This window comes from Stegodyphus dumicola, chromosome X1 (assembly GCF_044657685.1).
Source record: "Stegodyphus dumicola isolate Sdum_Otavi_A_Nest chromosome X1, ASM4465768v1".
Lineage (NCBI taxonomy): Eukaryota > Metazoa > Arthropoda > Arachnida > Araneae > Eresidae > Stegodyphus > Stegodyphus dumicola.
In genome coordinates, this window is record NC_140780.1 from 119,499,235 (window position 1) to 119,571,323 (window position 72,089).

The 72,089-nt window shown below is 32.4% G+C and overlaps 1 protein-coding gene across 1 annotated transcript; it reads left to right on the plus strand.

The window, feature by feature from the left end:
* The first annotated feature begins 6,933 nt into the window (after positions 1-6,933).
* LOC118196318 (adaptin ear-binding coat-associated protein 1) lies at positions 6,934-46,901 on the plus strand. The gene is made up of 7 exons (XM_035367751.2): positions 6,934-7,183; positions 12,653-12,753; positions 25,708-25,812; positions 30,937-31,018; positions 36,107-36,221; positions 40,047-40,354; positions 40,469-46,901. The coding sequence occupies exons 1-7, from the start codon at positions 7,098-7,100 to the stop codon at positions 40,524-40,526; spliced, it is 855 nt and encodes a 284-aa protein (XP_035223642.1). The 5' UTR covers positions 6,934-7,097; the 3' UTR covers positions 40,527-46,901.
* The last annotated feature ends 25,188 nt before the right edge of the window (positions 46,902-72,089 follow it).

Consider the following 72,089-nt stretch of genomic DNA (forward strand, 5'->3'; position numbering starts at 1 on the left):
TCTAAAAATACAGAATATATTTATCTTACTATAAAGAAAAAACAAAATCATTTATTATTTGGATCATACCATCCAGTTTTTAACATTGGCGCCAACTATCCGATTTGGCGACAATACATCAGAATCAAAACATAGAATGCTACTTTAAATCACCAATCGTACAGTAAAATTAAAGAAAAGAAAAAGGCACATCACATTTCTAACTGAGCACAAAGTTTACATGAAATGTATGATACAAATTTCACAAACGGTATAAACTTTTCACGATAACAAAAGAAACAACATGAAACAACGTTATTTTACTGCACAAACACATACACATTCCGCAGTTGATTTTGTACTTATAAAATCAGTTGATCGTCAATAAGTGACAGTTAAATGAAAATAAATATTTTAAAGTACCAAGAAGAGTAATTTTTTCTAACATTCTATGGAAAAATACGAAGCTGAACTTACCTCACAAAGACACGCTCCTGGGCCCGGGATCCATTGATCTCGACGAGAATTAACTATCCATTTTCTTCGTCTTTCTTCATTTCTAGGGAAACGAAACATCCTAAAGTTATTTTTAGATTGATTCGAACAATTTGGTGCAGCACAACCACCCATTTTTCTGAAAATTAGGTCGGAATCGATCCACAAATATGTCAAGAAATCAGTGCTAATCCAATAGCGAATACCAACAAGTTAGATTCAAAATGGATGATGATTCAGCTCCCCTTTATAGTACTCCAGGCTCAGGGGAAGGGGGTAGTTTGTTGTCAAAGGGGCTGTTTCGCACGTGCTTATTACTGATGATGACGGTAGAAAAAAAAATCGAGTAAATGGTGAAATTTTTCGAAAAAATACGCTGCTGGATTTAGTAAAGAGTATGGAAAAAAGAAATGGGGAGCGTTAATGGATATTTTAAACGCAGAAAGAAATGGCCTTTTCAAAACTTCAGGTATGTGAAGAAACGTAAACATAATTTTACGTATGATCTTTTGCAAAATGGAAATTTTCTAAAAGGTTACATGTTTGTAAACTATTTGTTAACAGGAATTTTATGATTAAAATACATTATTTTGTCTGAAAAGGTTATGCAACAACGTCATAAGTCAAATCATTGAAATATAGCACCGGATACGCGTGTCTAATATTCTTAAAGAATTTGAATAAAAAAAATTTAATTTTTAGCAACGCATGATTATATCAATAATTTTATTTATTCAGGAATTATACCTATCACGTAGCTACAAATATACTATGTATCGTAGATACCAATAAGGAGTGAGTAAAAATATAACAAACTTTTAACAAAAGTAATAGGAAGAAAAATAAAAAAATTAAATAACTATAGGTTAAATCATAAAACATATTATCTTGCACACACACACACACACATATATACACACACACATATATATATATATATATATTTTAACATATGCAGTGAAAGAAAATTCCAATACATATTCCATTTTATACCGTTTTTAAACCGATCCCACCAGTGACCGTGTGGTAAAATCGCTGAACTCTAGTAGTTCGGTCCGAGGTCCAAATACTGCGAACGGGTTTGTTCCATTACCAACATATCTCTGATAACCAATATATCTGTCATTACCAACATATTTCTCGTAATTTCCAAAAGCATAAAAAATTAAGGCATACAAAACCTATTTTAAATAAATAACTATATGTATATATAAATGTATTATAAATATATTAATATATGCAGTGAAAGGAAATTGCAGTACATATTCCTATTTATGCCCTTTTTAAGTCGATCCCACTAGTGGCCGTGCGGTAAAATCTCCGAACACTGGTAGTGCGGTCCGAGGTTCGAATCCCGCGAACGGGCTGGACGCATGGGCGTCAATGTATCTGTCATTACCAATATATCATTGGTAATGACAGATATTATCATTGGTAACTTCCAGAAGCATAGAAGTTTAAGGCACAGAAAATCTGTTTTAAATGTATATATATAAAACTGTATAAATTACCAAGAATTTATACAGTTTTATAGTTTCAAAACGCTATAAAAAAAGAACCACTGATGAAAATGATGTGAAATTTGAAAGGAATGTTATTGAAGAAGGCGGAAAGCGTATGGCAGAAGAAAAAATTTAGTTTCAAAAGTTAGCAACAGATGGCGCTGTAAGCAGCAGAATCACGACGAGAAACGAGAAATGATTCGTAAAACAACGGCTAAGGTGGATGTTACACATTAAAACGCATTGACAAGTTAGACTTGTTGAATAATTTTATTTGCATGACTGTACATATCACATCGAAAGGGACAAATCGGTTTCAAGAGTTTTGCGGCGACATACCGCATAAGAACCATTCATCAAAGAAGTTCGTAACTGTCGCGAGACTGGCGCAAAACATGTTCAATATGGTGTCCACCGTAGTGTGCAACAAGTTGAAAGCGACAAACAGCATGTTCCACAACTGATCGCAATGTCTCCGGAGTGATGTTCAGAATGTGTTGCGAAATGCGTGCCTTTAATTCCGCTAAATTTGCAATTGGAGCACGGAACACAACATCCTTCAGATATCCTCACAGCCAGAAATCACACGGAGTAAGATCAGGCGATCGGAACGGCCAGCTTATAGGGAAATGACGGCTGATAATTCGAGCATTTCCGAAATGGAGCCTCAGCAGCTGCTTCACGGGATGTGCAATGTGCGGAGGAGCGCCATCTTGCATAAAAATGATTTCATCCACACATCCACGTGGTTGCGCAAAAGAGACGCATACCTCTGACCAGTGACGGTTGCGGTAACAGGACCGGAAGCACCCGTCTGCTCGAAAAAATATGGTTGTAGGATGAATGATGCCGTAAAGCCACACCATACCGTGACCTTTTCAGGATGAAGTGGTACGGGGTGCGTTGCCAATGGATTTTCTGTTGCCCATATTTGACAATTCTGGGTGTTCACGTATCCTGTCAGATGGAAATGGGCTTCATCTGTCCACAAAATTTTCCACGGCCATTCATTATCCACTTCCATGCGTGCCAGGAATTCTAACGCAAACGTCTCCCTAGCTCTCAGGTCAGACGGAAGCAACTCCTGCACATGGCCAATTTTGTACGGATAGCATTGCAGAATGTTTCGTACAATTTTCAGCACCGTGCTCGTAGTCCTGTCCAATGTTCGGGCAATTCCTCGTGCACTGCACGGTTGCACACCACCGGCCGACCCCTCCTGTAATGCTGTGGCCACTTCTTCAACTACCGTCGAATGCACTCGTTTTCTCCCTCTACCAGATTGCACATCAAACGAACCTGTCGTTTCGAATTTTTGCATCATTTTCTTTAGACCTACGACACTCATTGGACCAACGCCTTCTTTTATACCCTTCAGTGTCCTGAATTTTTGCAGAGCTACTCTTACACAATCATCATTCTTGTAATACAGCTTTACCAGCAGAGCGCGGTCCTGCAGTGAAACACCCATGGCGAACGTCTAAGACGCGAAATGAGGAACAGCCGATCCGAACAAGTATGGCTGGAGTAGCGCGCGAAGCGCGCTGTTTCCTGCTCATAAGGAGAGCCCAGTAGGCACATGACGGTAGGAAGTCTGACGTGGTAGGAGTTAAGAGAATGAGGTGAAGAGGAACAGCTTGGTAGCTGGCGGCTTTATAACACTGAAATTTAACTGACATTTTAATTTACGTCTTCTTCCGCTTGCAGCGCCATCTGTTGCTAACTTTTGAAACTAATTTTTTTCTTCTGCCATACGCTTTCCGCCTTCTTCAATAACATTCCTTTCAAATTTGACGTCATTTTCATGAGTGGTTCTTTTTTTATAGCGTTTTGAAACTTAAACTTTAATTATAATCACCCTGTATATATTTAAAACAGAGTTTCTGTTTAAAACAGATGCAGTGAAAGAAATTGCAGTACATATATATTTATACCCTTTTTAAATCGATCTCACCAACGGCCGGTAAAATCGCTGAACACTAGAAGTTCGGTTCAAGATTGGAATCCCGCGAACAGGCTGGTTGCATGGACGTTTTCGTGGTTTTCCCATGTGTTACGTGTATACGAGCTAGTTTCCCTTAGAATGTCCTCCACGAAGGCAACCCTCACTTTAGGCAGATAACCCTCGAGGTTTTGCCGTAATTACATAAAACCAAAACTAAGCACTTTTTTAATCTGAATAAATGTACACAAAACTGATGTAATATCTAAAAGTAGACCACATTAAAAAATCTGATAACTAATTATAAATCTTGCATTATAATATTGACAAGAATTTAACCGAAAATTGTACAGGAATTTAACTTGTTTTATACAGGAGATTCTAGAAACTATTGGAAATTGACATGATATCGGTACAGTTAAAACTACTTAAATAAATTTTTTAACTCAAAGCAATTTAATGTAAATGTTGAATTTAGAATGTGCATAGTTTGAATTATATACTGCATATTCTTTAATGCATGTCTAATGTATTACATTTTTATATACTACAAATCCAAATAAAAGTAGAGGAAAATACATTATAATTTAAAACATAAAATTTCAAAATTTATAAATTACTCATCAAAACATGAAATTAAGTACATTGATATATACATTAGTTTAAAAATTACAATTTTAAATTAAAAGTATGCACCTCTTCTTTATATGTGAAATAGGAAAATACCAAATATATTATTTTCACTAATATTTAATTAAGACATTAGTAATGTAGAATAAATAAATAATGTAGAATCGTCTATTTCTATGGCGAAATACTCGAGTTTTTCACAAATATTAAGAAATTAAAATATCTATTATGTACACTTTCAAAAACAATCCGTGACCTCCGCCGTCCTCAGTTTAACTCTAAAACGACAGTCAGAAACTCAAACGGAAGCTGTCCAGCTGACGGAAAAATTTCCGACGCGTCGATCTCTGTAATGATCGAGACGATGACACCAGACTCGCTCTCTGTCGAGTTGATCGCAAAAAGCGACCCGTTCTTCTATCTCGACGGTGTCCAGACTAGGGCCTTTAGACATAGCAATAACTCCAGTCACATCTGTTAGGGCTATAGGACTATAATAGCGTTATCAGGTCAAGTATAACCCTATAGATATATATTTCTTGTCTCTCCAAAATTTCTTTCGCTTCGCTTTAACAGAAAAACTCTTGCAGGTTTTTTTTTAAGCGGAAGCATACATAGAAGCATGTACTGAAAGCATCTGAGACTGATAAACATGGAAAGTTTCCTAACGAATAAGAACTTGGGTTTGATTAACTCATAAGAATTGCTCTTCAGATGTCGATGACGATCACCATCTACGGCATTCAAGAAATAAGTGATCTAGTGTTGCAGTGAAATCTGTTGTTTTCCCAGAAGATATAACCTTCTGGGAAAATACGTTACCTGCCGTAGGTTATGATTTCCTTGAAATATAAATTAATTAGTTGACAACTGAAATTTTTAGCCTTGGCATCACATAGTATTTTTGGAAAATATGTAAGGCAATTTAAAAATAACAGCTCTCCACAGGAAGTACATAGACTAAATAAAATAATGCAATAGCCTTAGTACTTTATGGCTACCTTTCGCAGTAAAACGGGCTGCTTTCGAGTTGCTGCACAATTCACTCAGCGTACCATTTATGATATAGCGTCGGAACTTTCTTTTATATTTAAAGAATATCCTTTCCTAAAACTGATTTCAGATTTTCCTGAGACAGTTTTTATTGTACACAGTTTTGAAACCTATTCAGCAAATAATTAGAGCAGACAAAACATAAATATGGCAGTTAAAAAACGAATATTTCCACGAAATGGGTTTCTTCCGAAGTCCATCAGACCGGTAATAATGCTGGTAAATGAATATCTGGACTCCAGTGTCTTTCTATAAAATTTCTATTGTAAAATAATTGTATAATTAATTCGATGGAATCCTAGTTGTAGTCTATTTTTTTGCGTATGGTGCAAATACGAATCGACTAACTTAATAACTCCCTCTTTAAAGGTGCTCATTATCTTAGGCATATTTACCGAAAGAATAGACATAACTATAATGAAGAAAAAATGTACTATAAGGTCTTCAGTTATTTAGTAGAATATTACTTCAAAAATAAAAAGAGTGTAACGTTCCGTTATGTAAAATACCAGTTGTGATTTTGATCTTTACGGTCATTTCGTCTTTTTGTTTCCACTCCATTCCACTCCATAATGCAAATTAGCTCGGATGTATGTAAACTGACATTTCTAGATTGTCAAACAGAGAGTGTTCTGCCTCTTGAGTCCATGTTACTAAGTTCCTGCTAGTTCAGATAAGAATTGAAGTATTCGATCTTTCATTATACTTACTTATGTTTGAGTATCTACCCAGGTTAAGTTTTAAGCCAACTTCGCGTCAAACTGATTTGTTAGCTTGACTACTAGCTTATTTTAAATTTGGAACTTACTGTTATTTACTGAACTTACTGTTGAATAAATTAAAATAATAATACAGTCATTTCTAATGATAAAAGAAATGTTAGTTAAATATAACTTTTTATAATGCAAAGGCTGAATAAGATGCAAATGCAAATCATCATGAATGTACTAGAAACTAATTTTGAAAATACTCTTTTCATAAAGAGTTCTGGGGGAAAGAAATACTTGTATGGAGTTAATGCTCATAGCAATACTATCGTTCACGTCCCATTATCAATCGCGAGAAATTTAATAGTTTCATCTTATTTCGAAATTTAGTTTAAAAAATAGATCCACCTTCATTGCTGCATTATGATATATTGTAGCTGTATTAGCTACAATTATTATGATGCATAAGGCAGTAAATTACAAGTTTTAGAAGAAAAAACTGGATAAATTTGTTAAATGACAACAAAATAGTCAGTGCTGGACCTCCGTTCCTTCTACGGCCCTTTGCTTATATTCACCCCCGAAAGTATTATAATATCTGACCTCGGAATGGCATCATAAAGTCAGAGCGAATCACATATGAGTTTCTTGTGTGGATCCTCTCACCGCTGTTTTGTACTTTGATTTATATTAATCGGCGAACAGCGTGTTTTTAATTCTGTAAATTTCAGTTTGCTTTAATTTTTCGCTTAACAGTATTAATACTCAGCTATAAGTCTGCAGCTTATAATGGAGGACTACGAAACGGTGTTATTGGTGAAACCAGAAGTTTTCGTTTTCAAAATACCACCAAGAGCAACAAACCGCGGATACAGGTTGTATAATATTTAAGATGTTCCTTTTGATATTTGCATGGTATTTCGATTGATGCTCTTGAGTGTTTTCTGGTTAATATTTTTTTTAAAATCCTTCTCCGTGATATATAGTGCATACTGAGAATTTGGAGGCGTAACGTATACGTTGCTCTAATTACGATGCAAAAACTTCCTGTCGCAAATAGTTTTCCGTTTATATTTTTTATAAATATGTGGATTGTCTCGTGTAGTATTTTATGTTTTGAATTTGAAATTTTATCCCCAGTAAGATTGTTCCAATTCTAGTTCATTGTCATGAAGTGTTACTCTTTGAGTTCGTAATTTGGAAATGTATTGCAAATGGGTTTCATAATGAAGTTCATTGATTTAAAGACATTTAAATTTTGGGGAAAGTGCAGATTCACCCACTGCTTGGCGCTTTTTTAAAAATTGCACATACTCTATGTACACATCGACTTATTTTTCACCTAAAAACACATCTCAGAATTGCACAAAAATGGCATTGCGCACTCCATTGACTTTATCCATGTACAGATCGACCTATTTTCACTGAAAAAGGTCAAAGAAAATTGACAATAATCCAATTCTTCTTACTCCTGTAAAAAGCGACAAACAAATAAGGGGCGATTCTGCACTTTACCCTAAATTTTTATAATCTGACATTCTAGATGTATTGATTAGTTCTTGATAACAAAATCTTATGCACTGACATTTTAGAAGTTTCGTAATCATAAGTTTGGCAATTTTAGAACCTTAAAAAGAGTAAATAATAATCTGCAATATGTTAGTGTTTATAGCAGATTTATAGAACTGAGTGCAGGCATTTCCTGCATTTTGAAGACAGAAGAAACACTGCAAAAGGTTATGAGATTTCAGATTGCTAAAGGATTGTGGTTTGAATTACAGAAGTTATTTGAAGCATCATCATAAAATGAGTTGTATAATATATGCATGCAGTTTTTTCAACTCGGGTGGAACGGGAGAGTGATAATAATGGAAGCATATTTTGCAAATTACAGAATTTCTGGAATGAATTGAGTTGAGGACTGGGGGGAGGGGAAGAAAAAATGAAAGTAAGTTAACTGGTGCACTACTCAGTTACAAGATTTTAGATGTTTTAACCAAACAATACCATTCCTTTAAATCAAGTTCGTTACTGTTGGGTGAAAACAAGTTAACAGTTGATGTGTTAACAGCAGAGCTTTGCTCTCATGAGGAAGGCAGTACAACTGAATAAGTAGCAGTAATAATGTCGAAAGCTTGAAAAACAAAATCAGTATAAAAAAAGGCACATTCAGAAGTTAATCTTTGATTATGGTAACTCTGCGATTTTTTGGCGAAACTTTAGCGACCAACCCTGCTACAACAACCTACTAGTTTTGTTTTGGACGCCATTTTGTTTTCACGAAGTAAAGGCATGTTATTTTTTTTTACTCAACATTTTTTCCAACGATCTGCTAGCTGAATTACGCTTATAATAGAACTTGGTTAATCTTTGGATTATGGTAACTTGGCGATTTTTTGGCGAAAATTTGGCGACCAACTCTGCTACAGCAACCCTCTATTTTTTTTTTCCTGCCGCCATTTTGTCTTCATGAAGTAAAGACATGTTTCTTTTCTTTTTATTTACTGAACACTTTTTCCAACAATCTACTAGCCAAATTACACTTATACTAGAAATTTTATCTAACAAAACTGCTTAATCATGACAAATATTCACTGCAAAATTTGGAAAAAGTGCACAATCGCAAACTCCTTGCGCGTTTTTCACAATAACACATACACATAAACCATGTACACGTCGTCTTATTTTTACTTAAAAAAACATCCCAGAATTGCACAAAAATGGCATTGCGCACACTCTTCACGATATCCATGTACACTGCTTTTTTTCTCATAAATTAGAAAAATTTCACGAAAATGCATGACAATTTTCTGAATCTTTAAACCCGGTAAAAAGAACATGTATGAAATTACCTTATCACGAAAAAGTATATACCCTTTCCAAATATGAACATTTCCACGTATAAAATAAATAAAATATCTAAAAACTTTTACCTCTAAATTATCTATTACATTATAAACATCACCAACGAATTCATACCGTAAACATTACAAATACTTAGTGTCAGATATTTAAATTATTTCCATGCACGTTTACTTGAACTAAAACGTATACCAAATTCCTACAAACATAAAATTCACAAAATAACTATCATTTAATTAAAATATCACTAAACCATGTACACGTCGATTTATTTTTACTTAAAAAAAATCTCAGAATTGCACAAAAATGGCATTGCACACACTCTTCACTATATCCATGTACACTGCTTTTTTCTCATAAATTAGAAAAATTTCACGGAAATGCATGAAAATACTCAACGTATACTACTCAAACATATTCCAAAATACTACAAACATATAACTCACAAAATCACGATCATTAAATTAAAAAACACTACTTAAAATATAAATAAGCACATACATTAAATTAATAAAAATTAGATTACAATCCTAATTACTTTAAACTAAATCATTGCTAATAACAATTTTCAAATAATACCATTTTAATTTATTTACTCCTTACATTTAGAACAATACATAAAAATAATATCCTCAAATGATTAGAAATACTAACTTACCTAATCTTCTTCAGAATCTTCATTATGTCGCTGCAGTACTACTGCTAATTTCTAAATCCTAAATCCAGTAGTCAACTGGAAGTCTATTCACCAAGTAATAAGAAATCACCTATACTCAAACTACTTTCAGCAAACCACGTACCCTTCCTTACACTCCTTTTCACAAAATGTCCATTTTCACCATATTTCTTGCACCGCCATTTAAACTTGTAATATCCTTCCTTTCACACAATCTCAACTTATTATTATCAGATAAACACATTAAAAATTTAGAATTCACTTTACATAGCGCCATGCAATCCGAAAATTAATCATTACTATTTCACACAATGAAGCTTTTCCAAATTAACCCCCTTTTCCGATTAAAGAACTGTAATTCATCCATTAATGTCACGTTTCACACAACACAGAATATAGCTAAATACGAAATTTCCAGATTTCCCCCCTTTTCCGATTAAACAACTGTAATTCGTCCATTAATGTCACATGACATATCTCATGATCTCTCATTTCCCTCACACAAAATAATGCGTAATCGGAACTGAGTGCTTCTCACATTATTACCAAAGTCCTAGGTACCTTTATCGCCTCCAAAATGTCGCCAAACTACCAGTTACCATATTCCAAAGATCAGCCTAGAACTTTTATGGAACAAAAATGCTTAATTATGACAAAGATTAGGTGCGAAATTGGGAGAAATTGCAGAATCGCAAACTGCTTGCTGCGTTTTTAAGAATTGCACATACACGGTATCATCCATGTACACGTCGACTTATTTTCACTTAAAAAAAATCCCATAATTGCACAAAAATGGCATTGCGCACACTCTTGACTTTATCCATGTACACTGCTAAAGTAGTAACCTTTTATCGACTTACTAAAATGTCGCCAAAGTACCTGTTACCATATTCCAAAGATTAGCCGAAGGGTTGAAGATATTTGCAGCTATTGCAAGGTGAAAGGACACTGGGTAAAAGAGTACAAAAAGTGCTATAATCCTCTCTGTTTATAATCGGAACCCATTAATATGTAAAACATAATTAGCTTTTTTAATCTGTTTGTCAGTGTAGAGATATGTATCCCTTTCTATGTTTTCTATTGTATGTGTAAAACATATATTTTAATTTTCTTGTGCATTTGCAAATGATATCTATTTTAATATTTATGCTGTTTGATGACCAGCATCTGCTCACATTTTTGTGATTTTTGTTTTTTTGACAATGCTAGGACACCGAATCTGTTAAATAAATGGAGTGAATATGTGTCGTATATAAAGATTCAAATATGAAATTTCTCATACTGACATATATTCTAAAAAATATCCTGTCATAGTTTACCTTTAATTATTTTAGATTAATGGCATTCCCAAATTAATTTAGTGTGAACAGTTCTGTATACTTCAGTAGTTGTTTGATAATGTGAAGAACTTTTTCTGTGATGTAGATATTAAGTGTAAACTTAGTTCCTGTGCTCAGTGTAAATATTAACTTGTAATATTTATTTATAATGCTGTAGCTGTTATCAGAGAGAGTGTCTTGATAACATTGGGTTGCTCTAAATGAAATGTAAAAGTATTTCACATTGAATGCGATAAGGGCCTTTTATGAAAATGTTCTGTGCATTTTGAAATAGACAAAGTTTCCTGAAGCAGCAATGTTCTTTAGTTTATTGATGATAGTATCAAAGATGTTAAAGGCCAAAAAAAAAAAAAAAGTAAACAGGTATATTTACGGGTGCCCCTTGGCGATTTTTGGCGGTACGTAGACACCGAGTTTGTGCAATTCTTCGACTTGTTATTTTGGCTTTGTGTAGCATGGATTTTTGGCCCTAAAATCGACGTTACACAAAGCCAAAATAATAAGAATTGCACAAACTCAGTATCCATGCCCACATCGACCTATTTTCTTTTTTAAAAAAATCGGAGAATTGCACAAACTTGGCATTGCGCACTCCCTCGTCTTTGTCCATGTATACATCGATGTATTTTCACTTAAAAAGTTAAAAGGGGAGCAGCCAGTTCTAAACTAGAGCCAAATAAAAAATATATAATCTCAGTAAACTACATTTTAAATCAAACAATGAAATAACATGGAAAAGGAAATTCATCTTAGCACTGCACAAAGAAAATATCCACTTACCTTATTTAGAAATTTCTGTGTTTTCAGTCAAACAAAATTCCTTAACAGCATCCAAAAACTTCCTAAAATTATCTGAACTAGTATCTGTATACTGGTGTCAAAAATTTGTGGTGTAAATTCACAAAAATAAGAGCCAAAGATATCTTCCAACATTCAAAAATGCGCATTTCGTTTGTACAAACAGGACACTTATAATGGCTGCTAAGTAAACCTTCATTTACACACCAGTCGATTAATGCTTTTTTCCCTTTCATTCCAAATCGTACAGAATTCAAATTAATCTTACCACATTCAGCCATTTTACCATGTAGACCACAAAATGGCCAACGTACTTCCTAACCAATATCCAACACACAAGCCCTTACAAATCTTTTCCCATCATTTAAATTCACCGCAATCATGTAACCAATTTCATCATAATAGGGTTTCTATAACATTCAATGACTCAGGTTACCGTAAATAAAATAACAACTTATCAATAACCCAAGGACCACCCTTAAATATACTCTAACCAAAATGTTTCTTTTCTCTTTTTTCTAAAAGAAAAAAAAAGAGAAAAAAAGCATTTTTTTAACTTTTGTGGTAATATAGGCAAGGTAGACTTTTAAATTTCTGCTTCTTTCTGTTCAAATATTTTGCATGCACATAAAATATAAACATTGATTAATTATAATTCTTTTATGCAGAGCGGCTGATTGGAAATTAGATGCTCCTGATTGGACTGGTAGACTACGTATTGTTTCTAAAGGAAAGCGTTGTTTTATTAAACTAGAGGACAAAAACTCAGGTATGTATTTTATTCTGCAGGACAGGAGACACTGCTTAATGTGATCATAGTTAATTTACAAATATCAAATTATTGAAGTCCTGCCTGTTTGCATACAAAATTATGGAAAATATTCAACTTATTGTGATCAATAATTCAGTTAATAAGATCAAAATATTATAGAGTGAATTCTTTAAACTGAAGTAAAGTTGCTAAATAAGATCAAAATTGATAAAAAATTACCAAGCGATAGAGAAACATTTCCAGGAAATTATAAGTCAGTTACAATTATGAGCTTGGTTACGATTTTAGTCAATCATTTTAAATTAGGCCAAAAAATATATCTATAATTTATGTAGATTTTAAATAATTCTAACTTTTTAGAGCACTCACAGACATGTCACCTTTTTCTTCAAGAGGAAAAAAAAATTCTGCAATAATTATTTTTCTTGAAATAACTTTTTGAAAACATCAGTGCCAAATTAAGCTCGCTTTTTTGCCTAATTTAGAATTTTACACTGGCTAGTTCTTTTCCAATGAGGGATGCCCTTTAATAAGATTGGGATTAGAATAATACATGGGGCAAATAATTTTTCCAGAATGTATGAAGAGTTTATAAATGAATTTTTGCTATAAAGACATGAACAGTTCATGAATAAACTTTTGCATTTTCCTGATTAAAATGTTGTGAAAGATCTTATTTTTATATTTGTAATTATATTTACAGGGTGTCCCAGAAGTCTAAATATTTTTTTAATTGAAGAAATTGGTAGAATTGAACACGGTTTACGAAAAAGTTATTCTCTTGAAGGTAAATTTTGGAGGGAGGGTAAAGAAAAAAATAGGTAAAATTTTCGTCGATAGAGGGTCCTATACGAGAGCAAACATGTTAAAAAAAATATATTTATTTGCATGCAGGCAAATGCTTATAAGCATATCAGTCATATTCTATGTGTCTGCCATCACCACAAACTACAGTTTGCAAGTGAGTTACAACACCATTATCTGCAGCGTGTAGCATATCCAAATGGATGCAAGAGATTTGATGATGAATGGCGTCCTTTAACTGCACCAAAGAAACTAAGTTATTGCAGTACACTCTGAACTTGACATAACCCAAAAATCAAGTAGTATTAAGTCCGGCTAGCGAGGATGGTGATTCATTTCTACAGTGACAGCTAATTAATCAGTCTTCATTGAAAGTCCTTCTTAGGAATTGAATTGACATTGAAAGTCCTTAGGGATGAAGTGTTCGAGTAAGTGCGATATCACTTTCACCGGCAGCAATTGAAAGTAGCGTTTTCTACTTATTGAGAATGTCTTCCAATCAGTTTTTGCACAGCACTTTTCAAAGAAAAAAGGGCCCACTATAATGGACACATAAAACCTCACCAAATAGTTAAATGCAGTGAATGCTCGGGCTCCTCAATAGGCACATGGGTTCTCCTTTGCCCATATTCTATAGTTATGGGTGTTGACTGTTCCATGCAATGAAGAATTAACCTCATCTGTCCACGGAATTTTTGAGAAACCATTGTGGATCATTATTGATTTCTGACAAAGCCCAATTTACGAATTCATATTGCGTATATTTGTAGCTTAGCTAGATATTTCTTATTACTGCATCTGTGTGGCACCCTCAAATGATGAAAATTTTAATGATTTTTTCCCTTACCCCCCCCCCCCCCAAAAAAAAAAAAAAACTCCCTTCAAGAGAACAATTTTTTCGCTAACCGCGTTAAAGTCTACCAGTTCCTTCAATTTTAAAAATATTTAGACTTATGGGACACTGTATATTAAATTGCATGTATTGTGTTGACATTTTAAAGGATATTTTTCTCATCATTTAATTTATCAAAATAGCCATGGACAAGTGTAATCACGTTAAGTGGTGCTGACTGTAAATTATTTGCACTGCAAGGTACGTCTTTGGTAAGGGTATTGAATCTTAATGTTATATTAAAAAACAGGGCAGATTAAATATGTGTATGGGAAGATTCTGCCATTTGCTTTACTTTTTCTTTTTAAATGTGATATTGATGAATTAGGTTTCTCTTGGCAACATTTAGAAATTTTCACTGAGTTCAGAAGCAGTTTTTCAAGATTGCGATTCTCCAACTGTTTCATGAAAGAGCAATAGATCAATGGAATTTCAGAATAAAGTCATAGCAATTGAGAATGAGAAGTATGAATTAAAACTTTAATTTGTTTCCCAGTTATGGTTTGTAAAAGCATTGATGCACAATCAAAATGCAAGGTAAGTTACCTGTATTGCTTCTGTTCAGGAAAAATATATTTCAGGGTCTCCCTTGGTGAAAATTGACAATTTTTTTCGGCACCATTTCTGTTTATGTGCTTGCCCTCGCAAATAAAATGACATTCAAAACAATGCAATAAACATTATTAAAGCATAAAAAATTATAATCTCTATAAAGTCCATTTTAAATCAAAATGAAGCAACAAAATAATATAGAAATGGAAATCCATGTTATTTAATCTATGCAGTACAAAAAAGAGATGTCAACTTACCTTATTTAGAAATTTCCTTGTCTTCGGTATGTGGCACACAGAATTCCTTAACAGCATCGAAATCTGTTTAAAAATATCTGAACTAGAATCTGTATGCTGCTGTCATCACATAAATTCACAAAAGTCAGAATCAAAAATATACTCCATAGTGACAGATTGTGGGTGGCATTTGTCTTGAAAATCCCTTTTTATTACACTTCACATACCTTTGATAATGTTCATGTGAGCTCCAGTTTCTGGTTCCTTAAATGTCACTGCGTGATTTACTGAGAGATAAACCAAGCTATTATCAGATCGACTTTAAGCAATCAGATATGATCATTGTTCCAGGTAAGATATTCCGAAGAATTACATCCAACCAACTTTTTCTTCTGTCCTCAACCACTGCAAAAAAAAAAAAAAAAAAAAAAAAAAAACCTTCCATACCACTGAACACCCAGTTTCCTTTCACTCATTTACCTCTTATATTTTACTAAATTTACTCTCGTCTGTTTCAACAATTACACTGGAACCCCCAGTCATCGTACTTTTATGAATACATATATCAATGCACACATTACTACAAAAGTTCTTCCAATTAGTTATGGTCTTATAACCAGTTAATATTTAATTCACTCTTATGGCTTTGTACACCCACATCCACATAAAATCCAAATCTCAATAATACTCAAATGATTGTTTTCAAACCATGATCCCTTTCTAGGAGTGCTTTATGAAGTGAGCATTTGAACCTTTCTCACGACAGACTCCATTGAAAGCTGTCTGAGTGATCTTAACATTCGACGGTACGCATTTTCTTTGTACAAACAAGACATTAATACTGACTACTGATTAAACCTTCTTTTGCACACCAGTCAATCAATGCTTTTTTTGCCATTCATTCCAAATCATACAGAAACTTCAGGTTAATCTTACCACTGTTAGCCATTTTATGGTGTAAAGCTCAAAGTAAGCAACTCCTCCTAACTCATATCCAATGCAGAAATATTCTCTCAACAATCAAAATCAGTATCATCACGTATTACAACCAATCACGTCATCATAGAGTTTCCAAAACATACATCCTAAAATACTCAGGTTACCATAAATGAAACAACAACTTGTTCATAATCCAAGGGGTACCCCAAATTATAGACTACTCCTTCTGTTCTTCCTGTGCCCTATAAACTTCGCACATTTACGTACCTAGATTGCCAAATAAATGCATTTTGCTGACTCCATGGATTCCTTATTTAAGCTGCTTAGTGCATTGCCTTGTGAATAGTTTTCAGAGGTGTATGGATAAAATTCTAGTAGAGAAAATTCCTCAATTAATGTTAATTCAATTACAGTCTGAGGGTTTCCTACCACTCAAGAGGACTTTCAGTTTGCTGTGTATTTTGAGTGCCATGCTGCCTTGCAATACCTAATACACTTTATAAACATCTGTCCCTTCTTAGGGATTCAAACCTGGGCCCACCGGTTTGGCAGTCAACATTACTAACCTGTATACTGCCTGCATTGCAACATAGTAGGTGGAAGAATTCTAAATGATGAATGATCTAAAATCCGGACCTCATAGGCCACTACCAATTTTTTTATTTTATTTGTTTGCTGTACGCATGTGCATTTGACCCCCCCCCCCGGTGCATAATAAAACATGTGGAGAGTCGTGATTCTTAATTTCACTTCGGCACTGAATAAAATATCTTGTTATTGAAGAAACAATCATTTTAGAATGAATTTGTATGATCAATAATTTGGCTCCATAGCTGCCGGTCATACATCTCAAACCGAAACATTCTACATTTACATTGTTGATTTTATGCCTATTAATATTTTATACCCCTGATGAAAAACTGAATCATTATTTATTATATTTTGATTTCATAACTTGAGTAGTGACTCGTGGAGCAATACCTAAGCAATTTTTTTTTATATTAATAATTGAGAAACAGCATGGTAACCTTTTATGTTGACATTACACTTGGCGATGATTACAGATTTAAGTTGAATGCGCTAAGAAATGTTGGCAGGAAAAATTTAACAAAAATTTCATTCTATATGCTAAAAGTAGATTTTGTGGCTAATCTTTGGAATAAAGTAACTTGGCGATTTTTTGGCGAAACTTTGGCGACCAACCCTGCAACAGCAACCTGCTAGTTTTTTTTTTTTTTTTTTTTTTTTTGGACGCCATTTTGTTTTCACGAAGTAAAGACTTTTTTTTTTTACTCAACATTTTTTCCAACAATCTGCTAGCCGAATTACGCTTATGCTAGAACTTTTATGGAACAAAAGTACTTAATCATAACGAAGATTAGGTGCGAAATTGGGAGAAAGTGTAGAATTGCCCACTGCTTGCGCGTTTTTAAGAATTGCATATACACGATGTCCATGTACATGTCGACCTATTTTCACTTAAAAAAAAATCCCAGAATTGCACAAAAATGGCATTGTGCACACTCTTGACTTTATCCATGTACGCATTGACCTATTTTCACTTCAAAAGTCAAAGTTTTTTGACACAAATCCAATTCTTCTTACTCTTGTAAAAAGCACCAAATAAATAAGTGGGCGATTCTGCACTTTAGCAGCAAAATTGTTTTAAGTGCTTATTAGCTAAAATCCCGATTGGAATTTTCCGGAAAATGTCACATTACATGTCTCATGATCTTTCATTTCTCTGAGACAAAATAATCTGTGATTTTTGAACTGTGTACTTCTCAGATGATTGCTAAAGTCCTAGCTAGTAACCTTTATCGCCTTACCAAAGTGTCGCCAAACTACCTGTTACCATATTCCAAAGATTAGCCGATTTTGTTAATGATACTCATAGGCCAAAAGATTACATTTAGTGCTATTTGAATTAAGAATAACTGATTTGTTATTCACATAAACCCAGAACCAGTTCCAGAGTTCATATGGCCGCACCATGAGGCAGAATTTAGGGAAGACAAAGGGAGGTGCTCAGTAGCAGAATTTAGGAGCCACAGAGACTAGACTGCATCGGGCACCAGCCCTCAATAAGCCTTAAGTATATGTGGGAATTAATTTATTCAGGACTCAGATAACCATTAAGCATGTGCAAGAAATAGGCATAAATATAATAAATAACTAAATACAGTTTAGGGTTAATTGTCTCAGTGTGGGATAGAAGCAAGATAAAATTGAGCGGAACAACTTGTCTTTAGTCGGCAATCTCATAATATATAGCCAAATATGTATAGTGAATGATAGCTACATTTTATGCTGATAGCTGCAAATCTGAAGGTTTTTGGATATCACAAACTAAAGGTGAAATTTTCCAGTTAGCGGATTTTGTAAAGAAATGTGGAAAAGCGGTAATAAATGAAGAGAATATAAAAGAAGTTTTTTTACTGTGATGACAATGCTCCTCATTATCAATCAATTACCAGATGGCGAAATCTGTAGTTATGATTCTTGATCCAGAAAATACTGCTACAGACAGAGTGACAGGAACGAAAAAAATTTTACAAGTTAGAATTCTAGACACAGCAATTACAGGACTTCAACAATGGAACTTTGTAACTGAATAAGAAATTATGTCTATATAGAATTAAAGAGAAAGAATTAGCGCAAAAAACGAAGCAACTTAAACAACTTAAAAGTAATGTTTAATAAAGTAAAAATATAGATATTATGCTTTTTTTTTTTGTAAATTTTGTTACCCTTTAGATCATAAATGCTTCACTATTTCATAGATCATGATTTCATACTTTTAATTTTATTATTTCTACATGCCATCTTACTAGATTTAAACTGATGATCTGACATCCGTAAAAATCCGGTATCGCAAAAGTCCCGATCTGGGTCTTTGTACGATATGAGTATTTACATTACTTTGTAACAAATGAAAAAAATCACTTTCACAATAGCATCTGTTCTGAAAAATATTTCCTTTGCTAATTGATGCCCAATGTCATAATTCACTGCCATTTGCCACTGGCTTAGGGCTATGGTGATTAACATTTTTGCAGTTGAAAATTCTTGTATTTATCCTGTTGACTTCCTAATTGTGCCATATTAGATCATCATATTGATTGATGTTGTACATTAAAATCAAATATTTAAATTTCTCACTAAAATGCATTTTAATATCAGCTGACATTAATTTTGAAAGTTTAGTGTATATTTAATTAATATTTTGTAACACACCTGGTAATAAAATATTTGCATTTTATAGTAATTGACATTGACAGCCATTTTTGGTCTCGGCTTTTGCTCTTGCCACGTTCAGTTCACATTTATTTTGCTATCTGGTAGCAATCTTTCATCACCAGTTTTCTAACAAGTATTGATAGTGAAACTGAATGCAACAATGTAAAACTGGCATGAAGAAGAATCAAATAATTTGTCTTTATTTAGTCAAGTGTGTGGAGGAGCAGTAATGGTTAAAATATGTAAAGACAGTTCTGTATTGCCAGGGAGGCAGCACATAAGTGCAACACCATAAGTACACTGAAATGCACAAAAGAAAACAGAAATGTGAAGATGCTTTCATATTTAGACATCTTATTGGCAACATGAGTAAACTTTATACACTGCTCGACATTGAAAATACAACACCAAAAAGGAGGGGTCAGAAAGTGATGAAATTTAGAAAAAAGACAGATACAGCAAGCAGCAATAAGTGATCTTTATTTCAAAATGATAGTCAGAATACAGAGTGAGAACTGCGTCGGCTCAGTAGGATGTAGGACCACCGCGGACAGCGAAGCATGAAGAAACACGTCTAGACATAGAGTCAATAAGAGTGCAGATGGTGTCCTGAGGGATGGCTCTCAATTCCCTTTCAACAATTTGCCACAGTTTGTCTTCTGAACGAGGCAGGGGCAGAGTCTTCAAAGGACGTCCAATCACATCCCACACATGTTCGATTGGTGACAGGTCAGGAGAGTACGGTGGCCAGGAAAGCATCTGTACACCTTGCAGAGCATGTTGGCAGATGAAAGCACTGTGTGGACGTGCGTTATCCTGCTGAAAAATTGCATTAGGCAGCCCCTGAAGGTAGGGGGTTGCCACCGGCCGCAGTACATTATCCAAGTATTGTTGGACCGTCATAGTGCCCTGAATACGAACTAGAGGTGACCTGGAATCGTAGGCAATAGCACCCCAAAACATTATGCCACGTTGTCGCACGGTGGGGGCGTTCCACACTTACTGCCGGATTAGATCTGTCTCCACGTCGACTGCACATGTATGCAGCGACTGTTACTGGATAAACAGAAGCGTGACTCATCGGAGAACACGACGTCTCGCTGTTCTGTCATCCACATCGCTCCAGTCCGGCAGCATTATAAGCGTTAGCGCCTATGCTGTGGGGTCAATGGTAGTTTTCTTAACAGACGTCGTGAGTGCAGGCCACGTTCAACGAAAAGACGAGAAATGGTTTTGGTCGACACAGGAACATCCAGGGTATCTTGCTCATGCTGCAAAATCGCAGTGCAAGTGACTTTCGGGACCGCCACTGCTTGTCGGCGGATGCGTTGATTCACTCGTGCTGATGTCACTCTGGCTGCACCTGCACCCCTCCTTCTTCCCACATTTCCTTGTTCCAACCATGTTCGCCATAGCCGATGCACCATGTTTGCATCCATGTGGGTATCAGCTGCTATTTAACGTAAGAACCAACCCGCCCTTCTCAGTCCGATCACCATACCCCTCGTAAAATCGTCTATCTGGCTGGAAGTGCCTTCGTTGACGGCGGCCTGCCATTCTCTCCTATTACATGTATCCTCCGGGACAAAAACCAACTTTCTTTGATAATTCGTCTGGCAGAAATAACGACATGAATATTGCCCATTCTGCACATTCCTTCCCTTATATCTTACTTCATGTGTGTCGGAGAGCTGTGCATTTGGCATCATTCGCATAACTCAGTGACATGCGTCTACTCTAAAATTTGCATAAATTTCTAAACACTCCTTCTTGGTGTTGCATTTTCAATGTTGAGCAGTGTATATATTGCTTGTGAGTTATTGTTATCTTTACTATACACCGAAACAGCTTTAGGTACAGAAGCACAGACAGTGCCAATAAATTATCAAATGCTCTTGCGAGAACTGGATGAGACTTCATTAATGTGTCAAAAAAACCTCAGTCAGACAATTTTTATTTTGTTGCAATTTAAGCATTTAGCCTTTTAAAGAAGAGAAGAATTCAAATCATTCTTTGATTTCTTATGATTGGAAATTCTTCATCTGTTCACTAGGTAGCTTCCATCAGTAGCAGTTGGATTAAGATTGGCTTTGGATAGGTAAAAGAAGAGAGACTTACATTTCTGACTTTTTTATGGCTGTAACTAAAAATTCAGTTATTTTTATGAAGAAAGTTAGTCATTCTACATGAGGCAATTCACCCATATACCAAATAAGATTTTAAGAACTTTACCAAATATGAGTTGTTAAGTTCTCTGTTAAAAAGTGCTTCTAATTTTATACTTATTGAAAAATGTGAGTTTTAAATTATTTGCAAAACTTGGTGTTAAAATGTTGAATATTGTGCTATTTTAAACACACAGGGGAAGAAGTTCTGATATGGCCAGCACATTGACTCTCCACCTATTCCATATTTTAAATAGCAATGAGCTTCAAGTAAAGCACCACTTTCAGTTAATCATTTCTAAACAAAATCTAACATGTTATTCCAATAAATAGAAAAATCTGTTTTAGATTTTAGACTACATTTTATAATGTATGATTAGTCATGTGTAAAAACTGATATTTCTAAGTTTATACCAAAATAAGCAAATATTTGCTTTATTATTTTTTAATTAACCGCTTGCCTGATTATCCCGAGTTATCTCGGGTTCGTATATATCGCAGTTAATTATTATCCCAAGAAAACTCAGGCGAAGCAGATTTTGTCAGTACGATTTGTTTTACCACAGTTTTACTCAAATGAAAGGAAATATTCAGCTTTGATTGGCAGTTTGCCAAGTTTTATTGATTTTGCAGCTCTTTTGGCGAGACTGGTCACATGTTTTCCCTATTGTATTGTATGTGTCGGTTTGTGCATTAGTAATGTATAAAGAATAGTTGCATTGAAAAAAGTAAATAATGGCAGTGATGCAAGATAGTGAAAGTGTTGATTAGTCAGATTGTGATTATGAACAGGTGGACATTTTCCAGATGTTATTCCTGCTACCGAAAGAAAATCAAATCCAACGAGACAGTGTACTTCCATAAAAAAGATTCCAGAGGTAAGCCAGTAAGAAAAGAGACCAGATAACCAGTGCACAGAATGTCAGGTATCACTTTGTGTTGTCCCTTGTCTCAGAAACTCTCCTACAAAGACTAATATTTAAATTTTTCATTTGCCCGAGATAACTCGGGATAGTAAACTAATATTAAAACTAAATGCTTTTACACCTGTAAAAAATTAAGAATTCAACTTGAAACCTACGTATTTTGTTTTGTTTCCTTGTATTTAATAATAAAATTTAAAAAAAAGTGATAATTTTTTGCAATTTTTTTCAAAGAAATTTATAAGGGAAGTGGTTAAAAATTTTATTTTATTGGCCATTTGAGTAACAGATAATTTAATTGGTTTTACTTAAAGAAAATAAATTTGTATAATATATTTAAAATACTTTGAAATGAATACCATAAATTAATTTTCTGTCATTTTATTGCTGTAGTATCAACAAATCTCAACTGATTTTGATCTGTGTGCATGGTCCCGTGATATTGAAGGAAATTTCATTAACATCGCTTATCATTGATGATTTAGTTCCCCGTTTGAAAAAATTACATTGAAAAGGAATTTAAAGTAGTGCTTTATTTAATTCAAAAAGAAACTAATTTATTCAAATTATTCATTCTGTGCCTGTATCAGTAAAGAGTATTCCATGAGAGAATGTTGAGATATTTATATGTCAATGCTTAAATTCACGCAAAACTAAAACTTACATTAGAATATCATTCAATTACTTTTTTTGTGGTGTGCACATTTAAATTGTTCTATTAAGTTCCTTTTTGGCCTGTCTTAAAAAGATGTATTTTAATTGTACTTTTACACGTACGAACTGATTTTTTAGAAACTGCCATTAATAGTCGAATGTAAATTCACTTGCAGTAAGTTAAGATTTTAGGTTACTTAATACTGTTATTGAAATACTTACTTTTAATAATGTACCAAGCTTGGTGATACCTTTAGTTTGGAATATTTTAGAGGCATTATTCAATTTAGATACAAAATTAATTTTCCAGTTAAAGTAGCTTACAGTGTTTTTTAAATAATGGCTGGTAACTAAATCCAGCCAGAGCAGATTGTCTCAATATGATGATAAAAGAACAAAATAAAAATATTTTTCAGTGTACTTTTTTTTTGGGGGGGGTAACTTGAATGAATGGAACTTTTGCTGATTCATGGGAGGGGAGGGACTGACTGAGAAAGATTTTGCTCTTCATGTATGGTACACCTTATCATCAGTTTTCTTATGCATATGTTTTTCTTCAAGATTTATATTGAAGAATACAGGGACTTCTGTAAAGATTGTTGAAATGATGATACTTAATGCCACCATTGATGTTAGACTCAAACTGACCTTTGGGACTATACACACATACATACAATGTCCACAAAAGTCCTTATCCAGCCTTTATTTCACAACCATTGGTTGAAGACATATTCGTCTTCCAATTGCAAAAATGTTTTAAATGATGCAAAGATTGACAACGTTTCATTTATACATTTAACACATTTGCTGCCAAAGTTGATTAAGTATGTCTGTTCACTATGTGCCTAAATTCTGTTTGCAGTTTTATGCCTTTAAATTATTTTCTATTTTATTAGTTAAAAGCATGTATGGTAGATTACATTTAGTAGTAACTAAATTCACATGAGTGTACTCATAGTTCATATATGAAATAATATTTTTGTTCTCTGTGGTAACTATAAAATAACTCAACTAAATCAACAAGTTTAGTTCCGAGCAGTCCGATTATAGTATTTCCTCAGTGAATATAGCACAAAGAAAAAGGTTTTGTGCTCTAAACATTTAGTTATAGCTTTGAAAAATAAATGATCCAATAACTGCATTTTGAGAAATAAATCATCTATTTCAGAATGCCAAGTGTATTATTTAATCCCTTCCTGCTGCGAAATGCCTAAATATTATGTGCATTTACTACTTCAGTTCTTATACTCGGTAATTTAGGTAAGATGATCGATAATGAATTATCTCATAGCTGGCAAGTAAACTTGGTTTACCACTTATGAGTATTCTCAGTTAACCAATTATGAGTATTCTCATCATTGGCAACAGTCAATTTTATGAAATCTAACTTTTTATACAATCTAATTCTAGATTGATTTAAAAATAATCTGGACATGGAACTATTGCTATGATGCCAAGTCCAGATCTTGGAAAGAAAACAACTGTGTCTCAAGATTGATTTCTGTCCATGACAACTCACTGCTGTTGGAGCTTGACTACTAGGCAGCTGAATGGAGCTTTGTAACTGGCACTGGAGCTTTAGAATACAGAAAACTTCATGAGAAAGTCTTTTATGTCAGAAAGACAGAAGTTTATTTCACAGATCTTTTACAAAAAAGTACCAACCTGAACTGATGCAGAGAGCATCAACACTGGAATCTACAACAACAAGCTTATGTTCTCTTCAGTGGTAACTTGTCATTGAGCTTAACAAGTTGTTCTATAGATCTGGAAGAAGCAAGGAATATCAAATATTTCTCCCGAAATCAGGGAATGTAATTGTTGTTGCGATGCAGGGTCCGACGGTTAGATAAGGGATAAAGATCAATATACGTACCTCCTACACATGTTGAAAAGAACTTCTGTTTGTACTTCAGAAATTTTGAAATACAGTTTTGTAGTCCTGCATAAAACTTTAAGAGGGATTTATAGATGTGAGCTTTTTTTTTTAATGAGTAACATGTGTATACTTGATTGATGATTTAGTGTACCTGATTGATGAATTTATTGAAATCAAAGATTTTGTGGGGAAACTATCCATCAAATCTCATAGATGTCTGAATCTTTTGTAGATTATAGTGGTGAAGGAGTGGAATTTAAACTAATTAACCTCTTTCCTGAGAATATGAAATTGCATTTTGGTATGTACATATATGAAGGTTAAGGGAGATTGCATTCCCTATCAATGTCAAAAATTTGAATTTGTTTCTGGAGTTTTAACATTTGCATAAAATTTCATTGTCTCATATTTTTTGTGTTATAATGTTGTGTTTGTCATTCCAAATAAATGTATTTTAATTTTATTACCAATTTTTGAAAAAAGGGTGAGAATGTGATGCATGTATAGTTAATTTGGAACCCCAGTTATTTTTTATAATTAGAAATTAAACTTTGTTTCACATTGATTTTTTTATATATTTGCTTCAAATATTTTGTACATCTGTTATTAATATAGATATTTTTAATTTTACTTTTTTATCTGATTAAAGATTTTTTTTTTTTTAAAGGGGAATTGTTTGCTAAAAGTCCGGTTGATGCATATCCAGGAGTTGCAGTTGAATCAGTTATGGATTCTAGTCGTTATTTTGTACTCCGGATTGAAGATGATGATGGTATTTTAAATATATTAATTTCTTTTTGCCTTTCATTTGAAATTAGGGATGGTAGTTTTGATGTGAAGTCTTAGATGAAAAGGCTTATGTTATGAGTTTGATTATATTAATATCTTTAGCATATTTTGTGAGCTTCCAAGCACTGTTAATAATGTACTTATTTTCTGTCGGCAGTCTTTGGCAAACAAAAAGTAACACAAAACAGTGCAATTTAACACCAATAATGTATGAGCACGACACAAATCTTCACTTTCATTACATTAATTAGCCTGTTTGCTTTTTGAAAAGGACACATGTAAACTGTTTATTTATTTATTTATTTATTTTTCCTTGTATTTCAAAAAATGAATAAAACTTTGGGACCTGCCTTCTATAGAAGATTAAGCATAAAATATTTTTGAAGTTTCAAGACTGGCTGGCTGTGCTGGTACTCAAAAAATTGTTTTCAATGTTTGGGGGTTCAGTAAAATGGCTCAGTGCAAAATACTGTGCAGTTGCCGCTTTAATTCCTATTACAGTGAATCTTACACAGTGCCAAGTTCACAAAGGTGATCACTATTTTGTTGCTATTTCAAAGGCCATTAAGCATTTTTGGCTAAGGAATGATTGGCACTTTTACTGAATTCGTTTGTCAGATAACCTTAAAGCTTTAACTCATGCTTATATAAACAGTTTTTTATGCTACATCTGTAACTTTTATCTTTGATTATCTAATTAAAGAAATAAAAATCTGAGAGTATTTAACTAAGAGCAATCTGTTTCTTCAGCCTGCTGCCGGAATGACTGATGCACGTTTAACAGAATCTCCACCAACTTCCAAGTGAAAATACTTAACTATCATAATAATTTTCACGCTTTTTCACGTGTACCTTGTGTTCTTTGTATACTTTTTATGTGTATTTTTTTTTTGAGTCTGAAAATTATCAGTTTTCTACTAAATGTTTTGTTTTGAAAAGAGGCTCTCGTATAACTCTGATTAAAGAAGTATGCTTAATTTTATGAATCTTCCTTCTCCCCTTTTTTTAATAGTAGTGTAAGATATCCTAGTATTCAGAATTAAATATGTAAATAAAAATGTTCCTGCTTATAAACTATGCCGAAGATAGCCAAACTTCACATGTAGGAAATGCAATTATTTAGAAATATTTAAGAAACATGTTTATTTATTGCTTCAAAGTGAAAGGCAATTTTTAATGGAAGTGGGTGAATTTTATGTAAATCAAGAATTTTGCACATTTAAATAATTGTGTTATTTTACAAACTTAAGTAACCTAATCCTGTTACTCTTTTTCTGTTCAAACAAAAGTATTTTTGAAGATATACAATTTTTAAACATTTCTGCCATGTACTAAATATCCTTTTTTTTTAGATTATAAAACCCAAACCAGTGTTAAATATATTTAAACAGCTAATAATTAAATTATTTGATTTCGTTAAATTCGTTTATATGAAGCAGGGGAGGGCAATATGCTTAAGGGAAGGCCTACATTGGAGGCCATTCCAAAGTAAGATTGACTCATATTATCTTTATATATGGGTAAGAATGTGATAGAACCCACAAATTTACCGAGATTTAAGCATGAATCAAACTACCATTTGTAGTTTTTAGGGGAATTAACGAGTTGTCTTGTAATTTTGATTATACTTTTGTTAGCTCCAAACCAAGACGCAAATTAGTTATTGTGACACATAGGTCGAAAATTATCTTTACATGCATGAAATCGTGAATTTCTCAGAAACTGTGAACTATAATGTTATGAATTTTTGCAGAATGATACATAACATGATACATATGAATATAAAGAAAAACAATTAAAGAGCACTGGCATATGGTATAAAACTGCAGCATGAAGCAATAAAAATGGTAATAATAAGTAAAAAGAATAATTCAGAAAACATTTAAGGCTTATGAATTTAATATAGAATTTGCTCTCCCTCCGACATTTACACACAAACTTGCTTTCATGCTGGCAATAACATTGTTAACCACACTTTGGGGAATTAAGAGTTGCCATGCTATCTGGAAAATTGGAAAAAACGGAAAAAGTCAGGGAATTCAAAAATTGACCAAAAACGTCAGGGAATTTAAAAATATTTTAGTCAAAATCTGGAAAAGTCATATGGCGATCCCCCAAACGCGAGTTTTGCACCAATGTTGGAAACGATCACTTTGTTGGTGAATTATGTATCAGATGAGCGTCATTTGGGCAGCTTGGTTTTCAGTGGCCATGAGAATCCTAGGACTCACATGTGCAGATTATGTTGAACTAAAGAAAATACCTTCCCATTCTCGTATACAACAAAATCGGTTTAATCCAAATTTACGGTACTATGGAGGCTAGAATAGCCCCCATGTACTCTGTTCTAATGTAAGAATGTCTATGTAAAGAAAGAAAGGTTTCATAGACGTAATGTAAATCAGTATGCTAGAGTGCCTCTAGAAAGCGGAGGGAAAAACTCACCAAGGGGATTTGGTGACAGAACCTGACAGTGAGAATTTCCCCATCCGCAATGTGTACAGGAAGTTGTGGAGCATTAAGAAGAACCTTCTTTGACTTTCGGGATAATTTATACTCGGATTTCCATATATTTTTAGTTCAAAATAGCTAATCTATTAATTAATTTACTTGCGCAAAAAATATTTTCTTTTCCTTTAAAGTTTAAGGAAATTTAAAACGATATTCGTTTTATGTACTCTTGATAAACTTGACCTTCGAATTTCGCGAGCTTCGGCAACATATATTTCGCGCATACGAAGCTGTTTCCCTCCTTGTTGGGACGCAGCCATTTCTGTTGCAGAGAAGTTTTTTATCTTAACAATACATATTTTTTTATTCTAACTTCCATGTACGGTACACACGGGATTTGGTGACATTATAATGAGCAGTAACAACAGTTACCTCTGTCTCTCAGTCTCTGTTTAAGAAGGTGTTGGGCAGTAAACTGGTCATTTTGGTGTTGGTGGCAGTTTTTAAAATTGTACCAAGGCTGTAGCAAAAACTAGGATTTTATCGCAAAATCTTTTAAACTTTTTATTTATTTATTTTTTTTTTTTCATTTTAATAAATGCCTTATTTTTCATTTTGCAGTAAAATAAAAAATTAGTAATCAGTCATCTAGGCTAACGTTTAATATGACTATATTCGCCAAAATATCATTGATTATTGTAATCAAATTTTTAAGTAATTAACTTCATTTTAATGTTATATCATTTAATGTTCTTCTTTCCTCTAAATTTATTTATTATTAGCTAATAATACTTTCAAATTTCAGGCAAATTTCTCTGGCATAATACTGAAACTAAATCTAGCAGTATGATGACATATTATCACGGAATTTAATGCACATATTTTTGTTTATGTATGCTGCTAAATAAATATGAAATACCTGAGTTTATTTAAAAATATCATTAAATAGATTTATTTCTTTCATTTAGCTGCAAAATGTCTGCAAAAAACTCATTTTTTAATCCAGATTGGGCAGATTCTAATCTCAATCTTCAGTGGAGAAAACAACTCATATTATAGCTATAATAGTAATGCTTTCAGGATTATATATATAATAAGTTATATGCAATTGGCAAATTTTTGTGTTTTCATAATTAATTTACCTCTCATCGCAGCCAACACACACTATGCGGATAGACTGGAATTTTCTCAAAACACACCTAAAAAATCTGGAAAAGTCAGGGAATTTCATTCTTCTCTTTAAGTGGCAACCTTGAATTAAGTTCCACTCCTTCAGCAGTGTGGTCTTCGGAGCATTTCTGTCTCTAGGAGTAGGATGTATCCGTGCAACTGTATTTCCAAGAAAGTCCTGTAAGTTCTTTGGGTTAAGATTAGGAGATTTAGTTGGCTGCTGTATTCACTCAGTGTCTTCAGTTTCAAAAAATTAATTAACAAGGTTTGCTTGATGTGGAGGAGCATTATCGTCCATAAATAAAAAGTCAGATCCATGTGCAGTTCTGAAAAGTTGTACATAAAGTTTTCACCCCGATATCTCTGGCCGGTCACAGGTCCGCTGCTGAAAAGGTGTCCATGAATCATTATTCCTTCCCAAACCATCATAGTTGCATAACTGAAACATTAATATTGTATGATGTTTGAAGGAAGATTTTGCATTTTGTACTCACTTCTGGAAGACTTTATTTTCCTGACTGAGACATTAAGACGGTAAATATTGTCTGTGTACAGTTCCAGGAAATAATCTTTAAAGTTGTTTGAATCCCTAGGCAGTGTTCAGTGAGTTAGTTATTTGACCACCTGTGAACAAATATTTTCCTAAGAACCTTTGTTAACCAGTGTTTTGTAACTTAATTTCTATTTAAATAAAAATATTAATAACCAAACTTCTTTTATTATAGTTATTTTAATAAAAGTGTCTGTTTACAATAATTTTAGGAATATTTATTCAGTATTACAAGTATTGGAAAAATAGCAGTGTTTTAGCAGTCTTCATACTAGTTACTTCAGAACCACTCGAAATGTTTCTTGTGATGTCAAAAAAATTTTGGATTTTTAAATTTTCTTTCATTTTTCTTTGATACTCAACTAGTTAATTTTTATCCTTTCATTATAAATAATAGAGTAACAAAGGAAAGGAAAAGTCTTGTCTTATTTTATTTTCACATTTCAGTCTTCACAGAAAATGAAGCTGAAGTACCAATTCATTTAGTCCATATAGTGACAATTGTAGAGTCACTAAGTTAAAGTTTAACTTATGTAAAAGTATTACACATTATTATTAAACGTATTCAAAATCTTTGCTTCATGCATTTTGTTTCTTAGCTTTGTTATACTATATTTGGGGTACCAGTTTTAGCCACTTCTGTCATTCTGCATCGCTGCAGAAAGGAGAACCTGATAGTTTGAAATCACGTATTGGGGTTCTCATCTTATAATGATCTGCTTCAACTAGTATATGACAGAAAGAAGCAGAATTAATCTTTCTAATCCATAGTTTCTTGTAGAACAGTTTCATTGAAGCATGAAGTTTATTTTATGTTTGTTTCTGTATTAGGTAGAGAGTATTGGAGCTTTCTCTTAATGCTAATTAATGTACAAAGTAATACTTTTTATTGTATAATTCTGAATTTTTAATGATCTTAATTTTATTTTATAATAGGAAGAGCTGCTTTTATAGGAATTGGATTTGCAGATAGAGCTGATTCATTTGATCTGAATGTTGCCCTGCAAGAACATTTCAAGTATGGATTTCATAAAATATTTTCATTTTATAGATAAAAAATTGTTAGTGCCATTTGATAGATAAAAAAATTGTTAGTGCATACATTTTTCTTGCTTTGTGTGCATATAGATCCTAATAATTTCTTAGCGTGACCTCCTGGTTCCAGAAATACTTTCATCTGGTCTAAAGAACAAATCTTGCATAATTAGAGAACAGTTCTAAATACGGTCCATTGGAATATTTCAGAGTTTAAATTGATTTCCATTTTATTTTACTTTTATTTATGTTTTAAATGTGTACTGCTTCCTTTATACAATTTCCTAATTCCCTTTCTTTTGAAACTTGTTTGTGGTTTCAGGCTGTTTTGTTAGGCGTTAAATTTGAGGATCTTTTCCGTTTCACCTGTGCAAATCTCGCCAAGCAGACTTTATTGGCGACCACATACTGTATACATGTATACTCATAAAAATTGTTAACAAATATTAGTTCTAAGAATTTTTAATTTGAAGGCATAAACATTTTAATATCGTTTAAAATTTTCTAAAAAGCCAATAAATAAAGACAATAAATTTATAAAAAGATTTTAATTTAAGAATTTACTATGCTTTCATGATTCAACACCCTGATTCACCGGTTCATATCACGTGACCCCAAGTGATCTCATCGCACGTAAACTTCACTACAAAAATCGAATTCTCTCAGTAATTATCTACATTAATTTCAAGTTAAATCTTAATCTGGAATACAAGTTTAAATGCAGGAATTATTTCAATTCATGCAAATAGCTTGCTCAGAAATTATGTAAAACAGCAATGCTGTATTTCGCTAGTGCATTATCATTACAATTGATGAATTTAACCCTTGACTTTGCCTTTTTTCTGTATTTTCGCCTTTGGGTGAGCGTGTGATTGCATCCTAATTGACTTAATTACTGCTAATGGCCTCAGGGCATAAAATTTAACTATCTTTGTAAAAAATTCTATATTGAGGTATTGAAAGAAACAACCAATCTGATAAGAAGTGGCTGCGACTTGTTTTGAAGATGAGGCGTAAAATGTTACCAGTAAAGATATTCCATTTGGCATCAGTTGTACCATTATTGGCAACTTTATCGCATGTGCCGGCAAAATGGAAAAGTACCTGTACTTTTTCTAGATTTAAATAATTTATCTGAGAAAACTGGTAGTTGCATGGTTTTATTATAATAAAATAAGTTTTTCTACCGTTAATTTGAATTACTCGTTTTCACCTGCTCTTAGATTCGCGTTTCTTTGATAAACTTGTGTAGTTTTATAATGCTTTGCTGATATACTAGTTGATTTCTACGAAATTAAATATTTTTGTAAGAATTTAATAATTCTTAATTAGTAATATATTTTTAAATTAGTAAGAATCTGGTGTTACCCTTGTTGTCTTTACCTAATCAGGTATCTCCTTTATTGTTAGTGTGTGCTTTGTCTATTAATTTATAGTGCCTACACACATACAAGGATAGGAAGTAAATCTGTGTCACATGTTTAAAAAATTTCAGTAATGTAGCTTGAGAGTACTCTAAAATAATTTTGAATATCTATTTTTTCTTTTTTTCAATAGAAATTGTGGAATAAATAACATGCAAAATGCTGAACTGTAAATTTGAAACTTTTCCTTTTCCTGCACAGGAAAAATTGGCACGTAGTTAACAGTCTGACCAAAAGACCTCTATGGGATCTGTTGAAAATATGTGATAATAATCTGTGTCAAGTATTATTCTGTTATTTATATTTGCATAATGAAGATTGACAAACAAATGCAATAACTTATGCTTAAATATATATGTAGTTCTTTAAGAGCATATAAATATGTACCAGTTAGCTGTCTTCTCACTTTTCACCCCCCTAAAAAAAAGAGAAAAAAAGAAAAGTTGGATATGTGAATTATATCTTAAAACGTTACATTCTTTAGTAGTTACATCAGACTATTTGGAATTGATTACTTCACAAAGTTTATTAAGTTTCTCTACTTATTTGGTCTTAGTTTTTGTATTCTATGTCGTTGAGTTTGTTTACTTATTAATCCATGTACGCTGTGGTGTCATTCGCAGTGACAGATATAACTATTTTTTGTTACACTGAGATTAAACAGTGATTAAATCAGGTTATAGATTACATATGTGCAATGAATTTTTTGAGTGCAAGAGTTTTATGCCAGACACTTGTAGCATGGGGTGTTTACCATGTATTCGTGGTTGTAATAACAGTCATTCATGAAGCAAACAACATTTCAGGCTTGAAAAGAGTATGGTCGTTTGTCAGGTCAAGCGTACTGCCATTTCAGAAATAAGTGAAATGCTTATGTGTGGGAATGGTTAAACTGTAAAGTGTTTGGAAAGAGAGACTTTTAATTTCTTGGGAGATAAGTTGGGGAATCCATATTCTGTTAAGTCTCAGAGATGGAAATCTTATGAGATAAGCTACTGCAGGTTCACTTGCTTTCCAGAGGAAAGATGGGTGCAACACTTATGACCATACAACAAATCCTGTAGTATTTTATATTATGGAGCTTGGTGACAGTATCCATTCTGACGCATGCACATTGCAAATAACATATTTGTATAACAATGTGAAGGATCCTGGCCAAGTAGCAAAATGTGCCTTCTTCGATAAATCATGTTTTTTTGTTCCATAGAAATGGCACATGTATAATCAGGTGTAAAATTTCTTAAAAAGAGATACAGAGGCAATGATTGCCTGAATATTGATGTTTATCACCACAGAGCACATGATAGATAGCCAACATAATGGCTGTGTTCTTAGTGAGCAGTTGAAATTTTCAGCATGCAGTGCATCATGTTGTGGGCCATAATTGTCCATAAATGATTTGAGGAGTATAGTAAAGAGAGCTACGCTCTTGGCCCAGTTCCCTTAACCAAATTAACCTCTTTGTCGTCCGTAACGCATCTAGCACGTTCAAGTGAAACTTCCGCAGGGCGACCGTACCACGCTTTAAGCTGCATTTTAAAACTTTTAAACACTTTCTAAATGTTTACTTGTTTGAGTTTTTATTTTTGTTTGTTCTAATACCTCCTAGAGGGCCACTAATCGGGCATTCTATTTCTAATTGAATTTGCTCCGGGTTTTATGAATATTCGCGCTATTTTACATAAGATACAAGACAGTGAGAGATGGCTTCAACATCTACTCAGCAAAAAAAGAGAAAAAATGAGGTTGTGAATTGGAAAGACAAGAAGGATATATGTTTGATGAGTACAGTCCATAATAGCTCGATGATTGATGTTGGAACACGAAAAATACCAATAATTGTAAAAGATTACAACAAAATGGGAGGAGTGGACCGCCTGGATCAGACAGAGATATTATTATTTTTTCATTATGCTATATTTCCTTATAATTTTACTTAATATTCATTGACATTCATCACTACGAAAGTCATGTATGGAAAGTTATGATATACAGAGAAAACAACATTACACGCTATGAAAAACAGACGGCCGCTGGGGGAAAAATTTCGCGGACAGGAGAGGACGGCGAAAGGGTTAAGCATGACTAGGAGTACATAAATTTATATATTTAAATAGAGGGACTTTTCACCAAGGGATTTCTTGGACCTCTTGCCTACAATACTCATTTCTTGTTCACAGATACCTTTTAAAATTTGCCAGTTTAAGATTTTCTGCTACAGGGGCTGGCAACAATATTTGCAGCAGATCTCACGTATTAAGGCAGGGGATTGTATTAATTTGATTAAACTCTTTTTAGGTGTATAATTTTGTTTGAATGAATTTTCATAAAAGAGATGCAATCTAGATTGTACAAATATATAGCAATTTGATAAAATCTGGATTTGAATAATCATTTAATCTAATTATTAGATTTTGTTTTCCACTTCCATATATTTATAGAGTGGGCTTACAGAATACTGTCATGTATTCTGTTAATAACTCTCTTCTTTTAAATAACAATTTTAAAATGATATTCTGTGGGTTTTATTTGCACTTTATTTAGTATTGGTGCAGATTAAGTTTTAACTTTGTCTGAACAAAAAATGTGAAATAGAATACTTTTTTTCTTATGCATAGGATAACAAATGTGTGCTTTATTTTTTTTATAAAATTGTGAAGTAAAATTAATCATTAAAAAAAAAACCCTAGATTTGTAATGAAAACAATCAGCTTCAAATATCATCATTCTGCTGTGCAAAAATTGGCATTTTCTTTTATTCATTCTCTAATCTTCTCATAAGGTTAGTTCTTAATAATATTTTCGTATTATGTAATAAATACAGTTAAGTGATATCTGTTGCCATCGATAGAAGCTATTCTGTCATAGTGACAAAATAATATCTCTCCTTGCCATTATGAAAGACATTCTCTTCTTAGAAACTACCACAGTAAGCTTATTGTCAACTGTTTTCTTTTTGTCATTTACAAATTGCTCAGATCTTCCATAAACTCAACTTTCAAGTTATTTTCTCACTTAATAAATTTTATTGCTTTGTCTTTAAAGATCCTATCTCTGATTTTAATTCTTGAGGAGCTTATGACATAGTTTAATATATATTAAGCTAAAGATTATTAAAATTTCATATTTAGGAATAATGATAGGTTTGAAAAAGAAAAAATAAATCTTAACCACAGTTTTAACTTTAGTTTTCCTATAATTAAGTACAAAACATCTTTATGTAGTTTATAAGATTTCCTTGAAGTCTTTCACATTTGAAAAATTTACTAATAACAAAATATCAATTCAGTTTTTGCAAGCACTCAAAATTATTTTATTTTAGATGTGATTTATTCATTTTAATTTCTTTTCTGCTCAATAGATGGTACTTTCATTTCATTTTTGCTTTGTGACTGAGGGTGCTATTTCATCTTTATTTTATTTCATTCATATCCGTCTTTGTTCCCCTGTAAAATTTCTAGCTTATGAAAAAGAGTGATTTATATCAATCCCCCTTGAAATGTAAAGAAGTTTTATTTAAAATGTCTATCAGTCTAAGGTGTTCTTTTTTTTTTTTCTTGTGTGTGTGTGTGTGTGTGTGTGCCATAATTGTACACATTTTATAGTATGTTTTATTTCATGTAGATTAAAAAATTGTATATTGACAGGTGGCTTCAAAAGAGTGAGGAGATTCAGCAAGAATTAGATACTTCAGAAAGCAAGACAAACCTTAATTTAGGTTTTAAAGAAGGAGAGACTATCACTATAAATATGAACATTGGGGTAATTTTCCATTTATATCTTGCAAATCATATACATTTCTTTAATATGTTGCCTTGCATTTTCTAAATTATTCAAACTTATATTTACTTTAAATGCTAATTAATATAGCCATTATTGCCATTTTTTCTTGAAGATAATGCTTTGTCCATTTAGAATTTCTACATTTTAAACATTTTCTTTAATCAGACTTCTTGAAATTTTAAAATTAGGTAACATCTAACTGTAGAACTGACATTGTAGCAAAGTGCTATACATTTTAAAGTAAGCTAATTGAAGTTTTACAGAATAAATTTAAACTAAAGGGACAAACTATGCTAGTCTATCTCAAGATATGTTCAACTGTTCTGCAGAGTAAGAGGTAATCTAGGATGGAATTTTCCCCAGGTTTAAAATTCAAGTTGAAATATTTCTGTTGTCTTATTTTTGGCCACGTTTTCACTTAAGTATGTTTTTTTATAGAAATTTGTTGACAGTGTATGATCTCCTTTAGAACATAAGATATTTTTATCATTTTCTTTTTATAATATCTTAAGTTTTATAGAGTATTCATGTGAAATCTTATTGTAGCTGTGGAATTTAGTGATATCCACTATTGCTATTTCATTTGTATCCCCCCACTATTCTGCTATTCTTAGTGCTAGTCACTCAGTGTTACTCATTACCAGAAGGTGAAAATTCTGCAAGTTTTGAAATCTAAAGTAGATTGAGTTCTGCATTACATTTGCTAAAATATGAAGTCATTTCTATTCTCATGTCCTGATAAATGGAAATTGCATTTTTAAATTCACTTCAAAAATAAATTCTTAGCTGTTAAATGCTCTTGAGAGATGTCCTGATTGTATTTATTTCAAATTAAAAAAAAAAAAAAAAGGTTAGCCCATTAGATACAAGCAGTATAAATAAAATCAGAGGTAGAACTATCACTTCAAACCTTAAAAGCTAAGAAAAAAAAAACATGATCCGATTTACATAATGTACTGAAGCATTCCATGCATGATTCACATTGTTCAAGCACTGATTATGTCTATCTCAATAGTATATGATAAAGAAATTGCTCAATGCGTCCTTGTGATAATAGTAGCTTCTCACACCACACAGTTTGACGGCAGCACACATTTTAATCATAATAACGGAACTGCATGTGTGTATATAAGCACCGGTCAGACAGGTTTCTTCCCTTCTTCGCCCGTGACCTTCCGTCTGTCGCTTGGCAATCCTGCCCCTGCATGTCACGCTAATGGAGTTTCATCGTTCCTGATATTTTCACATGGAGTGTTGTCATATTTTTGCATAAAAAGAAGCAGGTTGCGAGTTTTTAGATGAAATTGCTCAATGTTAAAATCCATCTGCCACGATATCGTTCTTAAACATCTCAAGCAGATTATCTATAGGTGTTCGACTCCAGAATGTGCATTACCAGCGATGTGTGACCACGTGATTTTTTTAAGTGTGTTAACGAATGTGAAAGTGAAAAAATTATCTTGCACATGTACAACAATATTATGGACACTGTTTGAAATTAATATGAGAAAATTCTAACTGCATGTATGCATGATGTGAATAGATTGAGATTGGTTGACTGCTAGGCTCGTTTTCTGCTTTCCTACTATTCCATTTTAATTTATCACGTTTTGTGTTCCTGATAAAATAAATGTGAGATTAGAAAAAGAAATTTGCCTCCACAAGTCTCATGCATGTGGGTTATTGGGTAAGTCAAATATTTAATTATTCTTGTCACTAGGGTTTGATTTGCAATGTACTACCACTAAGAATTCAAGCCAGTAAATATTGGGCACATGTAAATTTAATTAAGGATTTCTAGATAGATATTTGGTTAGATTGTCACATTACGTCTCCTAGTAGTGCACACACTACAGTCATGCTTCCTGGTTTTGTTTAAAGCAATAAGCAGCTGGTTATATATAATGCTTCACAGTCGCAGGGATATATGGTCCATCATATCTGCTGAATTTGCAAGTTATCTCCGCAACGAAACAGCAGAACAACAGCCAGAAGTAAAGGGAATTGGGATCAAACAAATATCATGGAAAATAAATTAGTAATGACATGCTCATTAGTGAAAATGTGGAAGTAAAATTGTTTTACGCAAAGTAAAACATATGAAAGTTGCACTGTTTTGCATAAGAGCAAATCATTACTCAGTGTTACTGCTGTTATAGTAAAACCAATATTTGCAACATGTTATAGCAAGCTTGATCAGCTTATTGTCTGAAGAGCCTCATCAGCAATTAAAGAAGTATGCCAGCCTGCAAATAAAATAGTATTTTTGGATATATTTTTTTATCAAGGAAATTTGACTCTTTACATAAATAAATTTTTAAAAACCAATGATTCAATGAGATGAATGTTACTGATGAAAATTATGTAACAGCTCATAAGGATCATTGGTGATCCTTGGTCATAAAATAGTCTTATTACAAATCACAATAAAAAGTGTTTGCTCATATATATAGGTTGATATAAAAAAAATTAAAAAAAAAAAAAACTCATTTTTCAAGGATAATCATAAGTTTGTCTAAATTGAGAATATTGTAAAATTTACAGATTTCTCCATAATTTTGCTATTCTTTAAATCAGTATCACATTGCTGATTTATAATCTCAAGTTATAGATTGCCTAGAGTGCTAGCAATTCTGTTGAAAATGGTTCACATACTAGGGCCAAATTTGTCTGCTTTTTGAAAATTGATAAATCTTTGTGAACAGTAATCATTAAGTGCATTGATAATTTCTGTACATTATTGAATTTCCTTTCTGGTCCCTTTAGTAAGTTCATGGTTGGAGAGTGGCCTTTCTTTTAAAAAATATCATTGAAACAAATGCTTGTTTAATTGAAATCCATTTAAACGTTTTATCATGTATTTTTGTTCCCTTATGATAAGTTAAAAGTGCTGAAATGTGTCATGCCTTGGAGTCAAAGAAATACTCAAGTCCTGTATGTCAGTTAATTCTGGAAAGTCCATCAATATCTTCCACTTTTTTATATATGATATCATCCTTTAAATCCTGTATTTGGTGAAGAAGAACTAAGCCACTGAGTTTACTATGGTAAGGAAGGCCTCTTGTACTTGAATTCAAAATCTTGAAGTAAACTTATGAAATGATTGCGTTTCAAACTTCTTGATGGTAGTAAATTTGCTAATTTAATAATATAAGTTGCAACATTTTCAACTTTTTATTTATTTTTGAAGAATACTGCTGATGTGTAATACAATGAATGGTAGTTAAGTTGTAATTTGGATAATTTTCTTTAATATACTAGGATTTTTTCCCTGTACTAGCCCACTCAATCAGTTGCTACAATTATCATTTTGATCCTTAGTAAATTGTCTTATTAGACAATTTAACTTTTTCAGATATATCAGCTCTTCATTGTTTGGTCTCGTAAGATATTTCACTAAAAAGAGCTGTTTAATAATAATAACATTATGGTTAATATAGTTTGCATTATTTATATAATAAGTTTCATTATCAGTATTTTATCATGAAGAGCCCCTGTAATGGGCATTTTAAAACTATTTCCCTTCTGCAGAATTCTTTATTGCATCTTTCAGTGAGAAATATTTTGTTATTTTAATCGTAATTTGAATGAGTTAATAAAAAAGTTTTACCATCGTTATAATTGATATTCTAGGTATTGCTGCATGTGTTAGATACCTTTAATAAAGGTTCTGTAAAATTTAAACATACTAAAGAGTGATACTAATTACATTGTTATAAAACAGTTAAGAGAGTTATTTCAGATGAAGTGTTACCTTATATGAATTGCTTATCTATGAAGCATGCTCATCTATTATTTACTTAGAAAAAGTCTGGGAGTAGTACTAAGCCACGTCCTAAACCTAGCGCATTTAGTGGCACTCCAGGGCTTCTGCCTCCCCCGCCTGGTGGGGTAAAGCTGCCTGCTCCACCAACATCTAGACCTGTAAATCAGAGTGAAGCTCCTCATTCAACACCTGTTTCACAGTCAAATTCTGCAGCTAATTCACAGTCGAGTTCTGCAGCTAATTTGCTTCTGGATCTTGGACTTTCTGCAGAAACAGGAGAATCAAACCCAGCATCTGCAAACTCATCTGGTGCTGAACTTTGGGGAGATTTTACAACTGCCCCTGGGTAAGGCTAGTTCTTTTTATTTTATTTATGATGAATTTCAAAGATAGGTGCTTTGAACTTTGTACATTTCCTGATTTCATAGCTTTATTGTTTGAATTATTTTTCCCCTTTTAGAGACATTGGTGCAGTGCAGCAGAAAGACACAACTGCTGGAAACTGGATAGATTTTTAGTTATTTTATGAATATGCTAGTTAACCTTAAAAACTGTTCTTTCTTCTGTTTGTTTTTCTGTGTTGAGTGTGTCATTAAAATGTTATGAAAATTTTATTCTGAATAATTTCATAGGTATTCTATTGTTGTTGAAATTATCTTTTCAGACAGCAGCAGTTTATTGTACTTGAGCATGATTAATTGTACTTCAAAGCCCTATCTAGTACATATATATAATATCACATTTTATAATGTTTTAAGACATAAATTTTCATTTGTGATGTTAACTTGGATATGAGGTTAAAAGATTTTTCTGATTGTGTATATTAGATTAATTGTGGAACGTACTTGTGTTTCAATGTGATTCTGTAACCAAATATATGTCATTTAAATTTCGTTCATTTCAATTAATTAATGTTTTTTAAAAGACCGGAAATGGAAACATCTATAATAAAAATAAATGAATTCAAGCATCTTCTAGGTTCATATAAATGTATTTAGCCTCTCATTCTCTTTTCTTCCTCCAAAAGTCAAGCTTTTAAGATTTCGATGGCCTTTTCTCTTAAAACTGGCCTGGATTTGAAGGGCTTTTTGGTGACAATCCTTGTGATAAATTTTATATCATTTGAAACTATCTTAAATTGATTAGAATTTTTGCATATTGCAGTTATCAGTGAGATGATGATTGTTCTGACTGTACTGATCCACACTTGATTTTGTTCATTGAACTACAAAGCGTGGAACAATTCGTAATTCCATCCTAAAAGCAAGATATGGGTTTTCTAACATATTTCATGTGTTTCATATTTGATATGTTAATTAGTTCGCTATGTACTTAAAAATAGCTATTTTATATCAAAATATTGTTTTTTAATCTATAAGAAACAATGTAATTTGGATTCAGAGCATTATGGCTTTTGTGTTAATATTTAAACTTATAATGAAAAAGAAATCTAATAACTTGAAATCCTCTCTTTTATGTTTATATGTTCAAAACTATGCTGATGTTACGAGAATAAATTTTATAGTATACATGGCTCTGTGACATTAGGAGGAAAACATGGATTGTTAATTATGGCAATGCATTTAAAAGCTGTTGGTCTTTAAAGCGAAAGTAGAAAAGGGATTTTTAATTTTATAATAGTGGAGAATGGTTCTGTAAAATAGTGAAGGTTATAAAAAGATCTTATGGACCTTTTTTTAAAAATAACATGAGATTGCCATTGAGTCATTTCAATAATTTGTTGTCTTGTGTATTTCATTTATCTGTATTATCAGCAGATCCTGTTTTTAGTAGCAGTTAAATATATTTGTTTTATGTTTTTTGAAATACTTAGCTTTTTCTTGAGAAAATGTGATTTTTAACTGTATCTATTTAATAAGTCTTATGGTCCTGCATTGTACATTACAGTGATATTTCTTTTACCTGATTGTGCCTTTTTAACCAGGCAAAATATTAAGTTCCTCGGTCATAAGGTATGTAGTTTGTTGCATATGTTGTTGAAATACAATTTAAATATGCCACTTTATCATACAAATATTAGTCCTAGAACTTATTTATTTTATTGTGATAGGTATACGCTTGAAAGTTATCCAAATGCTTATGTTTTGAATTGATTTATAAATAGAATTATCATCAATAACATTTGTGTGTTCCAATATTTATTCAGTTTCTCCTTTTTTTCATATATATCTATATTTAAATGTTCTTGCTTCAAATGTTTTTTTTAATTGTTTGTGAAAATGTTTTCATTTTTCTGATGAAATCACTTATGTCTCATTTTTGTTTGAATTTTGCAAAACCATTCCATTTTAAATGTACTTACTCTGTAGAAAACTTGTCTTATTTCATGATAAAGTTTTCTGGATTTTTTGCATTTGAATTATAAAACTGTTAATGTAATGCTTGTTAGCAAAAGAATGTTGTTATAATGTAATTAAGAGTTTAAGTTCTGTTACTAAGACAATCTCATTTTGAGTATAAGTGTTAAATGTTATTTTTTTTTTCCATATATTTTATGAACTGTTTTATGGATGAACCTCATCATGGATTTCTTACTAGGATTATATAAAATTGTGTCCTGAGCTATAATAGTTATCAGAGTGTATAAATATTTAATGGGAGATTTTTATTCATATAACAGTAGTAACCATAAAATTTGTGTTCTTTTAGACTAATAAATAAGCAAATCGATTAAATTTTAATTTGACAGTGCCGTAATATTTGCTTTAGTGATTTCTATGTATTTAAATTGGCATCACTAAATGTATATTCATTGCTGTATATTCTTTTCCCCCATTTTAAACTTTATTTAAAGTGCATCTTTTGACCTATTACTATCTAAAAGACTGCTTCTATTTATTGTGCATTCAAAGAATATGTTAAATGTGTCCACATTTGCTTTTTTGCCTCTGTTTATGTTTACTTTATCAGATGTTTTCCTATTTAAATTGCCAGTAACTGGATTAGAAAAAGTCCATTAGAAATTTTTAAGTATATGGGGTGTGCAGAGAAGTGTATAAAAATGATATTAAGTCTTGTGAGTGTGCAGCAAGACTTGTATAGTCACTATTTTTTAATGCAAAAAGTTTTAATAAAAGAATCTAAATTGAAGTAATTGGATGTCTAGGGCAGTAATTCATTTACATCTTTTCATGGTGCTGTCAAGTATTAGCTATTTTTTATAGTTCTATAAAAAATTAGTTGCGCCTAAATGTCATTGTTTGACTCATGTTATAATGACAAGGTATGATTGGCAAAAAAGAAAATTATATGAATTAGTGTGGAATGTTACTCAAATATGTGGGGAATACCACCTATTCCACTGACATTTAACAAGATTTCACTTGCAATATAATTAACGCCTTAGATGCAGTTTAAATCCTCAAATAAGCATTTTGTTAGTACAAAATTTATGTTTTGACGTTTCTTTCATTTAAATCTACATAAACACAAAAAAGAATGCATTTAGAATTTCTATGAGCTGTACTCGAGTCTTTTTTTTTTTTTTTAAGTCATTAATGCTATGTTATATTTGATGATGCCTGAATATATAGTTATGTAAATTTTGCAGCCTTTCACTTCCATATTTTTGACTTTTATACATATGGTTTTATTTTTCCATGTCTTCACCAAATGCTTCCCTTGTATTGATGTGCTGAAATTTTAGTGAATTTCAAATAAAACTTGTGTATCAGTGCTTTCGTAAGTTGTGATCTGCAAACTTCAAAGGCAGATTTGGTATTCTTTTTGCATTTTACACGGAAGTTTATTTCATACTCTTTTTGCATTTTACAGGGAAGTTTTTTATTTCATACTCTTTGCTTTCTTCATAAAGAATTTAGCAAACCAGAAATTTGTGAAATCAAAATCTTGATTTCTTCCAGAACAGGGTCTCTTTGCCAGATTTTAAAGCCGTCGTTCTATAAAACTTATTTCAAGCTGAATAGCCATTTAGGGTTGCACCTAAGGATTAACAAAATAAAAACAATAGAAAAATGAAAAATTTATTAAACACTGATTTTTGTTTTGCAGAATATATTTGTACACTAGCTTTTTCAGCCATGTTGTATAGAGGGACAAGTATTGAAATAAAGTGGATGTTTCTCAGATGAAATACACCTGTTAGAAATACGGAATCAAATGTTTCTGGTCTAATGGGAGTAGATGTATTTTACATTTCATGAAAAAGTATTGTAATTGCAGTATTTTTAAGCATTAATTTTTCCCAAGATAATAAACTTGACATTTTAATAATTTATATTGTGAAATAAAATATCTAGAAATGAAAATATTTTCATACTTTATTCTGACCAACAGTAGGAATGTAATGGTTAGGGATTTAGCAAAATATACAGTATGCGAAAAGAGATCATAAAAATCGAATTTTAAAATCAGCTGCTGTGCACATTATTTATGTGTACCACTTATAGCCATTTCACAAATGTCTTAAACTTTCTGAATATATTAGTGTGTTAGTTCACTGCACTTTTTCTGTTTTGAATTCAATATATATCCCTATTTTTGATGATTATAAATAAATAGTTTTTAGTTTTTTAATGATTATAAATAAATTTTGTTTTAAAAGCTGTGTGCTCTTTTGCAGACCTTAAAATGTGTAGTTTAACATGAATTGTTAAGAATTGCATTAATTGTAGTTAACTAAGGTATAAATAAAATTTTCAAAGATTGCAATGGGAAAAGAAGAAAAATGGATAAACATTTCACTTCTGGATGGGGCAAAGGAATATGAACCTTATGCTTATTTATAACATCAAAAAAAAAAAAAAAAGGCCAGTTTTAATATGGTGTAAAATCAATTTAAATTTGATTTAAAATTGTTGGAAATTCATCAAATTGCATTTAAATTTGTCTTTAGCAAAAAGAAATAATGTACTTCTCAAAAATGCAAATTTCATATCATTATTTAAGAAGTTCATTGAAAAGCAATTTTGGCCAATTGATGGGTCATTATTTTAAGGAAAAAACACATTAGGCGAGTGAAATATCTAGTCGGATTGTTGTAGTTTGTTATATCAGGATGGGTCGTAACATGAAGAGTTGTACTAACAAGAATCAATTGTATAAAGTATATTTTAATTTTTGTTGAAAGCTTATGAGAAATGAAGCCTACTGAGGGAAGTTTAGATGTAATTTCCAAATACTTATTCATTGGGGCAAAATTTTTCATAGACTAGTACAATAGATTAAACAGAGAAAGTAGTTTTCATATGGCTCTTTAATAAACCATTTGTGTAACTGATTATTAAAAAATGTGTAGTTAATCCTTTGTGCTGTAATATTTTAAGGTATTTGAAGCAATTACACTTTCATTAAACTTTTAATTTCTGTTTGTGTTTAACTAATTATTTTCACTTGGAAGTTCCACTGTAGATTGATTTTATTTGCATCCATTAAAATATATATACAGGGTTAATAAAATACAGTGTCTCTGATAAATATAAATAGAAAATGAATTAGGTTATAAATATCCATTGTAATAAGATGTGTGTGTATATATATATATATATATATAATATCTATAATTTCTACATGTGTGTGTATATTTTCATGAGTCATTATTTTAACTGCATGTTGATTTGTGATATTTTTCCAAGCAATTGCCATTTTATTTTCCATTTTGACACCGTTTAGATCAAAGTAATAGACAGATGTATTAATATTTTATTATCTTAATGTCCGTGCTATATTTAAAAGTGACCATTATGCTATGCTAATCTGAAAAAAAGTAATAAAAAAGTATGAAATTGAAAATATTTTGATTATGTGATCATATACTTAAAAAATGTGTTCCCATTTTAAATAGTTTAAGCTGTGGGATTCTAAATTGTGTCATGTAGAAAACCATCATTTTATTACCTCATTTTTTATGTTTTGTTTCATTTTTCTTTTGAAAAGAAGCAGAAGTTTACTATTATATGTTGATTTCATTCATTCCTTAGCTTTTACTTATTTTTTATTATGTTGATATTACTGCTTTTTAACCCTGTAACTGCCGCAGGCGTATATATACGCCTTGCTCAGCCGATGCATTAACTGCCCCAGATGCGCAGCTGATGCGTTAACTTTGCGAATAATTTTAGGTGTAGCAGCGCAAAGCAAATGATAGCAGTTTGGAAGGATGTATATATACGCCTGGGGCAGTTAACGCATCGGCTGAGCAAGGCGTGCCCGCGGCAGTTAAGGGGTTAATGAAGATGTCCCATTCCTGCTTAACATTATTGTATTTCGCAGAATATTATTAGACATGATAATTGTCTTGTAGTGTTAAAAATTTGTTCTATAATCTTCTAAAAGTTTCCCAAGGAAATGTTTAAATATCACTTTGAATGTTTCAAAGCCTGCATATGATGCAGAAATAAATTGATATTATTTGGAACATACATTTGATCTCAACTTGAAAACATTTGGTTAACTTTCAGTGTCAGAATCTTTAAATTTTAACCTATTATGGTAAACTGATAAATTTTCGAATTTATATTTTGGCCATAGACATTAAATTTGAAAAACAAAAGTTTCATTTGAAAAATATTTAGCATGTTTTTTTTTTCCCCCTTGTGTATTTGTTTTCTAATACTTGCAAAAGTCAGTCTTTTTTATTTTTATTTTTACTAGGCAAAGTTATCATTGTATTTATTTTACTTGGGTTTTTCCCAGCATTTGAGATATGGGTTTAGAGCACTTTACTGATCCTTTATTGTATTTTTCTGCTAGTCATATCATATATTTTATATATTATTATTTTTAATACAATTACTAATTACAGGAGCCAAACTGGTGTCACACAGCAATTTTTGATTTTCACATGATAAAAGTTTGAATCTTTCTTTAGTACCTGTAAAATTTTTATAGAACAATAAAGAAGTGTCTTTGTTTCTGCTTTTGACTTACTGTGTCTAAAAATGAAAACACATGAACTCCTAAATTCGCCTCACTAGGGAATGCTGAATGAAACTTCAGTTATGGAAAATGTGCAGAAATATGTGATCTCCAATGATGGTGTCATGCATAGTGCCAGGAGTCTAGATGCTTTGTTGTATATTTTTTTATTAATTGTCTCTTGGGGGCAAAAAAAGCTATAACAGTGCTTTTTCAAACTAGCTGTTTGACTTGATCAAAACATGAAAAATTTCCTTTTCAAGAGCTTCAGAGAAAGTGTCATTTTTAATTTAGAGGTGATAAATAGCTTTTCTATTTTCTTACTTTCATATAACAATGATATATACTATATATTTCTGAGCATAAGTGCTGGGAGTGCATTTTTCCTTCAAAAATTTATCCAAAAACCTGTATATAAGCTGGAAAGAAAAAATCCTGAAACATGTTACCATAAGAGCAAAAAGGTGTGGAACAGGTAACAGATGTGGGTTATTTTACAATAAAATCTCTGTGAAATAAGATACCAAAGATAGTTTTTAATTTGTTAAGCATGTCTGAAGCTAGTACATTATTTCCATTCATATGTTGTCTTGTGGAAGATCTATGGTATCTGTTCTAATCTGATTTTCTGTGTCATTTTATTGTCTGAAAGATTAGTGGGAAGAGAAATTCTTATACAGCAGATCTCAAACTGTGGGTGATTATGTTTGAAGAAAATACTAACAGCATTGTGGCTGCTCAGCATTTCGCCATAAATTAAAATAAAGTTCGAGAATGGAGAAAGGGTGCAAATTTTGCCAATATGAGACTTTTTGTGTTGCCAACAATGCATCAAACCAGCTTTATAAACAAATTTAAAAATAAAACACCAATGAATATCCCATTTCATTTAACATTTTTTCTATAAACTAGATAGATAAAAAAAAAGACAATGATCTCTTGCCCGTAACTAAAGGAGAAGTACCTGTGTTTTTTGTTAGATTAGTGGATCCATATATAAGCTGATTCCTATAATTTAGCTTTAGAAAATGTTCCAAGAATTCTCACTGTATGCATGGAATCATATATATATGTTGATGAATTCCTTAACTATGGACATGAATATATTAAGATACATTTTTCACTTGATGCAAAATTTTTATTTTAAAGGGAGAATTGAATCAAATACTAGTTTTAAATTTTAAAGTGTGGTATTTAAACCATTATATTTTTGAAAACTTCAAAAATTATGCTGAATTTATACATTTTTGGAGACCTGAATCTAAGGATGACCTTAATATCATTTAACATAATGTAAAGCTTTCTGCGTTTTGTGTTAATATTTCCTTGAATTTTGTATAAAATTATTCAGTTTGAATTGTACAGGGTGAGTGCAAAAACAGTCGCTAATTTCAAGTTTGTTTGTTTGATTATGGCAAAGCACATAAGGGCTATGTGTCTAAAGGGAGGGATGCCTTCATGGAAAGCTTTCTGATGGAAATTGGCTCATATCCATGTTACATGACAAAAACACACTTGCAGACAGCCATTCACCGGAAACTGAACTACTAGTGTTCAGTAACTTTACTACTCAACTGCTGCTTTCAAAATATCATGTAATTAATTGTTATTGGAATATTTTTGTTGAAAGCTCAGTAAACTCAAAATATTTTCATACCTTTCTTTTAATGACAGCTAATTCTGACTTGAGCAGGACATCGAAAGTGGTGTTTACCCCGCATCAAAGAAGGTGTGGGGTAAACACCATTTTCAATGTCCATGCTAGAATATGCCCAAACATGCAGTGTTATGATCTGTGTGTGGCTTTCTGAATGGCAATCTGCCAAACTAATGGATAGAACAAGCTGGACCCAGTATAATCAGCACTTTTGCAAATGGCTCTTACGATCATCACAGTTTATCTGTGTTTGACTTTTACTTTTGGTGATTCGTGAAGGGAAGGTGTGTGTACTTCTACTGTCCAAAACCCTGAATGATCATAATGACTGCATCCATGCAGCTGTCAACTACATCATACTAGATGGTAGGATGCACCAGGTCAGGATGTGTGGATGAATCTAGATTACCCTCTCAGTGAATGCTACACAATGCATTACAGGTTTTGCACAGGTTTTTGAGTGCTTGTGATTCTAATTAATGTCACCACAAAACCGTTCTATAACTATTGTAAAAGTGTGGGTATTGTAGCCCTTTTTATAGTAAAATTATATCCTTTCAATGTCAGAGACTGTTTTTGTTCTTATCCAGTATAATGAGAAAATAAACAAATAAGATTTCAGTCAAAATTACTTTTACTTGCATGGACTGATGTATATACCTCAAAAATGTCTTCCTCTTTATGCTTGGCCTGTACAGTAGGAGTTATTACCATATACAATGTCTGCACAATATAGCTAATTTGTTGACATTCCACATGTCAAAATGAATTCATTATAACCATAAGGTATCTGTATAATAAATGTGGTTTAATCCTTTGCAGCACAGTGTGCCTGTTCTGGGCACACCTAAAAATTTCCTTCTGTACGCACAGAAAAATTGAATGAAAAAGGATCTGAAAGTTATTATAGGTTACTCTGAACCTTCTTCATTTATAGTAGATGGCAGCTCAACACAAACCAGTCCATATATTTTAGCCATGTTTAGGTTTTTAAGACCTTCATTTTTCAAAGAAATCTTCCAAATTTTTTTAGAGTATAAAAGGATTGTTTGAAAGGAAATTTCTATGTTATTTTTTTGGCTGTATGCTAATCTCCTTGTTCTACTCGTATATTAGTTTTAAATTTTTACCTTGAAATTTTGCTTAAAATAGAAAAGTGAACCGAGTTGTTCCCAGACTGTGCTCACTGTGAGTCTAGGTCACTGAGAGGCAGCTGTATCTTTGTTTCTCTGCAGCTCATTAACATAGAAAGGTAGGTCCACATCTGTGTTTAATTTCCTGCTTTTCTCTTTCTTCTTTTCCCCTTTTTTTTGGGGGGGATGTTTGATTATCAATTAAGAAATTATTGGGGTGATTTTCTGAAGGTCAGGGATAATTTTATCAGTTAGCTGTTTGGTTTTTCACTAGAGCACTTCTCTTTCTCTTTGGTTCAAAGAAGTTTTCTTAGCGCTAATATTTTTGAGTTCTAGACATATTTTTATTTTATAGTTAACAATTTTAAATTGTAGATATTATAATAGTATATATTTTTCAGATTTTTAATTATTTTCCAAACAGATCAGAGAAGGCTGACCATTTCTAAAGCACTGAAAGTGGTACACGAATTGCTCTCAGATAGTGAATCTAATACGGATCCCAGCACATATGCAAAACATGCAATATTGAGTTGTGCTTTTTTAAATGTGGTGTCACTTCGAAAAGTACCACGATGAAAAAAATGGACTAAAGTGTAAATATGAAATGTAAATATCATATACCCAAGTTACTTTTTTTTCTATTCATAAGCATGTAATCATCATATAACCAAAAATGAGCTTTTTAGAGAGGGTGTAGTGTAGCAGATCTCCCCGTGGCACACCCTGGGTAATGATAAATCTGCTGTAGTATTCAGAATTAGTTTTTTAATCATAGGCAAAATCTCTTACTCTTTTACGCACTTCCCAGCAATGCTCGTTTCAGCACTCTTTTTCGAAGCTCTATTCAATCAGTTGCCCGTTATAGGCGCACACACAGAATTAAAACGATAAGTGCTATCTTTACAAAATTTTACTTGTGTACCTCTAAGCCTAATTGAACTGCTTACCTTTTTTTAAATCGAAATTCCAACTTTAAAAGGTAGAGTGCCGGAAAGGGTTGATAGCTCTTCTCTTTAGCACTGTTGTTCTCTAAATGGCGAGCAGTTTGTGTGTACATCAAGAAAACATTTCAAACAAAATATCAGTAATGAAAGAAAGAAAATAAAGGCCTTTTTATGCATTTAATTTCTTTAGACACATCATAATCAACTCATAATTTAGATTATTAAATGAAGGTGGTATTTCTTAAACAGTATTAAGTTATTTGTCAGAACATTCCCATTAAGACTTATGAAGCAAAATTTGTCCTACCATCATGTTTAAAAGTCTCATTTATAAGAAGTCTTCAACTAAATGTTGTATAAACATTAAGTAATAATAATAATTTTGCATAAAAATTGAGTATCTACCTGTTAGGTGAACAAATTTTATATATTATATATATATATGCAAATACTCTTATTCTGGGCAGTAAAACTTTAAAACATTGGTTCTTAGTCAGGAAATATATGCTTCCGTAGGGAACCATGTGAATGGAGTACTAATTTACAGAGCCTCAGAAATATTTTTCTTTGTTCTCCTAATGTAATTCTTATGTCTAATAATAATAATGAAAAGAATTAAGGCATTAATTCCTTTGAATGGTTTGTATACTTAAGATTTATTAAGATATGTATTATTTTAAGCATAGTAATATGCAAGTACGGCTAGGAATTGACTCAATCCTTCCTTTACCAGAATGACTGAGAGCTTCAATAAATAGTTATTGATATAATTACTGCATAATATGTAGTTAAAATAATATCCAATCACTATCTTTCTTCATTCCGAATGCTTGAATAACAGGCAAAATCGAGAAAATTGACCATAACGGCATAAATATATATAATAAGTAAATTTTAATCAAATTAAATAGAGGTACTAAAAGAAGAATAACTTATTTCAGGATTCGAATTTCGCATTTTTTGTCTGAAAATCCCACATTGTTATCTATAAGCTTTGTTAGTCTTTGATTCGAATAATGTATCATTTGTAAGAGACGAGATTCCCTCTCAGGTTCTGGAAGGTTTCTAAGGTACGTTACCTAACGTGTAAAAGAGTCCAGCGAAATCATTGATACCAGTATCTTGTTCTTTTTACTTGCAGTGGGCAAATAATTAAATGATATACTGCTCTACAAGAAATTTGGATCTGAATGTTAACTACGTACGTTATCTTCATATTATTAAATGCAGTAAACTGTCTATTAACCGGGCCTTGTCTAAAAAAGCTAAAATCGGGGTTTGTTTATTGCGGAACGAGAGAAAAATTACTATCAGAATAAAACAAAATGTCTATGAAACACACACACGCACAAAAAAAAAAAAAATAAATAAATAAAAAATAAAAAGGACGAAGAAAATGCATATGATAACAGAGGCAGAGCAGGTGTTGCCGTAAGATTTACCAACTGTTTTTATCCACACCTGTGCGTAATTTAACAGCCAATAACGGCTAGTGCCCGCCTTTGGAAGTGAAAAAAAAAAAAAAAAAAAAAAATAGTTGCGGACACTATTAAATGAAGTGCACTAATCAATATGCAGTAATGATAAATGCGTGTTTACCTAAATTTTTTTATTCTCTTTTGTACTTAAAAATTCTCGAAAAAATAGCATATGGTTATTCAGTTTTACAAGTTAAAATTCAGTTTCAACTAGTATCGTGATCACTTTTAATCACTTTATCTTTTCACACAAAAGTAGATGTGTAACGTGAGTACGAGCCAAGTTCCGTTAGAAAGTGCTCCCCCTAGGCAGATAGTCCTCGAGAGCTTTGCAATGTTCAAATAACCAAAAGAAAACCATAAAAGTAGCTTTTGTGTATTTCCAGAAATTTTACTCTGCTACTACCCTAAACATAAAAAGTAAAATCGTTTTCTTAAAGTGGTAAAAGAAACTTGTTGTAAATATAGTTCTAAAATATTTGTATAAAAATAAAAAAATTAAAACTTTCAGCCAAAACATGATTTTAGAGAGGTTTTTTTTTTTTTTTTTTTTTTTTTTTCCCCCAATGGCAGATCGTGAACAATTACAAATGTGTTCCAGTCCATTATAATCTATACAAGGCCGGATGTGGTAGTCTCTTTATTATGGAGGCACCTAATAGGTGGGCTACCATCGCCTTTCCTATGAAGAGACGGGCAGTTACAACCATAACTTCTCCCGGATTCGAACCCAGGCCCTTCGACGACATCGCACTCAGCTTCCCTGACCACTATACTGACTGAGCGGCATTTTTAGAGAGTGAAATGTCGTTACTCTTGTTTTAGTTTTATGTAATATGACCAAGTTTGTTTCCATTAGAGGGCCATCGACTCAGCCGTGGCTCAAAAAAGCAGTTTAGTCATGGCATGTTATGGCGTTATTTGTGTTAAATTCATGTCCATCCCAAATCTTTATATCGCTTACGAAACTGTTAATACTATTTTAATATACGATACCCAAAAATGGAATTTTTACGCTTGGGACTATTTCCTACTAGCAATTTTTTTGCTTGAAAATGACTAAACATATTTTTTCTAGTTTTCTAGTGTACGGTTTCTTTAGTGACATTTTCAGATAAACAAGCGGGAAACTCGCGGAAGGTCTGGATTAAAAAGGTAGGTCTAAAAGGTTTAATTTATTTTTGCAATTTTTTTTACTAAATATCTAGTTATACCAACCAGTGCCATTAGATAGATGATCTAATACTTTTATGAGAATGCTGGTAAAGCAAAATTTAGCACTACAGGATTTCTAAATCAACAACTACTTTGTTATAACAAATTACCCCAAAATAACTAGTAGCCTAGCTATTGTTTTCCACATCATCTGCGTATGCATTCGACCCCTGAATGGCTAAAATATTTGAATACCGGTAGTTTCGTTTGGGCTGGACTTCCAGTGGATGTCTCGTATATAATGCAAATACGAGCGAACTTTCTCTTAGAACATTCTTTACGAAGTAGTCCTTTAAAAGCAGACAGCTGTTTGTTAAAAGTAGTCAAATTCACCTAATTTATGTGTGCACGCCTGAAATGAGTGATTTCAATCTGTTCGAGAGAATAGGTGTAATAAACACCATGACTACATTTTCAAAGGGGGCACAAATTGCAAAACATGTTTGTCTTCCCTCGTGACTAACCTAAGTGCATGTAACATCAAAAGAAAGTATTACTGTAAAAAATAAAGGAAAGTATCACTATCAATAAATTTTCTCATTAAAAAGTAAAATTAATAGATTCCATTACTGTATCAAAATAATTTTCTTCATGTTATGCCCATGTCTTATGCAAATAGTTGCGAAAATCTTATAATGTACAGCAAATTGTAAACCGAAAGCAAGAGAAACCAAAAGAAAAAAAAGAGAGAGAGAGAGGAAAAAATTAATAAAAAGAGGCCTTCTTCATTACGTAAGAGATATAAATAATTTATTCCAGCAAAGCGCTCAAGATCTGTAGCGTTTAGAAAGAAAACTGTTGCATTTATGTTGCATCAAATATGGAAATCCGTGAAGGTTCTTGTACAGTCAGTGGGTTCAGGGTTTTGAAATTAACTGGGATGAATTGTCAGTATTTAATGGTCGTATCCATTCAGATTTCGGTAGCCATTTGCGGATAGGGTCAGATAGTGCTCTTCATGGTATGAATAAATGCAATGTTTTGTGCCCGTGATCTAGTGTTTTGTATAGTTAAATATTTTTTCCGACACTTTGCAACAACTAGTTTTCTTCTGTTAATCTATGAAGTATAAATTGATTTACTGATAACAGAGTTTTGCAGAAAATGGAGCATTTACGTTCAGGAGTAAGATTTCCCAGGAAGATATTTCTTAGTATAGAAATGCATGGCACAAACTAAGCCATCGTTCGATATGTGGGGCTGGCGAATCCTTCCGTTCAAAATGGAAAATATGCAGAAAAAAAAGATGCTTAGCTGAAATAAAATCTCCTTTATGGAAAAAAGGCATTCAAAAATGTTCAAACGACATCTAGAAGTGTCTTCCTAATTTACACTTTGGAGCAGAAATTTCGAGTCACGAGAGATGTCAAACACTTGAAAAATTAAACTGCTTCTCTACATTGGCTGAATTCTTCTGAACAAATTATAAATGTGTGTTGCGGGATTTCAAGAAAATCAATGAGAATCGCTGCATGAACTTAATTTAGCAAAGTTTGGGCATTTTGTATGCAAGTAAAGGAACCTATGTTAAAGTTTATTAAATGTTTAAACTTTTGTATTGTTAAGTTTTGGAATAAAAAATATTTTCAATTATTCTTCCCTTTATTACAAATCGCATTTCAACTCATTGTTTCTTTTTTGGTATAAGTTTAGATTAGTGACATTCCATAGTGATTCCAAAGAGTGCTCAATCACTATTTAATGTTCGAATTCATGACCCTCTTAACAGGGCTCAATAGCAAGTAATGTTTTTGCATTGAAAACTCATCGAATAATGTTACTATGGAAAAAAAAAAAAAACTGCTAGGTATTCCAGTGCCTTATTTTTAACTGCGCAGTCCATGCCGCACGATCACAAACGAGGAAATTAAAACGTTTGTGGCTTCCTGTACAGCGTTATACTTGAGCAAATCGGCATATTTTGCTTATGAAATAAAAAAATCTACTCAGAAAATTAGGCTAGTGTACATTTCAGTTGAGATGGCGATTTATTTCCCAGTCGCAAGCCTTCTCTTGATAATCTCTGCGGAAATGCCATGTGCAGACTCAGACTTTCAAATTAATATCTGGGTGTTAATAAAATATCTCTAATAAAATTATTACAAATTATAGACAGCTATGTCACAAGATACGTATATTCAGTTAAGTATGTAGTCAGTCAAAAGAAGTTTGGGAAACACTAATACCAAGGAAAAGTTTATAAGAGGTTTGTGCTTGACTTGAATCCAACAATGTTAATGATGGGTATAATTATGCAATTATTGGTCAGCTTGCTTTTTTTAATTCGTTAATGATTTGAAGAATTCGAAATCACGGAGCCTATGCAAAGCCGCTTCTCCTGCATAGTGGTATTACACTCTATGGTGCCAAAACTTTGAAATACTGTTATTCGAGTTGTTTATTTCTGAGTAATGATGCCTATCCTTTTGCGTTGGCTAAAAATAGGCCAAAATAATGTTAATGTCATACATATGACAGTGGAACTCAGTCAGTTATGGTGCAGTTATGACATTAATTCGTTTGCACATTTAAAAATTTTTTATTCACCAAAATTAAGAAAAAAAAAAAAAATGCTGTACATGGAAAAATAAAAGGTTTACCAGAAATGATATTTTTTAGTTATGAATAATTTTTATACCTGCAAAGATATGAATACCTGTCATATGTATATGTATCATATTCATATCCTGTATATGATATATACAGGATAATTCATTTTATATATATACATTTCATTCATGTATATACAGGATATAAAAAACTAAGTTAAATGTGTAACCAATTTAGAAAAATTAATTTAATCATTCAAATAATGATTTAGTTATTCAAATTTCTTTTAACTTTTTCCAAATCGTTTACCATTGTTTGTACTTTGTACCTTTAAAAAGTTTAAATATTTAAGGCTGACTCAAGATCGGATGAGATCTGAAAACAATGAGCAATTCTGCTACTGGCAGATAACGCTGAATAGTTAATTACCTTTGTGAAATATATCGAATTTATTGCAGTTGTAGGACTATTCGATTGCTCTCTTGCAAAATTATCAATCTGTTCACATAGAATCACATCTCCCGCAGATTTTAAAATCTGCCTATGAATATTTTCATCGCGTCCCCTTTTTATTATTTGCACTATCCTACACAAGCCACATGCCAATGAGCCTATTAATCGTAAACTCTTTCCTATCCGCTTTTTGCTTTAGTGTTTGTATTGTGTATAAAAATTATAAAAACCAAAAAAATTTTAAAATATAAAATACAAAAAAAATTATAAAAACCTAAAAACTTATAAAAAAATTATGATACTTAAGTTTTTACTATCTTTTATGATACTTAAGTTTTTACTATCTTATCTCTATCCCTAAGCTTTCTCGAGCCTGTGGCTCCCTCTATTGAGCATCAAGTAAATCACTTATGCCAAATTTTTCCTATTTCTGCTCACTTTTAGTAATTCTGATGTGGAGGTAAATAAATGGTTTTGAACCATAGGCACTCCGAAATTTTCAAATCATTGGCATTGGCAGCTCTCTTCGGTATGGTACAGTGCCCTCTGTCGGTGAAAGATTGAACAAAACATTTATTACCTGTGGAGAGCACTTTTTTGAGATTGATTTTGAGGTAAAATGTAAACCCCTACATCTAACTGTTGAGCTTTTATAAACGTTTAAAATGTTTATGTGCTTACGGATGTATAAAAAATTTGATGGGGTATTTAGAAAATTTGGCTGCATCATCTTTTCTGCTGAATGAAAAGTTGCACATCAGATTCTCATACCAAAAAATTATCTTTAAAATATCGTCAGGTTTCGTACATTTCGAAATCCTTTATCTGTCGTTTTACGAATGTTGTTAACGTGCTGAAACTTATTATACCTATAAAGATTTTTCAACTAAAATATCTGTTTAAAGCCGTGTTTCCCAACGTGGGGCCCACGCCCCACAAGGAGGCAATTCGAAAATGGACTCGTCCAGAGTTTAAGGGGACAAAGGACGTTCTAAATATGTTTCATGAAGTCAAAATTTTTCGAAATTTCATTTTTTATTCCCCAAAGTAAAGAAAAGTGTAAGTGATGTATACGTAAAAAAGTTTTTAAATTGCGGTGCATTTTAAATACTTTATAAAGAATTCTCGCTGTAGACACGGACATTTAAATGCTTTTAAAGGCATTTAAATAACTGATACATTATGCTTTCCAGACGTTTCTCGCACATTTCAGCCAGCGAATTTATTTTATTCTTTACTGTAGGAATGGCAACCGGTATATTATTCTTTCCTTGAATGGCAACAGCAGCTGCTTTCAGCTTTGTTTATATTGATCTTATATTTCTTTCTTTCAGCCCTTAGTGAAATGAGGGGTGCAAGCAAGAAAAAAACGTTCGTCAGTGTTCGGAGGCATATTTAAAATTTGGTTTCATACCCGGTCCACAGACGGTCAACTTTTGTCTTTTATGTCAATAATGCCTGACCAACGAATCAATGAAACTAAGTCGTCTTGAGGCACATTTGAAGGCGAAACATAATGCTGATATTAATTCAGATTCGAATTATTTTCACACTTTAAGGAAAATTTTTGAAAATAGAGTAATATTAAAGTGTCTATTTACTGCTCATAACGCAACTGTTAATCGTGCTCTGGAGGCTATTTATCAAATTTCATTACTCATCGCTTAATCTGGGAAAAGCCATACTATAGGGAAGAATTTAATCAAACCATTAATATCAGCATTTAAAACTGTTCTAGAAATAGATGACAAAGACGTTAAAGCTATGCCACTAAATAACAATACTATTTGCAGAAGAAAGATTAAATGAGTAGTGAGGATATTGAAATACAACTTGTTGAAAAGCTGAAAACAAGAAAATTTTCGATGCAAATGGATAAACCATTTGTGAGAGACAGTGAAGCCGTACGTATGTAAGATATATTCATAAAGGAGATTTTGCCGAAGAAATGTTCTGTAAATCATTAGAAAGCACCACTACCTCGAAAGATATTTATAGTATGCTAAAAAATTACTTAGATATAAAAAATATAATACATCTTGTACTGCAGATGGTGCTCCTAATATGATCGTTGAAAAGTAAAATAAAGTACGGAATAAGAAAAAGGGTTGCTTAAAATTGATAAAAGATGAGAATCCAGAAATGCTTTTTGTGCATTGTGTTATAGAAAACCTGGTAGCTAAAAACAATTCGCCTGTTTTTAAATGAAGTACTAAATTCAGTTATAAAGTGTATCAATGCTATTAAAGCTACGGCCAAATGTGAATGTCTTTTCAAGTTATTTTATGAAGAACAAAATGAAGACTATATGAGACTTGTACTTCACACTGAAGTAAAAAGGCTGTCGAAAGGGAACTGCTTGGAAAGATTTATGGAACTATTTGATATTTTTAGTTATATTTTAAGCAACAAACCTGAAATGAAAAATCCGTTAACGGATGATAACAAGGCATTTAGCCGAGGTGAGTTATTTAGCCGATATCTTTCAAAAATTAAATATATTAAATAAACAACTTCAAGGAGCAAATAAAACTTATGATGCAAAAGGAAGATATTTGGTTTCATTATCTTTGTTGAATTATGTCAGGCATATACTATTTACCACAAAAATTTTGAAAAGTCTTATTGGCTCCAAAAATGTGACGTGTCCACCGCTATACTTGTTATTGTCGATCATCTGAAAATTTTATCAGCTGATTTAAAAGATTTTCTAACTTAAAACAAATTGATTTTCCAACTTGGATGATGCAGCCAATGCTAGTGGATTTAGGCTGATATTTCAAATATGCAGTAAAAAGAAGAACTCGCAGAAATGCAAAATGATGAGTCAATTAAAACGTTAGGCCCACCAGCGGCCGAGCGGTAAAGTCGCTGAACACTGGTAGTTCGGTTCGAGGTTCGAATCTCGCGAACGGGCTGGCTGCATGGGTGTTTTCGTGGTTTTCCCCATGTGTAACGTGTATACGAGCCAGTTTTCCTTAGAAAGTCCTCCACGAAGGCGTCCCTCCCATTAGGCAGATAGCCCTAGTGTGCTTTGCCATAATTAAGTACACCACACTAATTAAAACGTTATTTAATATAAAAGGAGCGATGACATAGCTTTGTGAGGAAACCAGAATCAGATATCCAAATGCAACAAAATTTGCAAGTTAACTATTGTTATCGTTTCCCTCTTCATATTTTGCTGAATGCAGATTTAGTGCCATAAATGATATGCTGCTTTAAAAAAAAAATCGGTTGGATATAGTGAAACCGGGAGACTTGAGACTCAAGTTATCTAAATTGGAACCTGACATAAAATTTCTTTGCAGCAAGTATCAAGCGCAAGGAACTCACTTAATTTAAATAATAAAAATTACTAATACTTAAAATAAAAAATTTTCACTTCTTGAATTTCAGTTCTCCATGTTTTGAAAGTTCACTTATTGTGTTTGCTCACAAAATTTCGTACTCATTTCTTCCTAAAAGCTATCATTCAAGTTTCTTTCGTGAATATTTCAATTTTTAAATATTAAAAATTATGTATATGCTAGGGGGAGCGTAAAAATTTTAGAGAGGATTGGGTGGGGCATAGCACGAAAAAGGTTGGGAAACACTGGTTTAAAGGGTAAAGTAACAGTACTTAAAAATGAAAAACAAATATATCAAAATTGTCATTATGCAAAATAATAAATGGAAATCATTTATCGCAAAAATAATGTAGGTGTTAGCCTTAAATGTGTAAATATTTACATATTTTCAATAGTATCAATGTAATTTTCTGTGTTAAGCTTTCATTAGAGTCGGAATCGAAACTATCGTATGAAGATTTAATTTGAGGGCTTCTTTAATAGTATGTAAGAAATAGTTTTATTTAATTTGAGATAATTTATTCTGTAGTGTTGCTAGATGCTGTAATCTTATGTTTCACGTCTGCTGAAATATGACTTTTTGCCCGGTATCAGTTTTTACACTTTAATAAATGTTATTCTAGCCTATTCTTCGCCTGACACCCGTTTTATCTCAAGCGTAGCGTAGTTTGGACGCTTTCGGAAACCTTTTGATATCCCTGAAATATCTGACCATAAAATCAGCTGAAGAACAACGAATTCTTCGAATTTGTTAACTATTTTAGTTACATAAATTGCTTTTTAATACATTTTTGCAGTAATGTCAAGGCGGATTAATTCTTCTCTCCTGGGTGGGAAAGTTTAAATATGTAAAGTGTGAAAGTAATGAGTTTGAAAGCACAGTTAAAATTAATCAAAATTTAAAAAAATTTGAAATTTGAAATTTGAAAGTGTAACTTTTAGATATCAGAATGAACAGAAACACTTTTTATAGGAAACCTTGATGTCTTTTGATGGAAGAACTAATGAACGCCCCCTGAATAGTCTTATCTGAATTTGTTCAATTAGATATGCCGTTAAATGTTTTATTTTATTTTTTGATTCTTTTATGAATCACCACCAATAATTTTTAGCCAAAGGCTTTAAATAGTTCCCGTCCCCTTCCTTTTCTCCCAATAATATCACATTCTATTCAATTTAGTTCATTATTTATTCTTCTTCTTTATTTTTCTTGTTTTTTTTTAATTAATCCTGCAGCGTATTAATTTATTTGTTTGATTAAATTTATTATTATTATTGTTATATATTTGTTATTTTCGTATAATTTTCTGATTGTCAGTTTATTCAAGATATTTTTTCCCTCAAGTAGTTTTGCTAAGTCTGTTCAATTTGCTTTTCGGAACAGAGAATAATTATTTCTTACTTCTCTAGTATTATTAACCTATTAGGTTACTACCCTTCTCTTTCATCATCCATCAGCCACCGAGTGGATAAGACTGGTATTTTGTCTTGAGCTCGATTTTCAAGTAAGCAACTGAAAATGTAGGATGTGCAACACTCCCGATGTGGATTTTCCCGTGTGTATTCAGAATTCGAATTAAGTTTTGCTTAGAAATCCCTATTCTGAGGCAATTTTTGTAAGACAAATTATCCTTAAATGCTTTGCATAATTAATTAATGAACATTTCCTTCTCCTATTATTATTGAAAAAATATACTTGATCTTTTTCAGTGAGGTCTTGAATGAATCAACCTCTTAGTTACTTTGTGAATGTGATTTGGGATTACATAGTAGTTTCTATTGCTCAAAAATTACCTTCCTTGCATAACCGGTGCCCTGGTAAAAGGTTCTTGTATTTTAATGAGGGTTGCGCATTTCACTTCAAATACTGATCCTCGTAATAAGCGTATCAGTACTCAAATAACTTGATAATATTCAAAGAGATGACGAATGCAGTACTGCTTGGCGGTGTGCAGGAAAAGAGTCACGTGCACTTTTTCTGAGAAATGACCCTGTAGGCAGCTGGAATTTCCTAAGTTATCAGTCTTGTTATATCACCCATCTCGGGGATGATAAAATTTAATAAAAGGATTTAAACATAACTTTGCAAACTATTTAAATACCTCTTTGTTGTCATTACGTCTTTTGGAGTTGTCGGACTGAATATTTCTATTCGCAGTTACATTGGACATTAATAGATTTAACAAAAAGTAGGAAAAGCTTTCTGTTTAAGCTGAAAGCTTCTCAATCAAGAAATGGGTTGCATTGCTATCGCTCGGAATAGTTCATTTTTTCAAAAATATCCCTGAAGTAAGAGGTATTAATAGAAATAAAGAAAGTAGTTAGTCCACGGATGTGAATGCTCGTTCAGGACAGTCTATGTATTCAGAAACATTTTCTTCATCCACTTGCCAACTGACCATCGAAAGATTGGTTTGGTTTGAATTATGGCAAAGCATTGTAGGGCTATTTGCCTAAAGGGGAAGGATGCCTTCGTGGAGGTCTTTCTAAGCGAAACTGGCTCGTATACACGTTACACATTGAGAAAAACCATAAAAACTCCCATGCAGCCAGGATTGATCATCGGAAGAACAATCAAGAATGTCGTCTTGCAATACCAAAAAATATTTGTAGAACCTGAACTCATACCTTATCGACCAAATAAATTTCAAATAATTGGATCAAGTATCGATCAAATTGACGGCAAATAAATTTTCTACCACTGTCGTAAAGGACGTTGTGAAATTTCTCTCTATCAGTCAATGAATCTATATGTAAACATTAGGAGAGTCTGTTGGCCGGTTTTAGTGGTATCCGCAGTATAAAACTTCACTCATTAGATAGAATTTTCCTGTATTTTACCGGTTCTGCTAAATAATAGTTAGTCATCTTTTCCTGAAAGGAAGTGCTTTTCCTTTGTAAGGTCTCACTGCCTAAACACAGATGATAGAGCACAACCAGTATGAAATTCAGGATCACAAATACACTGATGGCAGATGAAAGCGTTACCTTATTTTCTTTCTCCTCCCAAAAAATATTACTGTTTTGGAAGATAAATATGTTACCTGTAGCCTGTCGAATGCCAACGGCATGTTTTATTATATATTTCTAGTTTTCTTTGCGGAGTAACCTCTCCCCTCGAAGAATTCCAAATTAGAAATGGGGAAAGCATTTAATTTTAGCGTAAGCAAGGCCGGCGTCGAAGCCGGTCTTGCCGCACCGGGCACCAGAATATTTAGAATTTGAGAAGGAACCGGATGCAGAATTTTAGAATGGCAGATCAGAATGGGAATCAAAAAGTTTGGCACTTGGCTTGAATGTAAAACTAATGATAGCAGCACGATTATTGACATTCCGAAGAAACTTTGACTGGATTAATTTTAAAATGCATGGTTCAAAGCATAGAAACACATAGAATTGATTAGAATGGATAAATACCGATTTCAAATTAGATTTTTATTTCATTTTTCTTTTTAAATCGCAATATGTACCCTTTAATATTGACTTTGACTACTGCGTTTCTTATTGTATAGTGTCCAGAGTGAGAGTAAAACGAGTAATGTTTCGAAACTTTAGAGTGATTAAAATATTTGTTTGTCAGTGCAATAATAACCTGATTACAAATAATTAATGATATTTTTAAATGTCATTTATACTGCTTTTTTAACTGTTAAATTATATTGGTTTTTAATTGTTGCTTTATATATAGTGAATTATTTCTCTATTCTGGAATTTAACAGCTAAGTAGCATGCGTGGGATTGATGATTTAATACGCAAACAAAAAATTCATACGTTTCTTCAATCTTGTATGTAATAGTTATTTTTTTTTTTTTTTTAATTTTTTTTTTATTTTTATTTATTTATTTATTTTTTTTTTTCGTTTTTTTAGTCATTTATAATTGAAAAAGGAGGAGAAAGTAGCTAATTTTTCAATCATGTATGCTTTGTTTATGTACTGTTTTTCATGATCTACGTGTGGAACTGATATTCTTGATAACATTCTTGTGTGTTTTATGCTTCTTATTTTAGGAATTAAGCCTTGGCTTCATGCATATGTCGCATCAGGGTCGACTGAATAGTTCTTGAACTACTGATTGCAAACCCGTGGTAGAAATTTAGAAATAATTCATGGAAGCCTTTCAGGCTGCTATCACGTGACACCTTTCAAAATTTAAACAAAAATATACGCAATTTAAAATTTTACAGGGACCTCTATGAAGTGCCAGTGAGTAAATTTCTCTTTATCCTATTGAAAGTTCTCTAGAAAGGGGAGAATGTCCGTTCTATACAAAACTGTGTGAAAAATGCAAAATTATGACTTATGCAACTTTCGTTTGAAATGGAGCCTCGAGTTTTTGAGATCACTAAAACTGAATTATATCACGCAGAATTTTTCTTTTCTTTTTTTTTTCCCCTTTCAAAAGTTTCTACATATATGAATTTAAAACCTTAACTTGGGCTTTCACGAATTAAAGGCCTTTTTCAAAACTTTTTGTTCAAAAACACATACACTTTGTTAAGTGTATTTGTATATATTCTCTCTTAAAATTTTCACTGCACATCTCGAGTAATTTTGATCATCGCGATGCCGAATTGTTTTCTCTTTCACTAATTCGACTAAGAATAACACTTTTCTTATTAATAAAGAAACTCATGTAAGCATTTAAGTTTCCTATATTTTTATTAAAAGCTTACTGGGGTACAGTCAATTGTTTAAGAGATATTTAGTTGTGTAATCTCTCTCTCTCTCTCTCTCTCTCTCTTTTTTTTTTTTTTTTTTTTTTTTTTTTGATAATGCGTACATACGAGACTACATCACTTTTACGAGCCAGTTCTTTTCTAAGAGTAATTCGTAAAGTAAGGCATAATTCGAATTTTTCCTCCGACAGTAAAAAAACCGACAAGCTAACTTCCAAATGCACTAAGCCATGTCAATATTAGCTAGCAGAGAAGATAACTTTCACGTCAGGTTAAAAAATAATCGTAATTTTCAATGTCTTAGCGGAGAGACTTCCAGAAAATGATTGATAATTACATAGTTCATATTTCCATTGTGTTCTCGAAAAGTAGGTGTTAATAAAGTCATATTATGCATATATGCAACTAAAAGAAAAACTATTTTCCTTATTAAAAGACACAGCTGAAAACTCGTTGAATTTTTCGTGGCAGTTATTCGAAAATCCTTTCCTAAATCTAAATGCAACTTTTAATCAGTTTGTTAGATCTGAACACAAATGATTAAGGTCCTTTTATAATAGAAAGGTGTGAAACCTCTCAGCTTTCCTAGGCAAGAGGTTTTTATTTTTATTTTATTTTCCCCCCCGCTTTTAAAGCAAAGTTGCTTAGGGGGAAATATCTCATTGTATGGGGTTTCAATCCGCCTGGAAATAGATTTCTTCGGATCGATCCCATGAGTCTTCACTTATTTATTGCTGTCGAGGCTACAGCCTATATATGCCTAGTTTCACCCCCCCCCCGTTTTTTATTGTTGTTGCCGTGCAAGAATGTGTTTTCAAAGGGATTTCAATGGGCCAGGATTTAAAGATTAGTGTCGTTACGTGTTTTTCTAGCTCTTCATAGCATTGCAATAAATGCTATAACTTTGATACTGATATATGGCTTCTGAATGTGGCACAACATTGACGTTTCATATATGATATTTTTGAAAAACAAAATTGGGGAAAATGGTGTTCAAACTTCTCAGCTTTGACGTCTGAGTAAAAATTTGACGTCTGTAGTAGAACTGTGTGGTATATTTATATTTACCATTAAATAGCCAAAGTATTGGAGAAGAAAGTCAGTCTGCAGCTAATAAATTACAAAATATACAATAAAGTTTGCATTCACCTGAGGCAAATGCAATCGATTCGCATAATGACGACCTTTTAGAAACGCACAAAAAAGATGCTTTATCAAACGGTCATTTTATCCAAATTTTATCCATTATACGCTTATCGAAGAATAGCTGAGATTTCCATCATAATATCGGAATAGGTTGTTATATCGAAGTTGAGGCTTACAAAGCATTAAGTAATTTTATATAAATATGGCCTGAGTACTAAATTATGAGAATTCCCCCAATATAGGAATATCTGTATGTGTAGGAGTAAATGGTGTGTAGGGAATCCGAAAAGCCTATTTTTGAATTTTTTAACTATCAACGTAGATGTGACATAAAATAATCTTGTAATATTAAAAAAGACATCAGTATGAATTATGCATAGGTTTTATTAGCTTTTTAATGGAAACGATATAAAGCATTTTAAAGAAAAATTTTATCTGAGAGTTCCTAAACTATAAAATGCTTGATGTTTTTCAAAACTGTGAAGCATCAAAATATTTTAGAAGCTGATTTTTGCATAATGTTTAATTTTTTTTTTTTTTTTTTTTGCAAATTGTTGCTTAAAATAATTATTAAAATGCGATTAATGTGTTACCCATTATTTCATTTACTTCGTATCCTCATAATGTTGCTTAGCGGCTTTGAAAGTTCCACGTTAATTTAGAAACAACATATGAAGGTTGAAAACACACAGAAAATTGTCAAATTTGTTAACGTTTCTAAAAGTTCTTACCTAATGCGAATAATATGAATGAGAAATATAATCAGCGATCCGAATTAATCAAATAAAAATATAATTTAATATTTTAATGTACATGGAAGTTTCCCGTTGCATTGTGGGCATATAAAAATGCAATTCTGCTGAATATTTCAACTGTCATACCGTATTATGTCGCTTCAAACATCAATTGATATATGGAACAAACTTAAAATAACTTTGAGGATATATAACGTGCAAAAATATTAGCGCACAATTTTTTTAAACAGGAGTTAAAAAAAAAAAAAAAAAGATGACATTTGGCTTCATTTCTGAATGCCGATTTTCTCTTTTCGGTTACTAACCTAAAGCCACGAAACACGTCTAGTTCGATTTTGTTTCTCTGTAGCTAAATGAGAGAGTTATATGGAATTTCCATGCTTTTCTGCAAGTTTCGCACCAATTCTGCCAGTTTCTTGTAAAAAAATCTTTTAAGAAGGCTGTCATCCTTCATGAAACATATTTTTATAAAAATTAAATATTGCTAAACAATAAAGTTTAAATTAATAGTACCTTGACATAAATTTTTGATGACATAATTTTATTGCAAATTTTTTTAGGTTCGTATATAATTTTATTGTAGCCTAAAGCATGTTGGGGTTATTTGTCTTGAAAATCATAACTAATAAAGTTCTAAATAAAAGTTTAGCAGGAGCATCCGAAGGTTTAATAAACATGTATTTCATAGATAAGAAATAATAAGCCGAAGGGAATTTCACTAACTGATCGAAGGATATGTTTTCATTTTAACTAATTAATTAGTTGCTTTCTCATCAATTAAATAAATATGTGAGTAAAAGGTCGTGTTTAAGATTAAAAAAGTAAATATTTGTTTTATTCTCTAGATTATATTTGAATCCATCTCTCAGTTTTCATTATGAACAGGAAAAGATCTCAACGCAATTAATTTTCCAACTCCCGATGAAAGAAATTTTCTTCGGTTTTCTGATCAATAATTTCTAAATATCTAAATGATGAACGCAGTAAGCTTCGTAAAATTTCAGTAAAATTTGCGCTAAATTGTAGGAACTCACTGCAGTTTCCATCTGCTTTCTTGTTGGGGAAAGTATTAAAATATTTCGGTGCAATCATTGAAATGTAACTTAGGTTTCAATGTTTGTAGTTTTTTAACAAAATCTGAAATCAGGGGAAAATTTTAAAATACATGTTTCTATTATATTTTATTTATTTATTTAAATAAATGTTTCAAACACTTTAATACTTGTATAATTCTATTTGCTTACTTGTTTAAAGTCATGAAAGAAGAATAAGTGTATGTATTCATAAACCAAAAATGTTTTATAACTCAAAATTTAATGATTGAATGCTTAAATTAATTAACATAACTTCACAGTTATACAGATAGACAGTGTTGTTATAAAAGGATCAAGTATGATTATTTAACTTCGTATATGGCAAAAACAACTACTTCAGTTATAAATACTTGGGCTTTGTCTGGAATTGGAATCAAAAACCATCCTGTCAGGCTGCTTTTACCAATTAAGTTAGCTATCAAGACTAATGCCTCTGAATACACTGTTGTGCAAAAATTATGGACGAGACGGTTTTTTCAATATAACTTTGTACAAAAGCTTTCCAAATCAACACATCTAATACCGTAAGATCCCCAATGCGTCAGGACATGAGTAATGTAAGCAACACTTACTAAAAGAGAAATCAGAAGGATAAAAAGAAGCTTTATTGCAAATGTAGCATGGAGCGCAATGCGGCTAAGGGGCGGAACATCCCTGTGATGGGTGTTCAGCAAGAAACATCCGGTCTTTAATAGGGGATATGATCTCCCCTGACTGCTAGGCAGGTTTCACAGCGTCTGCCCATGCTGAGAATAAGGGTGTCTATGAGTTGTTGAGGCATTGCTGCCCATTCGTCTTGAGCGCCAATCGAAGCTCTGGAATCGTTACTGGGGGTAAGGTACGAGCTGCCAAGCGTCAGCCTAGAAAATCCCATACATGCTCGATGGGATTGAGATCCGGAGATCGTATGCGATGAGAATCGCTACTCAGACTGAATCTGCTCTCATCTGTAAAGAGTGCTCGTCCCCATTCATTGTCTCTCCAATTCCGGTGTTCTCGGCATCACAGAGAACGCCTTCTCCGATGGGCACGCGTTAGAGGTACACACCGTACAGGGTGTCGTGCAAACAGACCACCACCGTGCAGTCTTCTGGCCACGGTAAAACGCGATATCGGTCGTCCAGTCGCCTGTGTCGTGTGTCTAGCGATTTCTCCCGCTGTCTGCCGCCTGTTTCTTCTGGCCTGTAAGGCAATATACCGGTCATCTGCGGGTGTGGTTCCTCGTGGATGACCACTACTAAACCCTGGATAGCTGTTCCTGTAGTTTGAAATTGTCTCCAAAGTCGTGAAACGATGCTGTGAGCAATTCCGAACTCTGCAGCCACACTTGTCACACTGCTTCCTTCCTCCAACTTCCCAATGATTCGACCTCGGGTAAAAGCATCCAGATGTCGTCTAACAGATTGATTATTCGCCATTTCTCGCTGAGGCAGCAACTCGGTGTGATTTTAACTGCTATACGGCGTGCAATCTCTTTGCCAGAAATACTGATCTTACACCGACAACATGCTTTATACTACTCAGACACTCTCCCATTACGTCTACCTGCATATCTGCGCATGTGCTACCGTACAATCACCTTACTTAATCTCCTGATTGGTCTTTCTGACGCTCTGCCTCTTCGTTCAGCTGATATGCTAATTTTTCGACTTCGTCCTTAACTTTTGCACACCAGTGTATTTACTACGCAAGTATGGAACTCGAAGATTCGATTTCGAAGATGCTGAAAGTTAGTCTTTAAACCATATAGTTTGACCACATGTAACCCTGTAAATTAATTTCTTGTCATATCGGCAATTTTTATAGTTAGCGCTTAATTTTACCATTGATTTTAAAAGAACGTATAAAATAGTGCTGAAGATCACATTCTGTCTCTTCAGTTGCCCTGAAGTGGGGGAAGGGGACTAAGGAATTTAAAACATTCCTACCATGTGCTGTTGGAAAGTAACAGTCAGTATACCAGCACGCTGTACTGAAGATTCGGGTTCGATTCCCAGCTAAGACACAAGAGATTTTTTTCATGAATTCTTCTCTGCAAAAATCCTACTATGGCTGGCGTAGCACCCGAAATTAATAACAGTAATTTTTCACTAATTTAGACATGTCCGTTAAAAAAATCGTCTTTGGAATATGCTGACCCTTTAAATCCCATTCATTTTTAAACAAATTTTAGTATTTGATTACTTTTGTTAAATTAATGTGTAGCATTTAAATGTAAAACGATAATTTATTGGATTGTGACAATGACCTTTTTAAGAAAAGTTTCTCTTGGAACATATATAAGTATCAGAAAGCTCAGGAAAAAACAAGCTGTTAATATGATTTTTCTAACCCATTATTTTATATTAATTCCCTTTTCTATCAGCCTTGTTTTCATTTCCCTGTCAGAATGTAAATTTCTAGCTTGCGCGATATTCAAATTAGAAAGAAAGACGGAAGTAATTAAAGGAAGGTTTTGGAGGGTGAAATCAGAGCATGTTCTGCCTTCTTTGAAGGTCACGTTGTTAACTTTGTTTCTCTAGCGATCAGTATTCTGCGGCGTTGATCTATTCTTGCCGTTAAGCTTGTTTAGCCGACTTCGGTTAGAGCCAGCTTGTGTGCTAGTTATACTGTGAAGCCCTTAGGCTATACTTAAATTTCATTAATTTTAGTTCATCTACATCTTTGATTTAAAGCCAAAGCTATTGGCTTCCGTAAGCACGAGTTGATGCTGTCTGTTAAACCTTTATTTTATTTTATTTATTTATTAATAAACCCATTGATTTACACTCTTTCCCTTTCACTGTGGTACTTATAAGACACAATGAAATCTCACCAGTACAAGATAATGATTGATATTTAATTTTATTGAGTTCTGGTCTAATTGTATGCTACTTCAGAAGGCCAGATCTTATAGGATGAAGTATGTCAGTTAAACTTTCATCATTCTTATTTGTGTTCACTGCAGATTTAAAGCAGTTAATAAAGGGGAAAATATGTTAAAGGACATTCAGATAAATATTAAGTTTTGTTCAGGTTCTCAACAAAATTAAATATTAGTCATTATCTTGTACTCAGCCAAACCTAGAGTTTTCAGCTTTTAATCTGAACTTTTATCATGAAACTAAATTTTTCTTTGTAATGCAGTTTAAAAGGATACTTTTGGACCTGTAAATATAAGCTGAAGCAAGAACCGTGTAAATTACATTACGATTTAGACTTTGAATTAAGTATGATAAGAATAAATTCTCTTGATTTCTCTACTATTTTTATTGTACTAATTCTGCTTTGAAAACATCAGCAGTTGATTCTATAATTTGTAGAGATATTAGGTATTTTTTGGATGCAGGAAAGATGAAACATTAGCAACCGCCTTCGCCGGGAATCGAACCGCGGACCTCTGGAATACCGGCTCAGTATCCCGACCACTACTCCACAAAGGCACGCTAGGAATGCGGAAGAAATACCTTATAAACTGTTATTGTTATTTTAATGTTATAATTATTAGATTATTTAATATTATCAGCATCATGTATATTAAAGTAACTGTTATTATTTTATTTCATATGTTGTAATTAGTATTAAACAACAGTCACAAAACTAATTACGGATGTTTTTTAAAACAGATTGAATATGATAACTAGATATTATACAAGAATAATCATAAATTAGCAGTGTCATTTTCAGAAATAAGTACTGTAAAATATTCTTTGCATTTTTTTTGTAAAATATTCTTTGCATATATGTTGCATTTTTTTGCATTGTACGTTACAGCTTTACAGTTATATAATACGACTATACTAATCAAATCCATCGTCATTATATATTCGAGTCCTATATGAAGTAATGCTTTCTACTTCTGTTATCTTATTATCTAAGTTCTTCCGTGAAGTAACGCTAGAATCTGAAACACTGTGCAGAATTACTGGGGAATATCATTTGATTATTTTGATGTTAACTCCGTCTTCATTGTTAGATTCTGAAATATATTATATATAAAATTTTTATTGTTTTTAAAATAGTTTTACATCAAAGAAGTCTCCCGTTTTTTATCGGTGATTCAGAAATGAACTTACTTTTATAGTGCATCGCTCCTTCACCAGTAATAATAATAATAATAATAATAGCCGCATGCTGTGAAATCGCTCTGAATTTGTAGAATCATTAAGACATTTATCAAAGCAAAAAACATGAAAAATGTGCGTTGCCCGCATCGGAAGTCGAACTCCGGACCTCCTGATTTTTTCATGCCTTCATTGACTTCATTTTAAAGAGAAACTCTTTCCGCGCAGTGGTCTTTTCAGTTTTAAGAATATCTAGAAACCACATGGAAGTAATTTCGGCCAAGGATGTATAAATCCTGTCTCAATGATTTCAGGCAGTGCTGCCAGTGCCACAGCAGCGACACGAAGCCTGTTTTCTGGAACAAATAACACTCTTTTTTGAACACACTTTTTCTTTCCCGTATTTCTCCCTTAGTTTTCTGAGAATTTAATTATTACACAAATCTTCCTGAATTTACACTTAAAGATATGGAACTTATATTTTTAATTAACGTAATCGCATAATCAGTAAGTATTTTACTACTAAATTAAATTTCATCAAATAAAATTTGTACTTTAAAGAAACTATAAAAAAGTTATATTTTATTTTTATAGAACCCTCCCATCCACAGTAATGAGACAGTTTTCGTAAGTTTCTGCACCTTATTTTAAGAAATTAGAAATAAATAGCTCACAATATTATTAT

Excerpts from the sequence above, each read along its gene's own strand:
- LOC118196318 (XM_035367751.2), top strand. The coding sequence starts at position 7,098 with ATGGAGGACTACGAAACGGTGTTATTGGTGAAACCAGAAGTTTTCGTT. Across the intron at positions 7,184-12,652 it reads GCAACAAACCGCGGATACAG|AGCGGCTGATTGGAAATTAG; the intron begins GTTGTATAATAT and ends TCTTTTATGCAG. Across the intron at positions 31,019-36,106 it reads GCCCTGCAAGAACATTTCAA|GTGGCTTCAAAAGAGTGAGG; the intron begins GTATGGATTTCA and ends GTATATTGACAG.